General features: G+C 37.0%; 1 long non-coding RNA gene across 1 annotated transcript; it reads left to right on the plus strand.

The window, feature by feature from the left end:
* The first annotated feature begins 7,822 nt into the window (after positions 1–7,822).
* On the plus strand, positions 7,823–38,090 carry LOC134732734 (uncharacterized). Its single transcript, XR_010116217.1, has 3 exons — positions 7,823–8,084; positions 8,172–8,249; positions 38,032–38,090. It is a non-coding gene; the product is annotated as an uncharacterized lncRNA (long non-coding RNA).
* The last annotated feature ends 33,999 nt before the right edge of the window (positions 38,091–72,089 follow it).

Genomic DNA, 72,089 nt, shown 5'->3' on the forward strand with positions numbered 1-72,089 from the left:
TTCAAAATTTAAAAGTAGAACTACTGTAAGATTCAGCAATCCCACTTCTGGGTATATTTCCAAAGGAAATAAAATCAGTATGTCAAGAAGATATCTGCAATCCCAAATTCATTGCTGTTTATTTACAATAAGCAAGATAGGGAAACAAGCTAACTGTCCATTGATGGATAAATGAATAAAGAAAATCTGTTATATGTACATATGCGATGGAATACTGTTCGGCATTATAAATAGAAAAAAATACTGTCATTTCTGACAACATAGATGAACCTGAAATATATATACTAAGTGAAATAAGGCAGACACAGAAAGACAAATACTGTACGATATCACATGTGGAAAATGAAAGAGTCAAACTCATAGAAATAGTGGAATGGTAATTACAAGAAACTGGGAGGTAGGGAAAATGTAGAGATGTTGGTCAAAGTCTATAAACTTTTATAAGTTGAATAAGTTCTGGAGATCTAATGTACAGCATGGTGACTATATTTAATAATGTATTGTGTATTTGAAATTTTCTAAGAGAATAGATCTCGCATATTCTTGCAACATAAATTAAGAAAGGTAATTATGTGAGGTGATAGATATGTTAATCAGCCTGATTGTGCTAATCATTTTACAATACACACCTATACCAAATAAGCACACTGTATGCCCTCATATATATATAATTTTTATTGGTCAATCAGAACTCAATAAAGCTGGAAAGAAAGAAAAGTTATTGTGGATATGACAAATACATGTCATTACAATAATACAACACTACAAAGAGCATGAGAAATATACCATGAAATCAAAAATGGCAAAGTGGTAGTAATGTAAGAGTCAGAGAAGATTCACTAATTCATTTAGCAAATACCTATAAAATGCTTATTCCTATTTTGTACTGAGTACTGAAGAAATGGTGGTTTGCAAAACAGATTCAGTGTCTACCCTCATGGAGTTTATCATCTAGTTAATGCAAAGAGGAGGTAGTGTTTGATCCTGGACAAGGAAGATGAGCTTATTTTCCCCATTTGTAAAGATGGAGAAGTTACTATTTAAGCATAATAGACAATTTGTATACAGCAGCAGCACAGAAGTTTGATGAGATGATCTGAGATGAGAGAGAGTGGGTATCTTTTTTGAAATATATAGTTGGAGATTCAGGTTCTCAGAGCTCATTAATCAAATGCCCAATTTAACTTTATTTTATGGTTATTAAGAATGTAACTGAATGCCCAGAATGCCTGCAAAGATGTTCACTAAAGCTTCTAGATCTTACTGTCTTTTTTTCTGAACTTTAGTGTCATAATTCCATACATCCTCTGCCATTTCTATTTTCTTTCTTAAGTGTTAACCTTATTTTCACAACTAAATTTTAAGCTTGTTTCATCCATTCATGTGTTCATTCAACATTCACATTTTCTGGCACCTACTATATGCCAAGCACTGGGAATACAGCAATGAACCAAACAGATAAAAATTTCTGTTCTCAAGGAGCTAAAGTACAGTAAGATAGTGAAGAAACAAAGTCAATCACAAGTACATTATATAATATGTCAGAAAGTGATACGTGTTATATAGAAAATAAAACAGCGCATAGAAATAGGAAACTTTGATGAAGTGTAATATTAAATAGTGTGGCCAGAAAAACCCTTATTAAAATGTTGATTATTGGCCGGGCATGGGGGCTCATGCCTGTAATCCCAGCACTTTGGGAGGCCGAGGCGGGCGGATCACGAGGTCAGGAGTTCGAGACCAGCCTGGCCAACATGGAGATACCCCATCTCTACTAAAAATTAGCCGGGTGTGTTGGCACATGCCTGTAATCCCAGCTACTCAGGAGGGTGAGGCAGGAGAATCGTTTGAATCCAGGAAGCGGAGGTTGCGGTGAGCCAAGATCACACCATTGCACTCCAGCCTGGGCAACAAAAGCAAACTCCGTCTCAAGAAAAAAGTTGATTATTTTCTGAAGAAAGTAAGGAAGCAGGTTATAAGCATATACGGAAGGAAAGCATACCAGGGAGAGAGAACAGCAAGTGCAAAAGTAAGGTAGAACCATATTTAACTGCTCAAGCAACAATAAGAACATCAGCCCTGCAGAGGGAGTGGGGAAACAATTCATGATGCCCCTGCTGTAAGAATGAATGGGGGCTAGATCCACACATGGGCACTGTGTGGATTTAAGCCATTGCTCTAAATTAAAAGTGAAACCGTTTTGGGTTTTTAGGCAGTGGGGTTCATGATCTGTCATTTTAAGAAGCTCCATGTTGATAATAGACAGAAGAAGTATAAGCATAGTTTGGAGACTATAATCTGGGTTGCAAATGAGGGAGGCTTAGATGTGGGTAGTAGCAGCGAAGGAGTTGAAAAAAAGTCAGTGCTGATTATATTTTGAAGGTAGAGTCAACAGAATTTGATCATAAATTGAATATATGCTGTAAAGAATACATTCAAGACTCAGTTAAATATGTCTAGCCTGGGTAGATGGAAATACAGAGTTGCCACTTACTGAGATACAGAAAGCTGTGGGATGAACAGCTTTCGTGGAGAATATTAGAAATTTAATTTTAGACATATTATGTTTAAGATACTTATCTCCAAGTGGGGATGTAAAGTCATCAGTCACATTTATTATTCTAGGGTTCAGGGAAGAGATCCAGCCTGGAGACATAAATTTGTAAGTTGTTGGCATATTGGTAGAATTTAAGGCCATGAGACTAGAGGAGATCAACACATACAGAACTGAGGTAGAAAACAGAAAATGTCTAAGGACAGAGCTCTGGAAATTTCACATTTTAAAATCAGAGCGACTAGAAGTAACAGAAAGAGCTGTCTGTGAAATAAAAGGAAAAAGTATAGAGTGTGGTGTGTTCTGAAAGCCAAGAATCAAGCAATGATCAATTGGGTCAAATGCTGCTGATAGTTCAAGGTGAAACGGGACAGTAGCATCAAGGGAAGGTTTTGCATTTACAATAAGATGACGGCATGTTTGTGAGTTGAAGGGAAATAGTCACTAGAAAGAAAACAACAGGATGCAGGAGAGGCAATGGTTAACTGCTAGAGCTATGTCTTTGAGTAGCCAAGAGGGGATGGGACCTTGAGAGTTGTTGCCTATGCCTATATTTCCTTGGCCTAGGCCAAGGCTTGTTGGAGTTCAAAATACTTGTTGGCAGACTAATTTCTTCCACAGGTAAAAAAAAAAAAAAAAATCAATAAGATGATAAGACAAAAAAGAACTCTTTAGAAAATAAATTCATTATCTACTACTTTCCAGGTATATGAACAAATTCGTTCAGCTTCCTTGGGATGCAGAGGTTAAAAACATCATTGTATTTTCCCCCAATATCAGGGCACAAATTCTCCTATAGAACATAATGTAATTTTAACAAAAATGATGCATTTTTCTAACTAGTTATTCATGATACTATAAATATATAAAGCTAATCACCATTATGTTGAGTACTGTTACACAAGTTGATGAATATTAATTACTAATTAGTATGCATCTAGATTTCAGTGTTCACATGGAACATCCACATAAAAGGATAAAACAAAAATCCATACCAGAAATGGAATTACTTTTTTTATTACCTAATTTTATCAAACTCCAGCCCCACTATAATTTCTGTCTCAAATGCAGATTTCTTCTTCGTTTTATTCTTATCTGATTGATCACATTGAAATGAAAAAGAGTAATGTTACTGCATCTTAAAATGGCTATTTTGCCATGGTAAATATTCAGTAATAAATGTTTACTTCTATGGCTATTTTGGCATCTGGAAAAAGGTGGGAATTTTTTTTTTGTTTTTTTTTTTTTTTTTTGTAATATCTCCACATTGCTGAAATCCTTCTGGCCCACTCTAAAGGGATCTATAAAAGCCTTTCACGAGAAAAAGCACTACTAAAAATCTCTACAGGTCTAGAGCACTTTATAGCTTTTAAAGTGTTTGTAAATAATATCCTCTCTGTTGATTGGATCTTCATAACTTTCCTGGGCCTCAGGAGCCAGCCAAAGAGAGTCTGAGAGCAGCTGTTAGTGTAGGAGCTAAAGATTTATCAAGAGTGCCTGCTTCTGGGGAATTATGCTTTGGAAAGTTAAGTTGAAGTCCTAGGTTGCGGGATAGTTACTGGGATTTGCTTCATCAGCAGCTGTACCAGAGAAGTGAGTGGGTTGTTAATGTAAGATGTCATAGCCAGAAGGGCTCCTGAGAAAGGGAAGCCTGGGCTGGACCCAGGGAGGTATAGGTTGTAAAGAAAAAGGGTCAGATTATCTCCTACTACCTAAATTTTTGTAAGTGGAAGACTCCTAGTGCTGCTCTTAGAAATTGCTTTGGATAAGCGTAATAGGAGGTGGTTTCTTTGTCTCATAAGAGCCTCAAATGTGCTTAACAAAGTGTTCACTACGCTGCTACTGAGTTGTAACTAACATCAAACACTATTTTGTCTCCTGCAATTTCCTCCCTGACATATGGAGATAGTTCTGTGGTATGTTTTACTAATTTTAATTTTGAAAACTTTAACAAAAAATGTTTTAAATGTTGACTCAAAACATTCAAAGAGATTCAATTTTTATTCAGTTTCATGTTTTTTAAAAAGGCTGTAGTCAGATATAAAAGTAGCTAAATGATGTCAGTGAATTTATTCCATAATTTTAAAGTTTTTAAATGAATTTTAAAATGCCAGATTTTTTCCAAGCTGTAAAGGAAGAACCCTAGCGTTTTGATTGTCCATCTTTACGTTCCTGGACAAACATGGTCTGGCTGCTTATTCTGGGAGGAGGCCCAACAATGAGATATATAGACAGACTGGGAAGGAAGGTATTTTATTTCTGCAATGGGTTACAGGAAGAACGTCAGAGTAACTCACCAGACCAACTTAAAGTTATACGTTTTTCTCCAGTCCTTATATACATTTTAAGCTCTATGCCTACATGTGGAAGGTCACCTACAAGTGAAGTGTTTCATTCCATCTATATCTAATCTTTAACTAGGGTCTGGGATCTGGAAAATTTTCTCTAGAGCCTTGGAAAGTTTCTTAATCTTAAGTGGGCCCTGGTATAGGTGTATGTGTAAGAATGCTTTTATTATTCTATCAGACTTTAGGGTCTGAAAAAACCCAGGTGGGGTCTAAATGGGTTTGTATTCACATTCCAGTCCTCCTACTCAGGTACTAGTTTCTCCAGTTCTTTAATGTGTAATTTCCACATTCATCAGAATTATATTAATAGTAAAGGGTTTGTGGAAACTAGTTGCTCTGGCTGCTTATGGACACCTGGCCTGGCACAATTACACATATGGAATACTATTTTTTTCAATGTAACATTTAGGATGCTTATAGAATTTATTTCTTTCTCTCTGTGTGTCTGTGTGTTTTATAAATGTGACTTTAGGAACGATATTTGATCCAAATCATTAATCTATTAATTAAAAATGTGGCTATACTGTAATAGTAAATAAAGTTGGCTTAGAACTGAATTAGTCTTTAGAATGATTATAAAAGTCTTAGCCTGGAACCACACAAAGAGATACTCAATAACTTGTTAGTTTTCTTCAAGCTTCATTAAGTCACAAATCTGCCTTTTTCTACAAGAATTATCTGTGTGTTATAGTAACAGGTCAACTCAAGTCAAGGCAGAGGCCTCCCACCAACTGCATCTTTGCTGCGTAATGTAATAATATTCATGTTCTTCCAAGCCAAATAAGCCCCCTTAATCCATTGACCTCTATTATTTGGCAAATTAAAAAACAAAAACAAACTCCTCCCACAATGCTTTTCCATTTTCTCTCTGAAAAACAAAAGCATAAACAAGAACATGTTCAAGTCACTAAAAGCGTTGCTCAATACTAGCCAATTTCTTGTGAAAATCTTCCCAAAGAAAGCCCAGGAAATTGCAGTCACTTGAACACTTAGAGACTACAATATCTTGTTTGTGACTAAAATGTGTTTACATTTCTGTCTGTCATCTTTTTAGCTATTTTAATTCAGGGAATGCTCTGTTTTATCTCAAAGAAACTAATTTGGAGCCAAGTTCCTTCTATTACATAGTTTTTTTACTCCCTACAGTAGTACATATTCTCCCTAAAATGACTATTTAATAAATAATCTTACTTAAATGACACTACCTAGTGTTTCCCAAAGTTATCTGAAGGTAAGAATCACCCGGAGTGTTCTTTACGATTCAAATTCCTGAGCCCTCAACCCAATGCACTGAATCAGAATTTCCAAGGAAGAAAGCTTTCCAAATGTTTCTTCTCATTAGGAAAGTTTGGGAAACTCTAATTCATCATGGAAAACAGACCTAATCTGCTTTCAGCAAGGCAGAAGGGCTGGGTAAAATTATAGAAAAAATAAATAAAATGTCTATTGACCTCTATTATTTTGCAAATTAAAAAAAACTACCCCCACAATGCAAAAAATGAAAGTTTTCTTTCCAAACTTCACAGGAAACCCTTCAGAGGAAGTTTGAAAAGAAAAAAGTGAGAAAGAATATGTGATCCAGTAAGTTTGTGTGTGCTGGGGATATGGTGGGAAGTTGACATTGCTACTGCTTGGTGAACTTTATTTTCTCTGTGAAAATGGAATATGCAGCCATCTGGCTGAGGGAAAGACAGGGAGCCATCAGGGGCTCAAGGAATATGGTGAAGGTTGGACATATCTGAGAGGAATGGGAAAGGGGACAGGTAAGAAACATAGAGAAGAGTGCAGAGTGACAGTTGAGTACTCTTCTGACAAAGCAACCCAAGAACCTGTACATATTATGATGGATTTATGTTTATATAGTGGCCATGATGGCTCCAGAAAACTAAACAGAATGGCACTTTCCCTAATGAGAGCTAACAGGCATGGCAGGCAGCTTCCAAGATAGCCTCCAATGATTCTTGCTACCTGGCAATTCTCTCCCCTTGTTTGTTGATTGGACTTATTAATTCACTTCTAATTAATATAATATGTCAGACGTAATGGAATATCACTTCCAAGATTAGATTATAAAAAGACTAGAGCCTCCGATTTGGGTCTGTTACTGTCTTTTAGATTGTTCATTCTGGGGGAAGCCAGCTGCCAGAGAACCCTGTGGAGAGGCCACATGAGCGAGCTTAGCATTGTAATTTTTGAATTCTGGCAACAACTTTGTAGCCATAAAAGTGCATTTTCCTCCGGGCGCGGTGGCTCATGCCTGTAATCCCAGCACTTTGGGAGGCCGAGGCAGGCGGATCACGAGGTCAGGAGATAGAGACCATGCTGGCTAACACAGTGAAACTCCGTCTCTACTAAAAATACAAAAAATTACCTGGGCGCGGTGGCGGGCGCCTGTAGTCCCAGCTGCTCCGGAGGCTGAGGCGGGAGAATGACGTGAACCCGGGGGGCGGAGCTTGCAGTGAGCCGAGATCGCGCCGCTGCACTCCAGCCCAGGCGACAGCGAGACTCTGTCTCAAAAAAAAAAAAAGTGCACTTTCCAACTCCAGTTGAGTCTTCAGGTGACAGCATTTCTAATCAACAGCTTGACTGAAACCACACTACAGATGTTGAGCCAGTAATGGCAACGAGCTAAGTTACAACTGGCCTTCCACCCCACAGAAATCATGAGGTCATAAATGTGTGTTGCTGTAAACCACTAAATTCTGAAGTAAGTTGCTATATCACAATAAATAACTCACACAATACGTATGTAAGGACAGAATGAGGAAAACAAAAGAAATGACAAGACATTAAGCCTTAAATATATTGAATATTGTTTGTAATTGTAATTCTATTTCTTTACTTTTAAAAAACATTTTCAGCCGGGCGCGGTGGCTCACGCTTGTAATCCCAGCACTTTGGGAGGCCGAGGAGGGCGGATCACAAGGTCAGGAGATAGAGACCATTCTGGCTAACACGGTGAAACCCCATCTCTACTAAAAATACAAAAAATTACCTGGGCGTGGTGGCGGGCGCCTGTAGTCCCAGCTGCTCCGGAGGCTGAGGCGGGAGAATGACGTGAACCCGGGGGGCGGAGCTTGCAGTGAGCCGAGATCGCGCCTCAGCACTCCAGCCTGGGCGACAGAGGGAGACTCCGTCTCAAAAATAAAACTAAAATATATTTAAAAAAAACATTTTCATGGGTGAGTGATAATATTTTTCTATTGCTCATTAAATGTACAATTAAATTTCTTATTTATAAGGCATGTATTATCTTTTTTTTTCTTCAGGTGAAAAAAATTTGGCCTGTTATGCCTTCTGTACTCTCATGTTAAAGCACTGATGAAAACAAACTGCCAGAAACAAAAGTAAGGCATTGATATGTTCTAAATCTTTAATTCTTTATCCATAGCAATAATACTAAGACAATTACCCCTTAGTAAGGACAATTATAAAAATGTGTTTCTTCAGTATACATATTTATCAATTCAAAACATTCAGATTGTCTTGAAACTCCGTCTCTAAAACAGAAGTATTTTTTACTCTGTATTTTAGTCAACCAGTTGATTAATCAAAACTTGTTGTTTTCTATATGCAGTGATGTTTATAACAGTAGTATGTACATGTAAGATATGCACCTTGTTTTCTGTACATTAAAGAAAATGAAATTAATAATTGTCCTCAAAATTTCAAGTCAATAGATAAAAGAAAATTCAGGAATGGCAGGATATATTAATATTTATACACATAGCTCTTCAATCTATCACTTACCTGATTTAGATAATGTGATTTTCTGAACCTTGCCTGAATATTAACAGACTCTCATCCATTACATCAGAGATACTGATTAGATTGGCTTGAGGAATGAGTGGTCTTTATAGAATTATAAGTATTTATTCACTAGCTATTTATATTACCATGATGCCCTTTCTTATGCATCCTATGTGCTCATACGTCTTTGGAAATTATCCTTGACACTTGATTTATGAAATAAAAAACACAGACTTCATAGGGTATATTTTAATAGCGCGTGCACACACACACACACACAGAGAGAGAGAGTTTTGCATTTTAGAATTGTAATTTGTCTGTTGCTACAAAATAATAAAGAGAATTTTTTGTTTATAATAGAGAATATAAAAATATATTTCTTAAAAGTAATCTACTAATTATATAAGCTAACAGAACTTTGAATAGCAGCAGTTTATTTTCTATATATTAATGACAAAAAAGGAGCAATTTATAAAAATTAGAACATCAGTATTTTGAGCAACCAGTTGGAACAAGAAGATGCAACCTTGTGTTCGATTAATCAGTTAAAAATGGTAAAAATGAAAAAGAACCCTTAATTGCAAAAATTAATCTGTGAAAATTATTAATAAGTGGGACAAAAGCTAATCTAATTATATAAGTCTTCTTTAGACAACTGAAGCTGGCAAATTTGGTTTATCAAATATCTACTTGAAAAATATCCTAATTTTCATTTAAGTTAGAATAATCTACTCAGTTGCATTATAAAACAGTATACTGAGTCTTAAACAGTTTCAAAAGATATTTCATATCTTTCATAACTCTTTATAGTTACCTTGCAACATCATTTTAAAATTTTAGAGCTTGGTGAAGTTAATTTATCAAATAACTTGAACAGGGTCAACTGACTTTTGCATCATTTCAGGTGATTTCAGTTTGGAAGAAAGCGATCATATATGTATTCACATGAGCACACACATATACCCAAGTATACACACAGCATATACATATGGACACACAAGACCCCACACACAAGCACACATACACATACCACACATACACACAAGACAGGAGCAGACACCTCAAGTCTCAACACAGGTTGCTTTAGAGCCCAAGGCTTAGCCTAAAGCAGTATGCACCTGCAGGTGACTGTGCCAAATTGGAGAACTGCAGATCCTGTTGGGGACAACTCTGTATTACTCAGGCTTATACCTCCACAATGGAAGAACTCAGACTGTCTATCTACTCACTGCCACTTAAAGAAATGTTAGTAACTATAAAACTCTTCTTTCTTTGAAACAAATTCATACCTCCGTAGGTATGAGGGGGAAGAGAAAAATAGTCAGTGCTCTAGTCTTCCAGGATTCAGTAAAATCTCTTCTCTCAATAATTTCCTTTATAACACTTATATATTGTTATATTTCTTCTAAAAATATATCTAGATAATTTTTGCATTAGATTATTATATCTTTGACTTCTTCACTTTTTATTGTATACCCTGTTTGGAAATTTGTATCTAATGTCATACAACCAGTTAACAATTCTGTTGATATTTCTCAGCTGTGAATCTCTAGCAGTTATATTCATCTCTGTGCTAAACAAAAGGTCTACATTCCCAAACACTTGTTAGAAGCATCCATTGCAAAGTACTGTAAGAATAAGCGATGTAAAAAGGCTAAAACCAAATTATCACCTTGTTTTCCTACTCTTATCCCCCATTCCAATTTTTCTTATATATGACCCTTTTTCTTAATCAGTGGCAAAATATTTGATTCTTCATATTCTTTGAATCTGTGTTTTCTTCTCCAACCTACTGACAATCTTGGTACATGCCTGTGTTATTTCTTACGTTAACTATTTTAATCACCTTCTAAGTGGCCTCTTTTCCTGCAGTATTAGCCCCTTCTGCTTATCCTCCACATTACAAGACAAAATCATTTATCTCAATGCAGATCACAGCATGTCCCTTCCCTACTTGGAAAAGTCTTCAGCAGTCCATCATTATTTTCAGAATAACGTAGAGTGTGACAAATAATTAGTTGTATGATCTTCTCCTTCTGGCTCCCACACATATCTTGCCACGAAAACCAGTTGCTATTTTCTGCATGCAATGTGTGCTCTCACAGAACCCTGAATTCACACACCATGCTCCATTGCCTTGCTTAACCATGTCTTTTTGGGAAAATCAGATCCTGAGGACTCTTTTCAACCCTCCGTATTCCCATTGAGCAAGCGGAGCTCTATGCATTTATCTTCCTGCTTCTATGGCATTTTCAGCATACCATAATTAAAAATTTGTTTTCTATTGGTTTGTACAGGTCTTGAGAAGAGTTATTTTTTTAGGTCGAGGCTGTGTTGATTTTTATTTAAGCCTTTCTCTATACTTATCTTAAAAACAAGTACATAATTGGAGAAATTTATTACTAAGAAAAAGCAAACCATGTAAAATTCAGACATTTAACCATGAGTAAGCCTCTCACATGCAGGCTTTCATTCCCATGCTTTCTCATCTTTCTCTCTCCTGCTTCACCACAGAATTTATTTTATTTTCTCTACTGCTTAACAAGCTTCTGCACATGATGAGGTGCATGGGGTCATGGTTTCATTATGTTATTATTGTTGAGGCTCAGAAAGCAATACCCCAATATGAAGGCCTCAGCATCAGTCTAAGAAGCACAAGTTTTTCTCTGCTCTCCATCTCTCAGTTTCATTCTCCCCTGAGGCCAGCCGTAGAAACTAGAATCCCTGTTCCCCAAGGGGGATCATACAAACCAGAACCCCTTTTCCCAAAGCCAGCCATAAAACATAAAAATATTACTCTAATTTTCTTTTTGCTCCATCTGTGTAAAAACTGGTCATAAAGAAATGATCTGATCTACCTCGTTTGACTATAGGTCATAAGACCCTTATTCCAGAGAGATTCCTGCCCCACATCCAGAGGGAAGGAGGCATGCTCAGAGAGGCCAAGAATCTGAACAGACAGACCTTGCTGAGTTTTCCCATTTAGTCTATGAGCATTAGGCCACACTCTTGTGAAAGGAAAATATCTTGGGCCCCTAAAATCACTAAGGAAAACTCAAGCTGGAAACTGCTTAGAATCAACCTGCTTCCCATTCTATTCAAAGTTAGCCCTCTGCTCACTGGGATAGATGCATATCTGATTGCCTCCTTTGGAAAGGCTAATCAGAAATTTATCTGTGACCTGGAAACTCCCTCCCCGTTTCGAGTCTTCCTGCCCTTGCTTCAAGATGTCCTGCCTTTCCAGACTAAACCAATGTACTTATTACATATATTGATTGATATCTCATGTCTCCCTAAAATGTATAAAATCCAACTGTGCCCCCACTACGTTGGGGTGTCATCAGGACTTGCTGAGGCTATGTCACAGTTAAATCCTCAACCTTGGAAAAGTAAACTTTCTAAATTAACTGAGACCTGCCTCCAATTTTCTGGGTCCATGCTCTCTTGTCCAATAATATTCTACATGGCTGTCTATACTTTGTTGAAGCCAAGCATAAAAATGGAAAATTGCCCTTGTATCTTTGGTCCTACCCTCTAAAGGTGTAACTACCCAACAGGTTCACCTTCCCCACTGCCTAGACAGAGCCAATTTATCAAGACAGGGGAATTGGAATTGTGAAAGGCTAATTCACACAGAGCCAGCTGTGCGGAAGACTAGGGTTTTGTTTTTACTGAAATCAGTCTCCCTGAGCATTCAAGGATGGGAATTTTTAAAGATAATTTGCCGGGTAGGGGCTTGGGAAGTGGGAAGTGCTGATTGGTCAGGTTGGAGATGGAATCATAGTGGGGTTGTAGTGAGGTTTTCTTGCTGTCTTCTGTTTCTGGGTGGGAATGGCAGAACTGGTGAAGGCAGATTACAGGTCTGGGTGGTGTCAGCAGATCCAGCTAGTGCAAGGTCTGCAAAATATCTCAAGCACTGATCTTATGTTTTACATTAGTGATGTTATCCCCAAGAGCAATTTGGGGAGGTTCAGACCCTTGCAGCCAGAGGCTGTATGACCCCTAAAATGTAATTTCTAATCTTGGAGTTAATTTGTTAGTCCTACAAAGACAGATTGGTCCCAAGGCAAGAAGGGGGTCTTTTTGGGAAAGGGCTATAATTAATTTTGTTCCAGAGTCAAACTGTAAACTAAATTCCTTTCCCAGGTTAGTGCGGCCTATGCCCAGGAATGAACAAGAACAGCTTAAAGGTCAGAAGCAAGATGGAGTCCATTAGGTCTATCTCTTTCGCTGTCATAAATTCCTCAGTTATAATTTTTGCAAAGATGGTTTCAAAGGCTCCCATGTATACATGTTAAATGTATTTGTGTGCCTTTTCTCCTATTAACCTGCCTTTTGAGAGTTGATTTTCCTGTGAACTTTCAGAAGGCCAAGGGGAAAGGTCTTGCTTGGCCCCCACGTTACGAAAATGCAAGATCCCAAAGCAAAAGATTTATTCTCCAGGTCTATTAAAAAAAAAAAGATTCTCAGAGAACAGGCATATTGGTTTTCTTGTGCCATATGCTCACCCTTGAACTTGTCACTGCAGTCAGGAAAACTTGGTCCTAGGATTGATTGTTCCTGACACACATCCCTCCAGGAATGTGTCTTCTGTGCTAGTTTCAACCTTCCTCTGCAACAGGTTATGCTGAAAGATGCTATGATTATCAGTAACAGTTTTTTCTTCTGAAGCTTCCATTGGATTCACCTAAACAAAGTAGAAAAGATTAGTTACTGAAAAGGAGGATCCTCCATCTTCAAAGATAGTAGTGCTTCTAATAGGTACCTTCTTTCCTACTGAGTTCAGTGAAATGTTGGAAGAACTCACATTCCTTTCAATCCTGTGAACTTTTGAATATTGTCTATCTAGTGGGACAAAGGCATCCCTCACACATTAGCAGTGTTTCTGTCTTTTGACAAAGTGCTGTTAATGTTTCTTTCATTCTGTTTAAGATTTTATCTATTCAAGGTGATGAAGGCATTTTTAAAATGCCTTTAAAAGGTGATGAAGGCATTAACATGGTTGCTTGGTTTGGGATTTAAAGTAAAAACTACATCTTTAATACAAAGTATGACTTCAAAGACGATAATTATGGTGTTATATGTGTGTCCAAGTGCCAGGGAAACAATAAGTATTTCAATAGTGAAAAACAATTTTCCTCAAGTAATGCCATTTATAAATAGAGCAATTGTATAATGAATTAGAACTGCATGAAAATAATTTGTAAAAAGAAGGCAGCAAATAAAGTATTTATCAAAGATCTGAAATTTTAAATGTATAATTATTCATTGTCCAGTGTTTCTTGGAAAGATTATTGTAGCTGCCTAAAGGAAAAGGAACATTAAAATGCAGGTGAGTTCTCAATAATAGGTATTAAAGTTGTAGTTTCTATATTTAAAACCATTAGGGTATCTTTATATTAGTGGACAGTTTCAGAAAGGCAGTAATGACTTCCAATTAAGAGTTCAGTCTGGCTGGGCATGGTGGCTGACGCCTGTAATCGCAGCACTTTGGGAAGCTGAGGCGGGCAGATCACCTAAGGTCAAGAGTTTGATAGCAGCCTGGACAACATGGCAAAACTCCATCTCTACTAAAAATACACAAAAAGAAAAAAAATTTAGCCCGGCGTGGTGGCAGGTGCCTATAATCCCAGCTACACAGGAGGCTGAGGCAGGAGAATCCCTTGAACCTGGGAGGCGGAGGTTGCAATGAGCTGAGATCACACCACTGCACTCCAGCCTGGGCGACAGAGTGAGACTCTGTCTCAAAAAAAAAAAAAAACAACAAACAAACAAAAAAACAGTCTAAAGCATGCCTGGCTTTAATTTCAAGTCTACTACAACCTTCTTTGGTTTGCAAATCAAAGTCAAGGTTGCCAATGATGCCGCCCTCTAGCTAAAGAAGGACTCTCAGTACACTTTATCTTCTAGAGTCAAATGTTCTATAGCGCTTGGTTTCCTCCCATGACTTGTAGCAAATACACCTGACAATTACCATGCCAGGAGGAAACAGGTTTACCACATTGTTTGAAGGTCAGCTTTAGATTCTCTTTTATTTTTTAAAAATTTATTTCTGTCTTTAATTGACAAATAATAATCATACATACAATATGTATGGGGTAAAATGTGGTGTTTTGACATATCTGTACAAATGTAGAAAGATGAAATCAAGCTAATTAACATATTCGTCACCTCTCCTCATCATTTTTTTTCATAGTGAGAACATTTAATGTTTGTCTCCACTGTTCCATGCAGTCAATTACCTAATATATCTTTAATTCACTCTAGATAATGCTATCCAAGTTGATGCATCAAATAGCTAAGACCTTTCATTTTAGAGCCACAGTGGGATTTTCAGTGTTCCCAGTGTTAGGAGGGGACACCATGGCTGTCCCATAGCTCATGTTTCCACATGGGAACATGACTTGTACTTTGAGCCATGTTTTGCTTATTGCTTCTCAGGGGAGAAGGAGTCATTTTTCGAATAGGTGTAACACTTTATTTTTGTGGCTCCACTTTTTCTTTCCTCCTGTTGGCTTGTATACATGTATGTGCATGCATGTGTGTAAGACCATAGCTATTTGCATCAAGGTGCACTGTAGTTTGCTGTCTCTGAAGGTGGTAGCATTATTGGAATAGGCTATACCTATGTGGCAGAGTCTTGAATCTATTTTTGATGGGGGCAGGGATATGGAAGCTACATTGACATTTACAAATAGAGCAATTGTATAATTATATGGTAAATCTTGGCAATAATTTGGCATTTTTATCTTTAACTGCTGAACCCTTGTTTTTTTTTATTTTATTTTATTGTAATTGTACTTTTAACTTTTAGGGTACATGTGCACAATGTGCAGGTTTGTTACATATGTATACATGTGCCATGTTGGTGTGCTGCACCCATTAACTCGTCATTTAGCATTAGGTATATCTCCTAATGCTATCCCTCCCCCGTCCCCCCACCCCACAACAGTCCCCGGAGTGTGATGTTCCCCTTCCTGCGTCCATGTGTTCTCACTGTTCAATTCCCACCTATGAGTGAGAACATGCGGTGTTTGCTTTTTTGTCCTTGCAATAGTTTACTGAGAATGATGATTTCCAGTTTCATCCATGTCCCTATAAAGGACATGAACTCATCATTTTTTATGGCTGCATAGTATTCCATGGTGTATATGTGCCACATTTTCTCCACATGATTATCTCAATAGATGCAGAAAAGGCTTTTGACAAAATTCAACAACCCTTCATGCTAAAAACTCTCAATGAATTAGGTATTGATGGGACGTATCTCAAAATAATAAGAGCTATCTATGACAAACCCACAGCCAATATCATACTGAATGGGCAAAAACTGGAAGCATTCCCTTTGAAAACTGGCACAAGACAGGGATGCCCTCTCTCACCATTCCTATTCAACATAGTGTTGGAAGTTCTGGCCCAGGCAATTAGGCAGGAGAAGGAAATAAAGGATATTCAATTAGGAAAAGAGGAAGTCAAATTGTCCCTGTTTGCAGATGACATAATTGTATATCTAGAAAACCCCATCGTCTCAGCCCAAAATCTCCTTAAGCTGATAAGCAACTTCAGGAAAGTCTCAGGATACAAAATCAATGTACAAAAATCACAAGCATTCTTATACACAATAACAGACAGAGAGCCAAATCATGAGTGAATGAACTCCCATTCACACTTGCTTCAAAGAGAATAAAATACCTAGGAATCCAACTTACAAGGGACGTGAAGGACCTCTTCAAGGAGAACTACAAACCACTGCTCAATGAAATAAAAGAGGATACAAACAAGTGGAAGAACATTCCATGCTCATGGGTTGGAAGCATCAATATAGTGAAAATGGCCATACTGCCCAAGGTAATTTATAGATTCAATGCCATCCCCATCAAGCTACCAATGACTTTCTTCACAGAATTGGAAAAAACTACTTTAAAGTTCATATGGAACCAAAAAAAAGCCTGCATAGCCAAGACAATCCTAAGCCAAAAGAACAAAGCTGGAGGCATCACACTACCTGACATCAAACTATACTACAAGGCTACAGTAACCAAAACAGCATGGTACTGGTGCCAAAACAGAGATATAGATGAATGGAACAGAACAGAGGCCTCAGAAATAACACCACACATCTAAAACCATCTGATCTTTGACAAACCTGAGAAAAACAAGAAATGGAGAAAGGATTCCCTGTTTAATAAATGGTTCTGGGAAAACTGGCTAGCCATATGTAGAAAGCTGAAACTGGATCCCTTCTTTACACCTTATACAAAAATTAACTCAAGATGGGTTAAAGACTTAAATGTAAGACCTAACACCATAAAAACTTTAGAAGAAAACCTAGGCAATACCATTCAGGACATAGGCTTGGGCAAGGACTTCATGTCTAAAACACCAAAAGCAATGGCAACAAAAGCCAAAATAGACAAATGGGATCTAATTAAACTAAAGAGCTTCTGCACAGCAAAAGAAACTACCATCAGTGTGAACAAGCAACCAACAGAATGTGAGAAAATATTTGCAATCTACCCATCTGACAAAGGGCTTATATACAGAATCTACAAACAACTTAAACAAATTTACAAGAAAACAGACAACCCCATCAAAAAGTTGGCAAAGGATATGAACAGACACTTCTCAAAAGAAGTCATTTATGCAACCAACAGACACATGAAAAAATGCTCGTCATCACTGGTCATCAGAGAAATGCAAATCAAAACCACAATGAGATACCATCTCACACCAGTTAGAATGGTGATCATTAAAATGTCAGGAAACAACAGATGGTGGAGAGGATGTGGGGAAATGGAAATGCTTTTACGTTGTTCGTGGGAGCGTAAATTAGTTCAATCATTGTGGAAGACAGTGTGGTGATTCCTCAAGGATCTAGAACTAGAAATACCATTTGACCCAGCAATCCCATTACTGGGTATATACCCAAAGGATTATAAATCATGCTACTATAAAGACACATGCACAGGTATGTTTATTGCAGCACTATTCACAATAGCAAAGATGTGGAACCAGCCCAAATGCCCATGAGTGATAGACTGGATTAAGAAAATATGGCACATATATGCAATGGAATACTATGCAGCCCTAAAAAAGGATGAGTTCATGTCTTTGCAGGGACATGGATGAAGTTGGAAACCATCATTCTCAGCAAAGTATCACAAGGACAGAAAACCAGACGCTGCATGTTCTCACTCATAGGTGGGAACTGAACAATGAAAACACATGGACACAGGGCAGGGAACATCACACACCGGAACATGTCGGGGGATGTGGGGCTCGGGAAGGGGTAGCATTGGGAGAAATGCCTAGTGTAAATGACGAGTTGATGGGTGCAGCAAACCAACATGGCACATGTATACTTATGTAACAAATCTGCACGTTGTGCACATATACCCTAGAATTTAAAGTATTAAAAGGAAACAGAAGTGAGCTTTAGGCACATGAAATTTTAGCATAACAATCCCACGCACTTAGAAAACAGAGGTTAAAGTTTGTCTTGACACCTGAATAATCCTATTAATATTTTCTTTCTTTCTTTCTTTTCTTTTTTTTTTTTTTTTTTTTTTTGAGATGGAGTCTTGCTCTGTTACCCAGGCTAGAGTGCAGTGGTGCCATCTCTGCTCATTGCAAGCTCCGCCTCATGGGTTCATGCCATTCTCCTGTGTCAGCCTCCCAAGTAGCTGGGACTACAGGCGCCCACCACCACACCCGGCTAATGTTTTTGTATTTTTAGTAGAGACGGGATTTCACCGTGCTAGCCAGGATGGTCTCGATCTCCTGACCTTGTGATCCGCCCTCCTCGGCCTCCCAAAGTGCTGGGATTACAGGCGTGAGCCACTGCGCCTGGCCCCTATTAGTATTTTCTACTCCTTTGGAGAAACAGAAGAGTATGGTCAGAAAAAGGAGCGGGAGAGACTTCCTTTTCTAATGCCAAGGTGTAATAATTGGATGTTAGCTGTCATGGTATACCACAAACTCAAACTGTATTGGTTAGATGAGCCTGGATGCTATAACAAACCTCCACAATTTCAGTGTTTTAAAAGATGGGACTGTATTTCTTCTTCACATAACAATTCATAGGGAAAATCAAAGACCGGAACTCCTTTCATCTTGTGGCTCATCTTTTAGCATTAGAGTTGTCTGCCTTCAACTGGAGAAGAAAGAGAGAGGAAGGCATCCTTACTTCCTGAAAACTTTGGTCTTGAAGTGACTTCGTGTCACTTCTGACCTTCCACTGGTGAGAACATGACCATAGCTGCATGGAAGCATGACCAGAAAATACTGTCCCTGGCTGGGCAACCACTTCCTAATGACAATTTCACACCATGCAATAGGGAATACCAAGATTTGGTGGACAGCCAACCAACTGCCATGCCCACATTTGGCAACTCCCCAAGCAATTCCTAGAGATTTTTTAGTCTGAGCATTTCTCTCCTGGGTGTCTGACATCTATTGCTAACTTCACAGTATCATTCTGACTCGTATTGCCATCTTCAGCTCCTTTCTATAATTGACTACTTGCTGAAATACATCTTGGTGGAAGCTTCTGTTGTTTTCCTCTTAGACATAAACATAGCATCTAGCACTTCACTTCGGAATCTTCATGTAAAAATAGTCATTAAGTTGAAAACAAGAAAAGACACTCCCCAGTGTATCCTTCTTCCCTAACTGGTCAAGGATCCTATTAAATGTCAGGATTATCATTTCAGTAAGAGCAAGAAGCAAGAAGGGTCAAAGTCAGAATAATAAGCTCATCCTTTGATGATCTTTCTTTTATTATTATAGTTTAAATTTAAATCTGAATCTGAAAAAGAAACCTCAGACAAACTCATACCTATAAGATATATGCCCATGAAGTTACATTCAATGTAACATGGTAGAGGGGTCTGTGCAGATGAAGGAGAGGCAGTCCCATCTCTTTATCTTTTGGCCATGTTGGCAAGGGTTATGAGGTTAATTCTGTTTGATTTGCATAGGATGCCAGAACCACCTGCCATCTCCTACTACAACCTGGGGAAATTCTAGAGTAAAGGTTCGTCACTGCCCAGATATTGTAGAGAAATTCTGATACCTGAAGAAAAAACAAGACATATTTAACACATAAAATGTTAAAATAATTTAGGGGAATAAAATGACATTTACTTTCAGACCCAGAGTTCATTATTTTTAATAACTCTTTTTAAATTGAACTTTAAGCAATATAGTTCAGTATGGAAACAGTGTTTTATTTAGGAAAATGTCAGTTCGACTTTATTTCTTCACAGATAGATAATGTTAAAGTTTAATATGTATATATCAAACCCATTGCTAAGGATTTCCAATCAACCTGAGCCTTAGTACATGTAGCAAAATGCTGTCGGTTGCTATGAAAAGATTCTGAGAAACAATGGCAACGACAATTAACATTCTAATCTTGGGATTCAATGTCAACAACTTCAGGGACCAGATTAAACATTAATAATTGATTTCTATCATGAAAGACAGGGAAAATGGCTTCACCTGAAAGTCATTTAAAATGTACTCTCATAGTTCACATGCTCTGAGGAAATGTGTATGCCAATCTTTCAATAAAACATAAAAGATCTCCCTCCTCTTTTTCTCTTTCTTTTCTACATCTGTCAATTTCTTTCTTTCTCTTTCTCATTTTCTCCCTCTCATTATCTCTCTCAAAATATTTTTTAGTTACAGCTTATATGATGGAACACAAAATGTGAAAGTACTCTTCTTCTGTCATATTTTGGTAGTTATATACAGAATGTCACACATTCATATCATCACGATGGGGTGTGTGTGTCTGTGTGTGTGTGTGTGTGTGTGTGATTATCTTAAGATAAATTTAAGGAGCCCTTAGTAAAAGTGTCCATTCATTTTGTTTTAATTAGAAGATTAATTTCATTAATTTAAATGCTGTATGTGAAACTGAAAGTGCCAGCTTTGGTCCCACTATAGGGAGGCGGTGATGCTCACAAAATAAGCACTCAGTCACTTCAGACAGTTAAGACTTGGCTCTTCCATTTGCTAAGTATATGAACTTGGACACTTAATCACTGTGCCTCAGTTGTCTCATCAGATAAAGTAGAAATACTCAGCAACTACCTCCTAAGCTTGTTTTGAGGATTAAATAAGTTAAATACACAAAGCACTTGGGACAATACCTGGAACACACTAGAATTTACATAAATATTTATTCTTTTTCTTCATATAACTACTGCTGCTGTTGGTACTACTGCATGAGTGCCAGACAGCTTCAGGGGAATGCTAGTAGCACCCAATAGCAACTTGAGGCAAAATAGAGTGGAAATTAATGTTCCACGGAAGAAACCAGTAATAAGAAATTACCCAAGAAAATATGAATAATTCAGTCCAGTTTCAGGGTATAGAACCAATGGAAAGAGGGAGAAAGATTAAGAAATTTCCAAAATATGAATTCCAGACAAATAAAATAATAATCTTATAGCAGGACCATATTAAGAGTTGTATCTATAAACAAGTTCAGTGAGGACAGAACCACCTAGCTACCAGTACATGAAATAAATAGAGAACATGACCCTGACAAATAGGCTCTTGTCAGCTGTCTCTGGTAGTAATGGTGATGGAAACAGGGAACTCACATTTTTCTGGATTGTGACAAAAGGGTCCATTATGCAGGCTCTGTAGGCAGCCTGATTTTTCCTTGGAGGGATTTAATGGTAGAGAAGAACACACACCTGCAAACTTCACTTTGCCCCCTTGGTTCTTCATTTGTTCTGGGCCATGGTTAAGAAGCTGAATTTCCTTGGAGTTCCCTTTTGAAAATGTAGGGTGAAATTAAGATAAAAAGCTACTGACAGAAGGAAAAGAGGCCAGGATAAATTGGGAATAATCGGTAAACTGTTTTCTGAGATGACTTTGGATGAAGGTAAGAAGAACCCATTCCATTCCTCTTTCTCATGTTGTTTGTAGAAAGAGCTGCATTTAAAAGACATTTCTATTACTAAACAAAGGGAAAACTTAGAGTAGAATCTGTTTCAATAATCAATTTTCAAAACTACATATTTAGGGAGGAAAAAAAGGCTAGAAACACATCATGTCATGCTTCAGAGTTTTCCCTGTTCTATATTAATACTTTGATTCAGAGAGGTGGTGGGCAATGGACAGTGGGCATTGTCACTAGTGACTCAAAAGGCAGAATGCAGGAAGAAGGTGATGGCTTTGCTATCTGATGCTAAAGAATAAAATTTTAACAGTAAAAATACCCAGCAAATAATAAGTTCTACTCTGTGTTCTACCATTACCTGTATCTAGATAAAGGCATATTTTCCTTGCATACAGACATTTCAGTTTTCATTACAACATTTGGGACCACTGCTCCACACCATGAGTATTGTTTTATTTCCATAAAATCTTTATGTCAACATGACCTGTGGGTAGAGGTAGTGTGATTGGTCCAGACCTCAGACTTCTTAGGGGTTGTAGTTTTGTCTTGTCTTCTCTTTTCTCTCCTCATTTCATTCATCACTCCTTCCTTTTCCCCTCCTTTCCCCTTTTCCTCTCTTCTCTGATTTACTTCCCCTCTCTCTGAAAACTGCTTGGTGCCTCTTTCCAGAGAGGGCATTGTTACTGGACTTTTCTGTACTTTTGTTCCCTCATCTATAAAATGGAACCAAGAGTCATCTCTAGGTTATTGTAGGGATTGAACAGGACACTCTATATTGATGGACTTAGCAAAAAAATTGATGTGTGGTAAGTTTTCTAAAAATAGAGAAGTAACAATGATACTTGTCAAAGAAAAATTGTAACCAGAGGTTGTTAAATGGACAAAAAAGACTTCATTCAAGACTACCGTAGTGGTAGAGAGAGGTCTAACTCAATGCCACTGAATCAAAAGGAGAGAGGAGGGAGCAGGGAGTAGGAGATCAAGGTGATTATCATGGATGTTTGCTAATAGGCACTTATTGAAGTTAAGCTTCTAACCTCCCATGGAGTCTGAGATGGGGGTGCTGTCTCATTTGATGATTACATTCCAAATGAATACTCCCAGGCTCTCAAGAAAGAGATTCCTAGGTGGTAAAACTGGCAGAGGCAGAGAGAACAGCTATGTCTCAAAGGTGCAGAGAAAGAAATTACAGTGGAAAGTTTTCTAAAGTAAATGCTCTAAGAAAAGGGAGTCAGTAGCCTACAGTCAGGAAGAAGTCTGTCTAAGATTGAAGTCAAGTTGAAGGGAACCTTAAGGCCATCTTAGTCATCATGTTTAAGATGAAAGTTAAAGTAACTGCAATGCGCATGGACTGTGGAGACAATGAGTTAACAGCAAAATGATTTGTATTTCATATTCATTTTCACTTAGATAAAAATAGTGTCATTCGAGCACAGTGGCAGAGAATCCCTAAGGTCCAGCTGTGAGCACTGGTGGAACATTAATTACATAGGTTGAAAGACTCTTCAATAAATCAGATTTGTGTTCTTTGAACTTTCTAAATTTAGAGATTTAATATCAGCATCAGCGAAAGGACATATATATTATGGGAATTGAGAAATAATGTATAACTCATTAGTGTCTAATACCTGGGTTAAAATATTTGTACGTTGAAATATAAATCCTCTTTATTCACCTCCAACTTTATGTGTGAATGTGTTATTAGGGTACCTTTAATATGAATCCTACGTGTACAGCCTCAGGCCCCCATGGAGGAGAAGAATATCAAAATAACTACTCATTGTTCCAAAAGGTTGACAAAATTTAAGTCTGAAAATGGTTCCTCTTTATACTCTGTAAAATCCCCCTTCTTGAAGTGTGTTGAAGCTGAAGTTTATTCTAATTATAGGTAGGAAAGGCCACCCATTTTCAGCAACTAGATTAAGGAATATATGTAGATGAAATTGGATATGCTGGCAAAATCAGATATGAAAATGCAAATGTCCTGGGAATTAGGTATTTAAGTCAAAGAAAAATATGCAAATGACCTACTTTTTACACTAGAAATTTTTGTTAAAGTTCTGCTTTTGAATTTTGGAATCTGTTCAGTATTTCTTTCATGTTTAAGATGTGGAAGAGTCTCGTACTTCCTGGTAATTATATTCATTATAATTGTTATTAAAATTTACTAAACAATAACATAATAATGGAAAACAACTGGTATGGAGAATAAGCAAGGCTGGATTCATAAACAACTTCATCCTTTTAGTGTGTGATTTTTGACAAATCTATGAATCCTTTTCCTGTAAAATAAGAATAATGATACCTTGTCTACTATTATCACAGAAATCCTTCTCAGGGGAGTTAATAGAGGTGTATTACATTTGAAAATGGTGTTTAACTTTCAAAATACTGAGTAAGTTCATTAATTATTAGGTGCCATATGAAACACAACTGAACTACAGCAAGTTCTCACTTACTGGATAGGTTCCTGGAAATGGACTTTAAGAAAAATCACATATAAGAAGACCAGTTTTCACCATGGGCTAATTGATATAAACAAAAGATAAGTTCCTATAGGATGTTTCTGGTCACAAAAATATCATGAAACTTCTAAATAACGACAAAACACTTCTTACATTCAACAGTGAAATAAATATGACATTACATACATTTAAGAAAGGTTGATTAAAAAAAAACAGGTAAGATAATAATTTACCCTCTTATTGCAGTTCAGGGTCGAGGGTGACCAGAGTCTCTCTTGGCAACTTGGGGTGCAAGGTGAGAACCAGCCCTGGACAGGATGCCATCCCATCACAGGGCAACTCACAGCCCGCCCCCACCCCCCCGAACACACACACAAACACACATAGTCAGATAAGGACAAGGTAGAAATGCCAATAAACCTGACAGGTGCAGCTCTGGGATGTGGGAGGACTCTGGACTACCTAGAGAAAACCCATGCAGACATGGGGAGAACGTGCCAACTCCACACAGACAATGGATGCAGCAGTAATCCTTTTATTTTCTCATTAATATTATAACTAAACGAAGTTGAAAGAAAGGATGTTGTTTGAGGACCTGCGATCTATGTATTTCTAGTCTTGATTTTTCTGTGAAACTATATTATAGGTGAAATCTAGGGTCCATCTTCATGAGACAGACTTCAACCCCAGTTCTAACCTGGCGGGCAATTGAAAGTCCTATCTAAGACTTCTAGATGGATGGAGGGGTTACATTCTCAAGGTCACCTTTGCTTGTACGCTTGTACTTCTGCCTGTGCTGTCTCTGTTCCTCACTGAGCATTCCTGATGTTAAACTAACCCTCCTTTTATAGTTTCCACAAACAAGATGACAACAACAAAGAAACAAGCACAAAAAGCATTTTTTATAGGGTTTACAGATTTCAATTCCTACAATTTAAATGGCATATTAGACATTTTAATTTTTAAATTGTCATGTTAGCTATGCTTCCATGGAGCTTTCTTACTGACTTTTATTGCCTACACCGAAGCATCTGATCATCTTGCTACAGTTTGCTCCTCTTTTATCTGTTCTCTTCTTTCAGAAGCCAGCAACAATATTGAGAAACAAAGACAAAATAATTCTTTTTCTCATATAGGGAAACTTAAATTTTCTTTTTATTGATTCGGCTGTAGTTCATACACAGGCCTTATGATCATACATTGTATTCTGATAGATGATTCTGTTTATCAAATAGCACTGGGCTTTTTCCAGAAAGAACTCTGGTGCCAATTGTGACAATTAAAATACTATTTCACCTTGCTACCTAAGGAATAATTGTTATACTTAAGGCAATTTGTTAATAAACTTACTGTTTTCCTATAATAAGGATATGGACTATAGCATCATTTTGAATAGTTTTAGCTTGATCAAGAGCTTAGAACTCTCTTGATGTCCAGCATGCAGTGGCATTCTTGAGGTCAATTCTGAATAATATGTGTGGGTTGTTTATATAGCAATATAAGTCAATGGTTTGTAGATGGCTTTCTTGATAGAGCTGGAGATCTAGTCGATAGAAATTTTTTTGTAGAAGCAATTGTAAAACGACTTATTAAGTTATATATAAGACTCATTCTCAGGACCACATTCATTGCCACCACTGAGTAAGGATTCAATAAAAACAGGTCAAATGATGTTGCAATGAACAAACAAGATAAAAAGTGAGGTGCAGAAACAGAAGCAGAGTTTTATCAGTAACTATATGTCAGTGCCTTGCTCTGGGAATTTTGACCTTCTGTTTCTCTACTAATCTTGCCTGTTTCTCATTTTGCAGTTATTTCTTATTGTAATTTTTGTGTCCTCCTAAATGCTCCATTCATTTAATCCCTTTCTATCATTCTCTTTTCCTTGCTGTTTTTTTCATGTTTGCATTTGAGAAACAAATATTAGAAATGTTGATTCAATCACCTGGAATAATAAAAGGACCTTTTTGAACCCAGATAAATCATTTGAGGGCCTCTATTAAACATGTGTCTTGATATTCAGTCTCAATAACCACAGACATTATGAACACGTGCAGGAGGAACGGGAAGTATTGCTGTGTGGAAGGGTATGAGTGGCCTGTGAATCTACCTCACTCTGCCTTTTTGCTGAAATAGCTCTTAACTGCAGATTCAGCATGAAAATATGCCAATTCTAATAGGCCTTCATTAAAATTTTTAGCTAACATAGTCAGAATATTTGTTTTCTATGGAGTCATAATGACAGCAACGCAGGCAGGGCTACTAAGAATCAAATATTTTCAGATGAAAAGAAAAAGGGCCCATGAAACAAAAACATCTAATAGCTCATCATTCTGATTTTTGACAGCATAAACACATGTTCACTGTAATTACCAAGAAATGAAATGGACTATTATGCAAAGACATCATATATTTGGAGGAGAAATTATTCATGTTGGTTTTTATGGTAATGATCCTCACAAATTGTTTTTTGTGATGGTTATCTCTGGTCCAACAATTTTGCTGATGATCAGAGATGATCCAGAGATACCATGTCAAGGTGATTAATCCTCTACCAGGATATTTTCTGTAATTATTGATCTTGATCTTGAATTAGAGATGTCTGTATAGAATTTGTGTTTGCTGGTGAAGGGTTTTGTAAGAAAGTCTTTGTAGGTGATAAGGGGTAGTTGGTGGGGAGAATGAGTTATTATTAGGTCAGACAGCTGGGAGGTAGTTTTCAAAAGAGTATAATGAAAGCCTTCTATGATTTTTTTAATCAACTAGACAATTTTTCAAAAAAGCACAGATTTCAAGTCTCCTATCTTTTGGTTAGATCATGTGTTGTACCTTTGGTTTGGAGAATGTGATCAGTATGCACAGAGAGAGAAGAATAAGAATTCCCTGGGTTTGAGAATATTATAGCCCTAATGTAAATATATTTCTATTGCAGTCCCTTACACAAATACAAATCAGGATCCCAAATAGCAAATTGAAAAAGAGTTAAAAACGTGCCCCAGATAGTGAAAAATTGTGTGTAGGTAATTAAGCTTTTTACAGAGGCTATTTAAATTTGCAGCAAACATCTCTTGACACCTAAAATCCCTGTGGGTATGATTGAATTTGTGCAAATATGTGTTATTTTTCTAGCAGTTGTTTTTTTACCAAAATAAAGTTAATAAGACTGAGCTAAAAATTTGATTTAGATTTTAGTAGAATAACTATCTGGGGTTTTACTTAAAAGAGATCCTTAAAGGTGTCAAAGTGAAGATCTATAAAACTAGGTTGAAAAATCCAAATAACAATGATTAACATTTTTAGCTAATTACTTGCAAAATAGAATTAAATAAATTATTTTGTGGATCACTAATTATGCTCTATTATAATCATTGGAAGTTTGCATATTTTGCTTGTTCTAAACAAGATTTGAACCCAGGATTCATGTATATGGCACTGGGCACATTGCCTAGGTTTTCTATGTCCCAGTTACCTCAAGTATAAAGTAGAAATTAATAATAATATTTACTTTTAGTGTCTTTGTGAGGGAAAGTCTAACGAATAGCATGCCCTTACACAACTACGTTTTGAAGCAATTGAGAAATAAGACAGGCGGGCCTGTAGTCCCAGCATATTGGGAGGCTGAGTCTGGCAGATAGTTTGAGCCCAGGAATTCAATATTAGCCTAGGCAATGTAATGAAACCCTGTCTGTACAAAAAGTACAAAAAATAAGCTGGATATGGTGGTGTGTGCCTGTGGTCCCAGCTACTGGGGATGCTGAAGTAGGAAGATCGCTGGAGCCTAAGAGTCAGAAGTTGCAGTGAGCAGAGATCGCACCACTGCACTCCAGCCTGGGAAATAGAGGGAGACCCTGCTTCAAAAAAAAAAAAAAAAAAAAAAAGAGAGAGAGAGAAATAAGACAAAAGAGTCAGCAGAGAACCCAAATATTATAGTGTCAGCAGGAAGAGGCAGTTTAGGATGGGAACCAGATCAGAATTGTTCCTGTCTGTCCACTTAGGCTAGATCTTGGAACAGGGTATGCCTTGGGGGAGTGGAAAAGGTGGGGAATTAAATCTGCAGAAAAGTATCACTTACATAAATTGCTTCAGTTTACTGATTCCTAAAAGGGTAAAACATCAGAAATCAGATATTTTGTCTAGAAATTTTGAAACATGTACTCCATCTGTTTGAATACATGGATTAGTGGCTGTAGCCTAATGACCAGGTAATTCACTGTACTTCTACGGGAAAGAGTAAAGGGTGAAGAAGATAGACATGCTTCATAAAACTGCCTCTTCACAGATGTTCCCTGCTAACATTCCCTACCTTTTTATCTTCCCAGCCCATTGAAACTAACTTTTCAGGTTATGCTGATGCGGGAGTATGGCTAGTTTCTTAAGGAGGTTGCTATCTTCATGAGGTCACTCCCCCAATCCCAACCACTCTCCTACAAGTATTCTTCTAAGATTATTGGTGGGCCGTGTAGATTTTGCCCTGCACACACTCTGGAATGAATCAGAACAAAGCATTAATATATCCACTCTTATCCCAAAGTATGTAAAAACTTTTTTTTTCCCATGCAATGACATAAAATGAAAATTGATGAATAATAAATTATATGTAGTATAGCATTAATGTATAGTAAATTCCATATAGATTCTTCAGCACTAAAGTTCCAACAGTACAGAGAAGCCACAAATTTAAATATAAATCCTATCCTTGATGAAATCCTTTCCTAGCCTATGATCAAACTCTCAAGCTGAACTTAAGTCCAAAAATTAAATGCCTGGATTTGGGCTGAATTTTCTGAATTTTTCAAAAAAGCACAGATTTCAAGTCTCCCATCTTTTGGTTAGACCATGTGTTGTACTTGTGGTTTGGAGAATGTGATCACTATGCACAGAGGCTCAGTAGGCATTTATAGTTTCATGCCCCCAACTAGATCTCATTTTCTGTGAGCTGTCTGGGACCTATGTCTGGTAGGGACTTTTGGTGTTTGAATAATTCAGGTAAGAGCAGTTTCGGAGTGTTTTACACACGTCTCCTTTCCCACTAGTGTAAACTTACCAAGACAAATACAAGGAGTGAAAGGAGGATCAGAAATACAATGTCAAGGTTAATCCTAGAGCAGTCAGGCCCCAGGCCATGGCAAGAACTCTCTTTCCTTTCTTAAACTGTGATCCCTGTGTGGCTGTGCCCTAACCAGTCAGCTGAAATACTTGTAACTGAAATAACATTGTGTTAAGAATCACAGATTAGCCAAAAATTAAATATGTGAGTCTATGAATTTTGGGTTGTTTCTAACATGCAGAGAGTGATGCACTGCAGGCATTTTGAAAACTGTTAATGTTTGTTAAGCATGTTTTCTTGCTTTTTAGAATTTGGACTTGGAGGATTTCTACCTTTAAATTTCTAGCTTTATTCCAGTGCTTTTTGTCTGTTTGATGAATTATTTTTTAAAAAAACATTAAATATTAAAATGGCATAGAATTATTTATGTAAATACTAAACTTTCATGTGCTCTTACACATCTATTAAAAATATTGTAGAAAGAAGAAAATGTAAAAGTGCTGTGAAAAGCTTTCGTAAATGTGTATTTCTGACTTGATGTTTGTAACATATAGCCAAGTGAGGAAAGCATGTTATCTTATGATATGAAGAATTTGAGTTCTCTGAAAAGTATCACATGTACATGCATGTATTATTCATGAATGAGAGCTGGCAAGTGTCCTATCAGTAGAAAAATATCTGGAAAAATATATCTCAAGCTATTAACAATGATTGGTTTGGTAGATGGAATTTTGTACGTACATGTTTTCCTCCTGGTTTTTCTGTAATGCTTCCATTATGAGGAAAAATAATAAAAGAGACAACGAAATAAATAAATAAATAGAGCTATTTCTTAGTGGGAATGCCAGATCTTCTGAATTTTATTTATTATTATTTTTTAAACTTCTATTTTAGGTTCAGGGGTACATGTGCAGGTCTGTTATATAGGTAAACTGCCTGTTATGAGAGTTTGGTGTACAGATAATTTTGTCACCCATATTTTCAGCTTGTATTGGGCCATTTTCACATTGCTATAAAGAAATACCTGCAACTGGGTAATTTATAAAGAAAAGAGGTTTAATTGGCTCACGATTCTCCAGGATGCACTGGAAGCATAGCAGTTTCTGCTTCTGAGGGGGCCTCAGGAACCTTCCAGTCATGGTGGAAGGCATAGAGGAAGCAAGCATTTCGCATGGTTGGAGCAGGAGCCAGAGAAAGCGGGGAAGAGCTACACACTTTTTTTTTTTGAGATGAGTCTCGCTCAGTCGCCCAGGCTGGAGTGCAGTGGCGCGATCTCGGCTCACTGCAACCTCCGCCTCCCTGGTTTGTGCCATTCTCCTGTCTCAGCCTCCCGAGTAGCTGGGACTACAGACGCCTGCCACCACGCCCGGCTAATTTTTTGTATTTTTAGTAGAGATGGGGTTTCACCATGTTAGCCAGGATGGTCTCGATCTCGTGACCTCATGATCTGCCCGCCTAGGCCTCCCAAAGTGCTGGGATTACAGGCCTGAGCCACTGCGCCCGGCCAAGAGCTACACACTTTTAAATGACCAGATCTTATGAGAACTCACTCAATGCTTGAGGACAGTATAAAGGGAATGGTGCTAAACTATTAATGAGAAAACACCCCTACCTCCTAGCATGAATCAGTCACCTCCTACCAGGTCCCACCTCCAACATTGGGATTACAGTTTGAATTTGAGATTTTGGGCGAAAACAGATCCAAACAATATAACAGCTTAAAGATACTTTCTTGCTTAACTAGTTTATACTTTCTATGAAGAAATGATAGACATTATCAAGAGAAATGATAGACATTATCAAGAGAAATGATAGACATTATCAGACAACTATGACCATACCATTTGTTTTGCAATCATTTCATGAATTTTGAGCCCATGCTTTTATAACCACTTAGGGCCACAGAAAAGTTCTAATATGATGAAAGTTCATGTACAATTTTTGTTATTTGAGATGAACAGTGTGAAATATATAAGTGATATATATTACATATGTTATCTTATATAATATGTATGTGTATATATAGTTCTAAAATTAATTACACATTTTACCAAAAAAATTTAAGAAAAATCACCCCCTCCAATAAAACCTTGCTTAGAGGCAATTTGAAGTTTGTCATGATTTATCTCAATTTTCATGATATCCCTATATCATCCATATGCAAATGATCAATGTCTAGGTATGCTTATTTTTGACAATTTGATTGCTTCAAGGAATTTTTTTCTCAGCCATTTGCATCCACTACACTTTTTAAGAGTATTAAGAAAAAAGTAGAGTTATGATGGTGCATGAGATTCTTAAGCCCTATGGGCATTCGAACCACATTAGTATCAATCCTCCTGGTCTAATTGGTCTGTGCTGTTATTGTATCATCTGGCTCTCATGCTCTCTATGTATATCTCTTTCTCTGTCTCCCTCCCTCTCTCTCTCTCTCTCTCTCCTCCTCTGTGTGTGTGTGTGTGTGTGTGTGTGTGTGTGTGTGTGTGTTTTGTTGAACAGCAGAATTTGCAGCAGCCCAGTCACCTTCCTTCACCCTATTCAGCCTTGTGACCCTCACATATTTGTGAGATGACTGGCTGCATGTGGACAAATTCTGAAACTAAAGTTAACAGGGGTGAGCAAAGGCCAGAGTGGGCAACGATGAAGGCAGGAGCAGGCTAACAGAAGATGCCCAAGCATGACTGTTGACCCACAGTGCCCTCAAGGACTGCTGCCCACCTGGCTTTTCTGCTGATCAGACAACTCGGACTTCACTTCTGACTTCTTTATTTTCTTTTTCAGAATTAACCTCTATCCCTGGCCTGGCTTTTTTTTTTTTTTTTTTTTTTTTTGATTCTATGCTGAGTATTTTTCATTTTATTTAATCCTCTTCAAGCATGTTAGATATCCAACTCACAGTATGTCTCCTGGGATAGAAGGAAGTTACTGGACCTGGCAGGCACAGCATACAAAATTTGATGTCTTAAAATCTTGCAGAAAAAGCAATAAAGTCAGTCAAAATTCAATCTTGGAATTTATGTTCATTCTTTCTTTTAATTATCCATTTAGTCAAGATTTAGTCTCTATGCTGCCGTGCCCTGTTCTAGATGCTGTGGATAAAGTAGGAAACAACACAGCCAAGACAAGCTCCCTGTTCTCATGAAGGTTACAGTTGAGTGGAGTACACTGAAAATTAGTAAACAAGTGACCGTATGATAGGGTTTCATGTGGTGATAAGTGTCATGAAGAAAAATAGTGCAGGAAAAATGGACAGAGGTTGATAGATGGTCAGGGAAGGGCCCCTGGGGAGGCAACAGGAATAAAAAGAGAGAGTAAGCCAAGCACAGAACTATGGGAATACATTTTCTGGTAGATGGAAATAGCAAGTCCAAAGACCGTGCAGCAGGACTCAACATGCCTAGGAATCTGGAAAGCAAGAAGGTGGCCAGGATGGCTGGGGAGGAGAAAGCAAGGGCTGAACAGTAGGAAATGAGGGCAGAGATGTCTTCAGAGGCCAGATTTATGGGGCTTTGGAGGCCAGGTCTACGTGGAGTTTGGATTTTCAAATAGTGTAATAGGAAGGTACTGAAGGAGAGGAGTCGATGTGGGCATGACCTAATCTGATCTATATATTGAAAATACAGCTCTGGTTGCTGAAAGGAGACTATATTGTGGGCAGGTAAGCAGGAAAGAAGGGGATCCATAGTTGGGAACAACAAAGAACCTGGCTTACCTGATTGCAAATGAAGTGATAAACATAAAAGTGACTTAGGTTCTGTGGGACTATTCAGTTGTAATAAGAGCGGTATATATTTAGGATAAGACAACTGAAGTTCAACATTGATCTATATTTTTAATCCTCCATAAACCCATTATCCATATTCCTGACAAGTGAAAAGCTCTGGCATATGACTCATTTATTTGTGAAATAACTTCCTTAGTCCACACAGATGGTGTTTGCAGAGGCTGTCATGGGGGCGGCCTGTTGGAGAAGCAGGGATTCTTAGAGTCACATGTGGCTATCTCACCTGTGGGGGAGAATGTGAAAATGCTATCCCTGCAAGTCAAAGCCAAATCACAAGCCTTTTACTGTCCTTTTCTCTGGTCTAACATTTAACATATTTTTGTGGCCGTTTTCTTGTCTTCTCCTCTACATAGCTTTGTGTAACTGTTGTCATAGCAACAAGATAGTCTACTTGGAAGAAATAGTTTGAACAAAACTGCATTATAAATCAACACCATCGACAATATGGTTCTTTTTACATCCTTTTTGTCAACGTGGGTAATATTAAGGAGCCATGCTTTTATTGAGGCTTAGATACATAAGACCCATTTTGTCTAATGCAGGAGTCAGCAAAGTTTTCCATAAAGGGCCGAAGAGTAAATATTTTAGGCTTCGAGGGACAAATAGTCTCTATCACAGTTACTCAATGTGCCCTTGTAACATGATCCAGCCATAGACAATATATGTAAATGAATAGAAGTGGCTCTGTTCCAATAAATCTTCATTTGCAAAACAGGCAGCAGACTGGATTTGGCCAGTGAGTCATAGATTGCTGATCCCTGATCTAATAATTTTCTCCCTCTCACTTTTGAAGATACTGCACAAAGTATGTTCACTGGGCCAACCACATCAGAATTTCTGGGTCCTACCCCAGAACTCCTGAATTCGAATCTCTGAGATTATAAATTTGTAAGAAGAGACCTAAGTGTGAGTTCAAATGATGAGGTCTTTCAAGCCTTCATGAAAACATCCCTAAATAGAGTGGAATGCAAATTACCATGAAGCTTCCCACATTCTGAAATCAATACCCATCCACTGTTAAGTGAGGTAACATATGAGCAGCCTGAATACTATAAAAAAAGGAAGAAGAAATTTGCCAACATTTTCAAGTCAGGAAGATTTTACTTGAAAATATGGATTTCCGGCTCCTCTTATAAGTCAGAAAATCTGGCAACAATAAGCCCACATTCTTGCATAGCAAAAATCTGCTAGAGTTGAGTCATGAGCACCTGATTCAGAGAAATCACATATGGTCAGATTTCTACCACTCTAACCACTTTAGATAATTCCACTTTTTACCATCTCTTATATTGTCCCATTTTCCCATTCAGTTGCAAGTCTGCCTTCTGTGGTCATTTCATTCTGCAACCACTGATTTAATAAATACGGCCTCAGTTTTTAAGTATGGCTTATTACTAACTAATTTATCCACCTCTCTTATAACAGAACTTGACGGCGTATGTCGTAAGCTGTACATACGCAAAGTTTTAATCTTCCCATTTTAACAGAATGTCTATAGAATCCAAAAGATAAACCTTTTTTATATTTTCTGTTGTAGTGCCTATAAATATGCTATTTCTAGAAAAATGACAGAAGGGACCTGGATAATAAATGCCAAAGTCAAATGCATGAATTTTTATCAATAGCTGAAATGTTTCAGTGAAACAGGAAGGATCAAGCTGCAGTCTTGGTTTAAAGAATTAAAGACTATTCAATCATTCCACTTTTAAAGCTAGAATGTGTACTCTGGATGCTCCCCTGTGTTTCCTGGGGGATATTTTCAGATGAAGCCTAGAAGGGGGAGGAAGATGGAGTGTAACTGGAAACATATGCATTTCCGGCTTGCTAGCAAATGTTGCTTTTCCCCTTTTGTACTTGCTGAAAAAAGTTAAAGTCTAACTCTTATCCATTGACATTCCCTTTTATTCTGTGCCCTCTCACTTTCTCCACTTCCTACTCTAAGCCCCTGGTGGGAGAAGGCTGGAGTATGTGGAAGAAAGGGGAGGGATCACTCAAAGATAGAGGGCACTTGTAAGAAAGATGCTTCTACTGGAGACTTAATGTTAAAAAGAAAAAATAATCACTTGAAAAGGGTTTATTGCTGTCTTTTTTGTAAAAGGAAAAGCATTTGTATTCACTCACAATAGTTCTAATTTTTAAATGCTCATCAGGTTATGACGAGGATTTAATGAGATCATACCCATGGAACATTTATCAGAGTGCTGTTCACATGTTGAGTCCTTGATATGCACCAGCTGTTGTTATCTACAATTTATTACTGTAACAATTATTGTTCATGATAAAAATAGTCATAATAATTTGGAAAAAATAAATTCACTGTGGAAGGGATTGCTAATGGTTATCTATTTTTTAAACTACAATCTGAATTGTTATATGCTATGTAGGTATATAATATCTATTTATAATATCTATATTAGGTTCACATATCTATAATAATGTATTATAGTATCTGGTCACCTCACAGTTTGTATAATATGTCAGAACACCCCAAAGTCATTTGAGTTTATTTATAAGCCCTGATCTCTATGACAAAAACAATTTATTTAAATGAACGTAATTTGCTGAATTTGATGAAACATTATACGTAGATGGACTAGGTAGCTGACAATATAATGTAATATGAAAGCTTTATTTACCTCTCTTGCATGCAAGATTTATCTTCCTTTTGATTCACCAATGACAAAATATCAATGTTAAAAAATATTTTAGATAAAGCCACAGAGGCTTCATACAATGAATGTAGTAGCCCATGATATCTTACCAGCACCAAACATATGTTCCTAAACAGAGTTTATCACTTCTTTCTCTAAAGCACCTTCTGATGATCCTGAGAAAATAGGAACAGCAAAACACTGTATTAGTCCATTTTCACACTGCTGTAAAGATACTACCTGAGACTGGGTAATTTATAAACAAAAGGGGTTTATTTGACTCATGGGTCTATGTGGCTGGGGAGGCCTCAGGAAACTTACAATCATGGAGGAAGGTGAAGGGGAAGCAAGGTACATCTTTACAAGGTGACAGGAGAGAGAGAGCGTGCAGGGGAAACTGCCACTTTCACACAGTTAGATCTTATGAGAACTCTCTTGCTATCATGAATACAGCATGCAGGAAACTGCCCCCATGATCCAATCACCTCCCAGCAGGTCCCTCCTCTGACATGTGGGGATTACAATTCAAGATGAGTTTTGGGAGGGGACACAGAGGCAAACCATTTCAAATTAAATTGAACGCTATTTACTTATTTTTATTTATTTATTTTTTGAGCTGGAGTCTCACTCTTGTCACCCAGCTAGAGTACAGTGGCACAGTCTCAGCTCACTGCAACCTCTGCCTCCCGGGTTCAAGCCATTCTCCTGCCTCAGCCTCCCGAGTAGCTGGGATTACAGGCGCACGCCACCACGCCCAGCTAATTTTAGTACTTTTAGTAGAGACAGGGTTTCACCATGTTGGCCAGGCTGGTCTGGAACTCCTGACCTCAGATGACGCACCTGCCTTGGGCTCCCTAAGTGCTGGAATTACAGGCATGAGCCACTGCACCTGGCCGAAATTGAACCCTATTTACATTTCACTATTAAATTGAACACCCAACAAGGAAAAGTTGAAAAATACCACTGATCAGGGAGGTTTAAAAAATGAAGAGAAAATGAGGGAGAAGTTAAGAATATCAGAAATAAATGTTGGCTTTGATTTTTCTTAAAGAGAAAACTGCCTATTCCTTACTTAGCCAATACCCTATTTTGTTCACATCCTCCTTTAATTTTATCTACAGGTATCCATCCCACATTGTTTGGGTGTTGAATCTTATCTTCACAAAAATATGAACCCCTCTAAGATTAAGTAGGGAAGAGTTTGTTACTTTGGTCATTTTTGCTGTTGATGTCTCATGGTCCTTCTCAAACCAAAGACCAAATAATTTCTGTTTGTTTGAACTTCCGGTCATCCCCAAAACACACAAAACACAAATGCAGTTTGTTCCTAAAATACTGACAATATCCTGGCTCTTACTTCCTTGTCGGAAATTAACACTGCATATCACCATGAGTTCTCTTTATTTGGGTGTATTTTGCCCATTTTTAATTTATATGATTTTCCCTTGGCCCATGGTAGACTTTTCTCATGTCCTTGATTGACCTTCTGAAAAAAATACTCATATCTTGATGTCAGTATGGTGTTTCATCCTAGACACTGGACAGACACAAATTTACCCTTATTTGGTATATTATTTAAGCTTATTGTAACCCATGACTATTTTAAAGTGATAAATACTATGTGTGGTTTTCAAGAAACACAGATGATTATTGACGAAAAATTGCACCTCAATCACTTGTTAACATATTTTTGTGTGAATTTAAAGGATAATTTTTTGATGTATTTTCTCTACCTAAAAAGAAAAATCTCAGAGAGAACAGGCATAAGAAAAGTACAATCCTTAGTTATGGCCTGGATTTATACTGTGATAAAGTATATGTACCCGTGACTTTCTATTATTTTGTGCTATAAAGAGGCATCAATCTTGCTTTAGATACAATTGTCAAGTTGAAACATACTAACAGGCATAAACTAGAAATAATGCTTTTTTAGCTACCTAACTATACTCTTTAAAAACATTCTGTTTATGAATACTCATTAGGTTTTTTTCAGCAACAATGTATCAGGCTAGGAAGTTGACAAGATTCATATAATCAGCCATACAAATGCCTCTAATAGAAGCCTTTTAATTGCTTTGAAGCACAATCCATCATAAGCACATTTTCTGAGAACAAAGTTATCATACCTTAAATTATAAATTTCCCATATACTGAAGAGTAATATTTTATTTTATTTTTAGTTTTATGTCTCCCTAACCCTCTAATTATTGATATTTCTGGCAGGAAGAATATACATACAAGAGCTATCCTCTTTTAAATGACTAAAACCAATTTGAAAAATGCCCTATGTTAAGAAGCCGTATGGAATGCTATTGAAAACACACATCTGCTGGGTAATTTTTTCATGTAATTATGTAAAGTCAAATCTTCATAAACAAATAAAATTATAATCCCCAGTACTAGGTTTTGCAAAAATAGCACAATGCAGATCTTTTTATCCTAATGAGTCAATCAGAATTAAATTGAAGAAATACCACCACAAAAATTCATTTTTTTCCTCCTCTTTCATAAAGGATTCTAAGGAACTGCTCTTTGGCTGAAATCCATCACTGTATGCAGTGCTACATTTGACCCAGCAGTAAGTACTATGTTAATTTTCAAAGCCTGATTTGCTAAAATGCCCTTGGTTATTTGCCTGTCAACACTCCTTCCCCTTTTACTCCGAACAGAACATTATTGTTTCATCCCTGCTTCACTTCCTCACTTAGTCCATTCTGTTTTCATACCTGCTCCTCTAAGGTCAGTGATATGGGCTGAGATGTGTAATGGTTAGCTTTTGCTGCATAACAAACCATCCCAAAGTTTAGCAGCTTCAAAGACTTATCATTTATTTGGCTCATGATTCAGTGGGTGCGCAATTTGGGCTGGTTTTAGCTGATGGTGTTTTGGTTTCAGCTGGACTCAAGGGTGTGTTTGAGGAGAGCTACCCGTTTGGCTGGGCATTGATTGGGCTAGAATGGTTTCAACTGGAAGAATTCCAGTTTCTTGTGTCTCCCATCTTCCAGCAGACTAGCCCAGGTTATTTACATTGCAGCTGGGCAGGTTTCCAAGAGAGAGAGCAAGAGAGCTGAGGCATTAATGGCCTCCTGAGGCCGAAGCTCAGAAGTGTACACTGTCACCTGCACTACATTCTGTTGGCCAAAGTAAGACACAAAGCAAGCCCAGATTTAGAATGGGGAAGTAGAATCCATCTCTTGATGGGAGCAGCTGCAAAGTCACATTGCAAGGGGCGTGGATACAGAGAGCAGAGAAATTATAGCTATTTTTCCAAACACTCTACAACAAAAATATGTGATGTCTCTGGGAATAAGTTCCTTTTGTTACTTAAGAGGAAATCATTCTTTTCCTCCAAATATATTTTTGTGAGGATGTCAGATCTTTATCTGGAACAGCTAATTCAATATCAGCACAGTGGAAAGCCAGCACAGTGGAAAGCCAGCACAGAGAAAGAATGTGTCCAAAAACATGAAGGAGACCCAAGCATAAAGTTAACTTTAAAGACTATTCTTCCTCCCACTTCTCCCTGGCCCCCATTGTCCCTAGGCAACCAGTGAACTGCTTTCTGCCACTATAGATTAGCCTCAAATTTCTATGAATGGAATTATACAGCATGCATGCTCTGTCTGGCTTGTTTCACCCAACAAAATTATTTTGAGATTCTTCTGTGTTTTGCATGTACCAATAGTTCATTTATTTTATTTCTGAGTAGTGTACCATTGTATACCACATTTTGTTAACCCATTTACATGTTGCAAGATATTTGGGTTGTTTTCAGTTTAGAGCTAGGACAATAGAGAATCTATGATCGTTTGCATACAAGTCTTTGTGTGGACATCTGCATTAACTTTTCTTGAAACTAGAAGTAGAATGGTTTGGTCATATGGCAGATGTATCTTTGGCTTTTTAAGAAAGTGTTAAACTGTTGTTTGGAGGAGTAGCTGTACCATTTTACAAACCTACCAGCAACGTGTGAGAGTTCCATTTTCTCCACATCTTCAGGATCATGTATTATGGTCAGATTAGTTACTTTTTGAGATTCTAATAGGTGTTTAGTGGTATCCCGTTGTGCTTTTAGTTTGTATTTCCCTACTTTCTAATGGTGTTTCCAAGTGCTTATGTGCCACGCACATACCTTTTTCGGTAAGGTGTCTGTTCAAATATTTTGCCAATGTTTAAGTTGGGATGTTTGTTTTCTTGTTGTTGAGTTTTGCGAGTTCTTTACCTACTCTGGACAGTAGAATTTCATGTGGAGAAATGATGATCTATGGGTGACTCATATTTTTGCACATCATCTGTGCAAAAGCATTTATTTGTTTATGTAACAAACATCCTTGGAAAATGGAAGTAGTGTCTCTTTTCAGAGTGGAAGACATATTTGTTTGCTCGCCAGGATAATATAAGTAATTTTTCCTTTGGGAAATTGTTTGGCAGATTAATTAGCAGCCTCTCTAGAAGACTGGGGTGTTCTAAGATCAGAGATCCTCAGCTGTCATGCAAGCCCTCTACCTGTGCGGCATCACTGGGCTTCTCTGCATCATCTGTGGGAATTGCGGAAGGAAGGAGAAACCAATGAGAATGTGAAGCTCATGTTGCCTTTTGAGGAAGGTCAATTTATAAGCTGGGTTAAGAAGTAGGTTAAAATTTCAGACCTTTCACAGTTCTCAGTGCGTTATCAGGTATGTGATCTTCTCATATTTTCATAGTCCATGACTTTCACTCAGCAATGTCTTTCAAAATACAGATATTCATAATTTTATGTACTCTAATTTATTAACTTTTATTGATAATGCTTTTTTGTGTTTATCTTATTGAGTGTCTTGAAACCTTTATCATTATAAAAGATTATAAACCTTTATCATTGTAAAAAATAATAAAGGTTTTTCTGGTAATATTCTTTGCTCTGAAATCTACTTTTATAATATAGTAATTCTAGATGTCTTTTGAATAGCATTAACAGGGTACACTTTTTGCTTATTATTATTATTATTTTTAAAAAAATGGAGTCTCACTCCATTGCCCAGACTAGAGTACCGCAGCATAATCATGGCTCACTGCACCCTGGAACATCTGGGCTGAGGCAATCCTTTCACCTCAGCTTCCTCCCAAGTAGCTGGGACTACAGGCCTACACTACCAGGCCCAGCTAATTTTTTATTTTTTACTTTTTGTAGAGACAGGGGTCTCACTATGTTGCTCAGGGTGGTCTCTAACTACTGAACTCAAGCAGTCCTCCTATCTTGGCTCCTAAAGTGCTGAGAGTACAGGTATGAGTCACTGAACCAGGCTCTATTTCTTTAATTTTAACCTATTTGTGTTTTTATATTTAAACTAGACTTCTTGTAAGCAGGGCATAGTTGTGTCTTAACTCTGTATTCAACGTGACAATCTCTGCCTCTTAATTGAAGTGTTTAGACTATATGCATTCAACATAATAATGATATGGTTGAGTTTAAATCTACCATTTTGCTCTTTTTTATTTGCTTTTTTGGTTTTTTTTTTAACCTCCTTATCTGCTTTTTAAAAATTATTTGAGTATTTCATAATTAAGGAGTATTTTATGTTTTTGTAGTTTATAATTTCATCTCTTTTTCAGCTTATTAGCTATAACTCTTCGTTATGCTATTTTAGTGATTGCTTTGGGGTTGCAGTATACACATTTAACTTATCACAATATATTCTCAATCGACATACTTTCTCAGAAATAATATAAGAAACTTAAGTAGTATATTTCCATTTTTTCCCTTTTAGTTTTTATAATATTGTTATCATAGTCCTATATATGTTAAAAATTCCAAAACACATTTTAAACATTTCTACTTTATACTCTGTATTATCCTTTAAAGAAATTTAAATAATAAAGAAATTATTCATGTTTCCCAATGTAGTTAGCACCCCTGGTACTCTTTATCAATTTGTATATATTTATGTTTCCATCTGGTATTATTTTACTTCTGGCTAAAGAACTTTCTGTAACATTTCTTGTTGTGCACATTTCAGTGATGAATTCTTTTAGTCTTTGTATATCTGAACTACTCCTTAATTTGCCTTTATTGTATTTAGCTAGGTGAATAATTGCATTACTTTTTTTTGTTCTTTTAGTACTTAAAAACTGTCATTCCACCACCTTCTAGCTTGTATTGTGTTCTATGAGAAATCTGCCATCACCCTAACGCTTGTCCCTCTCTATGTAATGTATCTTTTCTCTTGGGCTGCTTCTGTAAGGTTTTCTCTTTGTTTCCTCACTAGTTTTAAGGAATTTGATTATTATATGCCTTCATGCGGTTTTCTCCTTGTTTTGTTTGCTTGATGTTTGTTGAGTATCTCAAATCTGTTGGTTTATACCTTTACCAACTTTGGAAAAAGTTCAGCCATTATCTATTCAAATATAGTTTTAGTTTCCCAACTTTTCTCTTTTTTTCAATGACTCCACTTATACATGGATTTGACTGCTTGAAGTACTTTCACATAACATTCATACACTGTTATTCTTGTTGGTTTTTTTTTTAATTTGTTTCCTTTGGATAGTTTCTAACCTCTTTCTTTCTGCTGTGTCTATTTCTCTTTAGTCATACACTGCGTATTTTTTATCTAAAACATTTTCTTTCTACCTCCAGAAGTTTGATGTTTGATTTGATGTTTCTAATATTTTTCATTTTTCTACTTAACATGATCAGTCTCCCCTAACTTCTTGAACATGTGTATTATAGTCAAAATAACTATTCTGATGTTCTTGTCTACTACTCATAGCATCAGCATCATTTCTGATTCCGTTTCAATGGGTTGATGTTATGCCTCAATATGGGTTGTATTTTCTGACGTCTTTACATGGCTGGTGATTTTTGACTAAGTGCCAGGCATCAAAGTTTTTTATCATTTGTTGCCAAGTAGTTCATATTCCCATAAGTATTGAACTTTGGAACAGGCTTACGTTACCTTAAATTTGACCCTTTTAGAGCTTACTTTTTAAGCTTTGTTAGACTGAACAAGAGCTACATTTAGTCTGGGGCTAAATTTTCCCCCCTACCAAGGCCAGATCTTTATTATTTTCACTGATGTCCCCTGAATTATGAGATTTTTCTGTTTACTCTTGGTGTTGGAAAGCGGCCATATTTTCAGCTTTGTGTGAATTTCACAAACAATTTCCCCTAGTCCTTTTGGTTGCCTCTTTTCTGGGCCCTCAGTTTACTAACACATGTGCACTAATCAGTGCTTAAATGAATGCTTGAAGGGGACCCACTCCAGGTATTCAGAATTCTATTTCTATAGAGTTGTCACCTCTGCAGTGTTTTTCCCTTACTCTAGCTGCTTCGGCTCCCTAGATCACAGGGTTATTTCCTCAATTTAGGGTAGAGGGTTGCCACTCTGTAACTCCACCTGGGTTCTTACTGCTTGGAAACACTTTAGGGCTTTTTGTCTTTTAATTTTTTCTTTAGAGTCAGAGTCTCACCCTGTCACCCAGGCTGGAGTGCAGTGGCACAAACATTGCTCACTGTAACCTTGAGCTCCTGGGCTCAAGCAATCCTCCCACCTCAGCATCCGAAGTAGCTGGGACCACAGACGTGCAGCACCACACCTGGCTGTCTTTTGTTTTATTTTCTATAGAGATGAGATCTCACGATGCTGCCCAGGCTTGCCTTGAACCCTTCGACTGAAATGGTCCTCTCCCACCTTGGCCTCTCAAAGCACCAAAATTACAGGCATGAGCTGCCATATTCACCTTAATTTTAGGGCTTTCTTCATTTCTTTCTTATATCTCAGGGATCACTGTCCATTTCCTAATGCCCAATGATTGAGTGCATATTTTCGTCTATTTTGTCTATTTTTCAGTTGTTTCAGGAAAGAGTATAAATCTGATCCTAAGTATTTCATGTTGACTGGGAAGCATCCTAGTATACTGACATATTTAATGCAATATAAAGAGCTAACATTCAAATAGTCATTTGAATGAGTGCATGAATAATTGCTTTATTGATCATCCAGGAAAAAAAAAAGATGATTATTGCTTTAGCACTGAAACCTATAAAAATTTTTCCGCCATAACGGGAACTCGGAAAAAGATTTATCTGGTTTTCAATTTGGGGGCTGAAATTTTAAAAAAAAAAACAGTTTAGGAAGGATATGATGATTACATTTCCTAGCATTGCTGTGAAAGTTCAAGAAATGAAATTGATAAGAGAGATGCACAGAACGTCAAGATGAAGAATGATAAAGAAAATATTTTATGTTTCTTTATTTCGATTAATCCAAACTATTATCGTTAGACAGATGACATCCTTCTGTTACATACAGAATTATAGATTCATAAACAGAGATACAAGAAAGAAAATCATGAAATAACACCTTCAAGCAAAAATAACTTAAAAAACATATGATTGATTATTTAAGAACCTTAAAAAGCTTTCCACTAATTGTTTTATTTTATTTTACTTTCATTTTCAACTTTTATTTTAGATTCAGGGGTACATGTGCAAGTTTGTTATTTGAGTATATTGTATCATGCTGAGGTTTGGAATACAAATGATACTGTCACCCAGGTACTGAGCATTGTGCCCAACAATTAGCCTTCCAATCCTGTGTCACCTCATTCCGTCCCCAATCTAGTAGTCACCAAAGTCTATTATTGCCATATTTGTGTACATAGTGCCCAATATTTAGCTCCCACTTACAAATGAAAGGATGCCATATTTGGTTTCCTGTTCCTGCATTAATTTGCTTAGGATTATGGTCTCCAGCTGCATCATGTGCTACCATGGACAAGATTTTATTCTTTTTTATGACTGCATAGTATTCCATGGTGTATATGTGCCACATTTTATTTATCCAGTCCGCTGCTGATGGACACCTATGTTGATTCCATGTCTTTGCTATGGTGAATAGTGCTGCAATGAACATGCAAGTGCATGTGTCTTTTTGGTAGGAGGATTTGTTTTCTTTTAGAAATATACATCATAATGGAATTGCCAGGTCAACAGCAGTTCTGTTTTCAGTTCTTTGACAAATCTCCAAACTGCTTTCCCCAGTGGCTGAACTAATTTACATTCCAACCAACAGTGTGTTAAGTGTTCTTTTTGCCACAACCTTATCAACATCTGTTTTTTTCTTGACTTTTTAGTAATAGCCATTCTGACTGGTATGAGATGGCATCTCATTGTGGTTTTGATTTGCATTTCTCTGAGGATTAGTGATGATAGGCCTTTTTTCATATTTGCTGGCAGTTTATATGTCTTTTGAGAAGTGTCTGTTCATCTCTTTTGCCTATTTTTTAATGGGGTGGTTTTTTGCTTGTTTAATTAATTTCATTATAGATTCTGGATATTACATCTTTGTCAGATGGAGAGTTTGTGAATATTTTCTCCAATTTTGTAGGTTGTCTATTTGCTCTGTTGATAGTTTCTTTTGCTGTGCAGAGGGTCTACAGTTTAATTAAGCCCCACTTGTCAATTTTTGTTTTTGTTGCAATTACTTTTGAGGACTAAGTCATAAATTCTTTCCCAAAGCCATGTCTAAAATGTTATTTCCTAGGTTTTCTTCTAGGATTCTCACAATTTGAAGTCTTATGTTTATTTTTTTTTCTCCATCTGGAGTTAACTTTTGTATATGGTGAGAGGTTGGGTCCAGTTTCATTCTTCTGCGCATGACTAGACAGGTATCCTAAGTGCATTTATTGAATAAAGAGTCCCTTCCCCACTGCTTATATTTGTCAACTTTGTCAAAGATTAGATGGCTATAGGTGTGCAGCTTTATTTCTGGGTTCTCTGTTCTGTTCCATTGGTCCATGTGTTTGTTTTTGTACCAGCGCCATGTTGTTTTATTTACTGTAGCCTTGTAGTGTAGTTTGAAAGTCAGGTAATGTGATTCCTCCAGCTTTGTTCTTTATGCTTAGGATTACTTTGGCTACTCAGGCTCCTTTTTGGTTCCATATAAATTTTAGAATAGTTTTTGCCAAATCTGAAAAATGATGTTGGTAGCTTGACAGGAATAGTGTTCAATCTGTAGATTGCTTTGGGCAGTATGACCATTTTTACAATACTGATTCTTCTAATCCATAAACACGGAATGTTTTTGCATTCATTTGTGTCATTTATGATTTCTTTAGTAGTCTTTTATAGTTCTTGTAGAGATCATTTACTTCCTTGAATAAATGTATTCTTAGGTATTTATCATTTTTGTGGCTATTGTAAATGGGATTGCATTCTTGATTTGGCTCTCGAATGTTATTGGTGTATGGAAATGCTACTAATTTTTGTACATTGATTTTGTATCCTGAAACTTTGCTGATGTCATTTATCAGTCTAAGAATCCTTTTGGTGGAGTCTTTAGAGTTTTCTAGCTGTAGAATCATATTGTGAGTAAAGGAAGATAGTTTGACTTCTTCTCTTATTTGACTTCTTCTCCTATTTTTTTCTCTTGTCTAAATCCTCTGGTTAGGGCTTCTAGTACTACAATGAATAGGAGTAGTGTGAGTGGGCATCCTTGTCCTCTTCCAGTTCCCAAGGGAACTGCTTCTCGTTTTTGCCCATTTAGCATGATGTTGGCTATGGGTTTTTCATAGATGTTTCTTATTATGGTATGTTCTTTTGATGCATAATTTCTTGATAGTTTTTATCATGAAGTTTTGTTGAACTTTACCAAAAGCTTTCTCCACATCTATTGAGATTATTATATGCTTTTTGTTTTAATTCTGTTTATGTAATGCATCACATTTATTGATTTGTATATGTTGAACCAACCTTGCATCTTGGGAATGAAGCCTACTTGATCATGGTGAATACAGTTTTAGATGTGCTGTTGGATTCATTTTGCCAGTAGTTTGTTGAGGATTTTTGCTTCTATGCCAATCAGGGATATTTGCCTGTAGTTTTCTTTTTTCATTGTGTCTTTGCCAGGTTTTGGTATCGGGGTGATGCTGGCTTCATAGATTGAGTTAGAGAGGAGTTTCTCCTCTTTGATTTTTTAAAAAATACTTCAGTAGAATTGATACTAGCTCTTCTTTGTATGTTTGGTAGGACTTGGCTGTGAATCCATCTAGGCCAGGCTATTTTAGTTGGTTGGTTTTTATTCCTGTTAATTTCAAAACTCATTATTGGTCTGTTTGGTGTTTCAGTTTCTTCCTGACTGTTCCAGTAATTTATTTTTCTAAGTTTTCTAATTTGTGCATAGAAGTATTTATAATAGTCTCTGAGGATGTTTTGTATTTCTGTTGAATTGGTTGTAATGTCACCTTTGTTGTTTCTGATTATGCTTATTGAATCTTCTCTTTTTCTTTGTTATACTAGCTAGCAGTCTATCAATGTTGTTTATCCTTTCAAATAACCAATTTGTGGTTTTGTTGATTCTTTTGATTCTTTTAATTGATTGTTTTTGGGGTATCAATTTCATTTAGTTCTGCTCTGATTTTAGTTATTTCTTTTCCTCTGCTAGCTTTGGTGTTAGTTTGTCTCCATTTAACTAGTTTCTCTATGTGTGATGTTAGATTATTAATTTGAGATCTTTCTAACTTTTCAAGATAGGTGTTTGGCACTATAAACTTTCCTCTTATCATTGTTTTTGCTGCATCCCAGAGATTTCAGTATGTTTTGTGTCTGTTTTTATGTATTTCCAAGAATTTTTTTTATTTCTGCCTTTATTTTGTTGTTTAATCAAAAGTCATTCTGGAGCAAGTTGTTTAATTTCAATGTAATTGTATGGTTTTGAGAGATTTTCTTGGTATTGATTTATATTTTTATTCCACTGTGGTCCAAGACTATATTTGGAAAAATTTTATTTTTAAAAAATTTAATTGAGACTTGCTTTACTGCTGAGCCTGTAGTCGAAATCTTGAAGTATATTTCATGTGTAGGTAAGAAGAATGTATATTACATGTTTAGTGGTTGGAGTATTCTGTAGATGTATACTAGGTCCAATTGGTCAAATGTTGATTTTAAGTCCAAAATTTCTTTGTTAGTTTTCTGATGCAATGATGTGTCTAATGCTGACGGGGGTAGTAAATTCCCCACTATTATTGTGTGGCTAAATTTTTCCATAGGTCTAGAAGTGCTTGCTTTGTGAATAAGGGTGCTCCAATATTGGGTGTAGATCTATTTAGGATAATTTAGGATAGTTATGTCTTCTTGTTGAATTGAACCTTTTATCAATATTCAATGCCCTTCTTTGTCCTTTTTTTCACTGCCATTCATTTAAAGTCTCTGTTTTTTTTTTTTTTTTTTTTTTTTTGAGACAGAGTCTCACTGTCTTCCAGGCTGGAGTGCAGTGGCGTGATCTCTGCTCACTGCAAGCTCCGCCTCCCGAGTTCACCCCATTCTCCTGCCTCAGCCTCCTGAGTAGCTGGGACTACAGGCGCCCGCCAACACGCCTGGCTAATTTTTTGTATTTTTAGTAGAGACGGGGTTTCACCATGTTAGCCAGGATGGTCTCGATCTCCTGACCTCGTGATCCGCCCACCTCGGCCTCCCAAAGTGCTGGGATTACAGGTGTGAGCCACCGCGCCCGGCCTAAAGTCTCTTTTATTTGATATAAGAATAGCAACCCTTGCTCTTTTTTGTTTTCCATTTGTGTGATAGATCTTTCTCCAACTCTTTACTTTGAATCTTCACTTTGAACCTAGGTGACAGATCTTTCTCCAACTCATTATGGATCTCTTGAAAAGAGCAGATGGATGTCTCATTTTTTCATTCAGCTTGCCATTCTGTGCCTTTTAAGTGGGGTGTTTAGACCATTTATTTTCAGGGTTAATATTGATATGTGAGGCTTCAATACTATTGTGAAATTGTTACCTTGTTGTTTTGTAGTTTCTATTGTATTTTTCTTTACAGTGTCTGTGGGATATGTACTTAAGTGTGTTTTTGTGGTAGAAAGTACTGTTCTTTTGTTTCTGTGTTTGGAACTCCCTTAATGATCTCTTGGAAAGCTGGCGTAGAGTAACAAATCCCCCTAGTCCTTGTTTTTCTTGAAAAGATGTTATTTTTCCTTCACTTATAAGGCATAGTTTGGCTGGATATGAAATTCTTGGTAGGAATTTATTTTCCTTAAGAATGCTAAAAATAGGCCCCCAGTGTCTCCTGGCTTATAGGTATCTGCTGACTATGTTTTCTTTAAATAGCCAATCAATCTTTTTAAATTATCCTCAAACAATTTATACTTTATAAATTATATTTTATAATTAGATCAGTTCCTTATCAATACCTTAAAGCAGTATTTTTTAAAAATACAATGGGATGGGGGCTTATATTTTTTGCCTAAATTTATCAAGCACCACATAATTTGAAAATTCACTAACAAACAATAGCTTGCATCCAATATACAAGATTATGCAAGTTTATTTTCCCCATCTAGATACTTGTAAAAGTACTCAGAGTTAGGCTGGGTGCAGGGGCTCATCCCTGTAATCCCAGCTCTTTGGGATGCTGATGCAGGTGTATCATCTGAGCTCAGGAGTTCGAGACCAGCCTGGCCAATATGATGAAAATCCATCTCTACTTAAAATACAAAAAAAATTAGCTGAGCGTGGTGGTGCACATACGTTGTCTCAGCTACTTAAGAGGCTGAGGCAGGAGAATCGCTTGAACCCAGGAGGCAGAGGTTGCAGTGAGCCAAGATCGCACCACTGCACTCCAGCCTAGAAAAGAGAGTGAGACTCCGTCTCAGGGGGAAAAAAAGTACTCAGAGTTAATTTAGTGACTCTTCCAGCTAAATCAATTCTACATCATTGAATTCTGATGGGGACTGAAACCATTTCTGTATACTTTCTTTAAGGTTAGTTTCCTCTTTTTAACTTTCAGTTGTTCCTCTTCAGCAAAAAGTCACATTTTCTCATATTTTCCTAAAGCCTAATTTTATCTTCTTCTTCTTTACATAATCAAGCATCTCTTTTAATTGCTTTGGCAAAAAGAGAAGGATTTTTCTCTTGGTTCACTTAGTAAAGAGTCATATGAGAAAGCTACAAGTGTTCCATTTAAAATGTACCTTATTACATTATACCCATAATAGAAGTTCATCATGAGCATTTTGAGAATTCATAATATTAGAAAGAAGTGGAGAAAATCAACATACATTGTTTCACCACCCAGGGATAAAAATAATTAACATTTAGAATATTTGCTTCTAGTATAAGAATTAAATTGAGTTTTGACTGCAGTTGTGTGTGTGATTTGTTTCTATCCTACCCATGTGGTTGCACACCAGATGGAGAAACTCCACTAATTATCCATGTTTCCTCTGGTGTCAAATTTACCAGTTGGCAACCTCATCACAGCTCTTCTGAGCCCTTCTACCCTGTTACAGTGTACAGCCTGATGTCTCCACACTGTATTACTTTCCTTTGCTCATTTTAGCTACCCGTAGCCTCTCTCTGTTAATCAGAGAGAGGGAATTAGTAACTACCAAGTTTACTCAATCTGTCTTTTAGTTATTGGTTTTGACATATTTGGAAAATAAAGATATATTCAGAAAATTTACTAAGAGTATTTGTGATGCAGCATGGTATAAAATAAAATTCACTGGTATAAGATAAAATATTACTCGGAAACCCACTCCCTCCTCCTTCTGGTAGGAGAGCTAGGTCTAGACAATCATAGGTCTACTTCCCTGTAGCCATGAGCTGCAGAAAAATTGAAGCAGAACTGAGAGAATAGATTGCAAGAGAGTGTTTAAGTTCCACTTCTGCTGCCATGTCACACTCACTTGTTATAACAGTTGCCCTTATACAACAGAAATCTGCAATAATGGCAGAGGAACAGGTTTCTGAGGTGAGGAGTTGATGAAGAGAGGTGTGAGGGAAGAGATCGGTGGCTTTGGGAACTTATTTCTCTCTGTTCCCCCTCTCCAACCCCTCAAGGAAAAGCATCTTCCAAATATTTCTCCTAAGAATTTCAAAGCAAGTCCTGACTAGAGAGTTTTCCTGGAGGAATAGTAACAGTGGTCAGCAGAGTTTCAGGTGGCCTGATACTTTTTGCTCAGGGCTAATCTCTTACTCTTCCTTAAACTTACCAGGAGGGGCACAGGATTTTACCTGGATTTCAGCCTTTGTCCCACATACATTATCAGATAGAGAAGCTGAGCCACACAAGAAAACATACATTCACAGGCTAAAATGTCTATATACTTAAGGAATACAGCTACTATAAAAGAAATGAAACAGCATATGCCACATGGATCATATCTAATATAAGAATTATAAAAGAAAACCAAGAGGAAATGTTTAATCTGAAAATTATAATAAAGAACAATTTAATTGAATAAAGAACAGGCGAGAGAAAGTTTTAGAATTAACTGTTGTGATAGAAGTGGATACTGAGAGACTTTCAAGTAAGTAGTAGAAAAGGATAAAGAGACAGTAAATTTTTTTTAAGCTAAGAGGTAGGAAAAACAAAATAAGAAACAAAATAGTCAAAATCATGTAATTGAGTCCAATAGGGATAAAGAGAAAATAAAAACCAGATGAAAATATATGTAGTAGTAACAGAGATGTAGATAGGATAGCTCTAGATAGGATATTAAAGGATAGGTGAAAATGCTCAGATTGAAATAATTCATACAGTGTCAAATAAGAGAAGCAATAATCATAATGACAATAATAACTCCCCACACAATCTAGTGAAATTTAAGAACATCAAAGCAGTTGCATTACTGGGTATATACCCAAAGGAATATAAATCATTCTACTATAAAGACACATGCACTTGTATGTTCATTGCAGCATTCTTCACACAAGCAAAGACATAGAATCAACCTAAATGCTCATCAAGGATAGACTGAATAAAGAAAACATGGTACATATACACCATAGAATACTATGCAGCCATAAAAGAATGAGATCATGTCCTTTTCAGGAACATAGCCTGAGCTAGAGGGCATTATCCTTAGCAAACTAACACAGGAACAGAAAATCAAATACCACATGTTCTCACTTATAAGTGGGTGCTAAATTATGAGAACATATAGACACATAGAGGAGAACAACACACACTGGAGATTTTCAGAGGGTGGAAGGTAGGAGGAGGGAGAGGATTAGGAAAAATAACTAATGGATACAAGGCTTAATACCTGGTTGATGAAATAATCTGTACAACCAACCCCCTTGACACAAGTTCACCTACGTAACAAACCTGTGCTTGTATCCCTGAACTTAAAAGTTAAAAAAAGAATAGAAAAAAAAAATTCCAAAAGCTTCTAGAAAGTAAAAACCGATTACCTACAAAATATTAATATAAGAATCAAATTGATACACTACTGGATGTAAGAATATAATAAGCTAAGAAATTTAAAACAACAATTTTATATCAGGAAAAATATTTTTATTTTAATAATTTTAATTTGTTTATTTTTAATTGAAAATCATGTATATGAGATACAATGTGATGTTTGAGGTATGTATACACTATAGAAATAAAACATATTTTTAAAATATGAAGCAGAACACAATTTTTTACTTGTATAAATGCTCAGAAGTTTGGCCTCAACCAGCTCCATATTGAAAAACACTCTTAGAGGAAGCAATTATATTAGAAGAGAAAATGTTCAGGATGATGTTTCAAGATAATTGGGTGTTAAATATGAGCAAATTTTTAAACAAAGTTTACTGTCACTTAAAATTTCCATAAACGGCCGGGCGCGGTGGCTCACGCTTGTAATCCCAGCACTTTGGGAGGCCGAGGCGGGCGGATCACGAGGTCAGGAGATCGAGACCACGGTGAAACCCCGTCTCTACTAAAAAATACAAAAAATTAGCCGGGCGCGGTGGCGGGCGCCTGTAGTCCCAGCTACTCGGAGGCTGAGGCAGGAGAATGGCGTGAACCCGGGAGGCGGAGCTTGCAGTGAGCCGAGATCGCGCCACTGCACTCCAGCCCGGGCGACAGAGCGAGACTCTGTCTCAAAAAAAAAAAAAAAAAAAAAAAAAAAAAAAAAAAAAAAAAAAAAAAAAATTTCCATAAACATAAAAAAGCAAAAAATTAGGTTCTTAACAGTGCAGAATTAATGTGTAAGAAAATATCAATGTAAAAATGTGTGTGATAGTGTTGGGAAAAAAGATTAGGGAATCACATTAGGGTAAAAATTATGAAAGCTATCTTGATAAACTTAAAAACTCAATAGGAATAAAAATATCACTTTTAAATCTAAACTTCAGGGAAACTATAATCAAAGTTCCATTCAAATTATTTCACCATGATATATAACATGCTAATTAAAATTACCTGTGACTTTCACGTTACTACATCCCATGGTCACTTATTAGTTGTCATCTTATTTGACCTATTAGCTGCATTGTACAGTTTTTTATTTCGTATTCCTGGAAACACATTTTCCACTTGCTATCTAGGACACCATATATTCCTGTTTTTTTTTTTTTTTTTCTCTATCTCCTAAGGTATTCTTTATCAGTCTCTGATATTGACCCCATTTCATTTTCATGATTTCTTAATGCTGGAATATACCATGTCCAGTATGTGAATGTGTTCTCTCTCTGTATTCACTTTACATTTCTTTCAACGTCATAGCTTTAGATATCATCTCTCTCTCTATATATATATATATATGTGTGTGTGTGTGTGTGTGTCTGTGTGTGTGTATATATATATCTATATGTGTATATGTATACATATATATATATCTCTCACTAACTCCGAACTTATATTTCCAACCTGTCTCCTGGTCTCCAGACTCACAGCAAATATCTTTCTTGACATCACCACTTGGATGTTTAATGGACTTCTCAAATCTAATGCATCTGAAATTAATTTCTAGTCAACATCCACAAAACTGCATTTAGAAAAAAAAGGATATTTGTCAAGCACATTGGAATGGTTGCTAATGGGGAGGAAGAATGGAAGTGGGAAATGGGGGAAATGGGAATACTGAACAAGTCAACACATCAATCAGAGAGGCTCCAGGGCCTTGCATGAACTAATAATGATTGCATGACAGCAACTGTGCCTCATGATAAACCCAACCTTTGGCAAATGAGAACAACAGCAGCAAAGTTATAAATGGAGGCAAAATAGAAGGCCTTCAGCCCATATAAAATATAATAATAATAATGGGGATGATAGCTGGAGAGATACTTTCAAGTAGGCAGATAAAAACTTTTGAATATAGAAGGGAACAATCTAGTAGAGAAGAGAAGTGGAACATATTAGACAGGGATGGAATACATTTGGAATCAAAACTTCTCAAGCAACTTGGAAATGCTGAGATCAATAGTAAACAAAGAACAATTAGCTTTATAGGGACAGAGGGATGTCCTTATTCTGAGACTAAAGTAAATGACAGGTATAGAGCAGGTGGCTTTTGTGGAGGCAAATGTAAATAAGGGAGTTCATGCTGGCTGATCTAATTCTCCTAAGTGAGAGAGGAAATATGCTGGCATTGACTAAAGAGTTGGAATAGAAGGTTGGGTTGTGACGAAGAGGAAGTAAATAGCATTGGGTCATTTTTCTTAGGCTTTGATTTGCAAACTCCTCTATTTCTGCTCTGCTTGCAGGCTTCCCCATCTGAGTAAATGTCTATTACTTTCTACCCTTGGTGATCAAGCTAAATTCCTGAGAATCAGCTTTTCTTTCTTTTCTCTCACTCCCACATTGAATCCATCAATAACTCCTATTGGCACTGCTTCCAAGATATGTCCAAACTAATACATGTCTTTCCATCTCTACTAAAACTATCTTTTTCCAAATTTTGTCATCTCACATTATTTCAATAGTCTCCCCTTTTTTTTCTGCTTGACTTCCCTTCCTCCAGTCCATTTTCCACTCTTTAGATACAGCGATCTTTTTGAAATGCAAATCAAATTACACCATTACTCCATTAAGACCCTCTAATGATTTTCCCATATCTTTACAATAAAACCTAAACTCCTGTTTTGTTCTCAAGGCCTTTGCCTTCTTCTCCAACCAAATCTTTTAATTTTCTCCCTGCCTTTCACTACCCTCCTATTTTTCAGACACACCAGGCTCCTTCAGACTAAAATATCCTTGCCCATTCTGCTTCTTTTGACTGGAACACCCTTCCCATGATGTTTGTCCTACTGACTCTTTCCTATATTTGGGGACTAGTTCAGAAGTCATCTCTTCGAAGCAGTCTGACCTGAGAATTCTTTTTAATTGACATTATTTCCCCAAGTCACTTGCTTTCACATCACCTTATTTTACCTTCTTCATAGTAATGGTAACTTTTTGACCTTATCTTATAAATGTACTTATTTATTTTTTGCCTCCCCAACAAAAATGTAAGCCACACAACACCAAGGTTCTTGCCTTTTCTTGTTTACTACTCTGCCCCTAGGGCCTAGAACAGCGCTTTGCATAGAGCAGACACTTGGAGGCATTTGTTGTTGCTGAATGAACACAGGTATTAAATATCTTGCCAATTTTAAAAGGCATAGTTGAATATGAGCACATTTATGAAAAGAAACAAGTTGGATATACAGAATGGCCACATTGGGCCTATTTCGTTGCGTGAATAAAGTAAGAATCTTTTGCATGTTTATCATGATGATGAAGACAACACTGAATCTTGTTTTTCTCACCAATATCATAGTGATATTGTGAGAAATAAAGGGGAAGAATGCATTTAAAACACTTCACACAACCCTGGCACTCAGCAAAAGTTAACCCTATTATCATAATAGCTAAGCTTTCTTCATAGACTGTGTAGAATTGAAGAGTTCATCTATACAGTGGACAGTTCAACTGCTGAGTTTCCTTTTATCTCTGTTATTTTGTGATTATTTTATTATGTTAAGTGATTATCTTTATGTGGAGCAGTCAAGTCTTTCCTACAGTCTTCTTTCTAGCGTTTCAAAAGATTTATATCTCACATCATATTAAGTGAAGGGCATCCATGATTCCCATTTATAATAAAAGAGAATGAGATCACCTTTGCAACATTTTCCTCACTTCTATAGCCTGTTACTTACCATATTTCAGTTTCAAATTCTTTTACCCTTAATCTCATGGCTACAGATACAGTTTCTTCATGCTTGTTCATTTCGTGTAACCTCTTTCCTTTAGAATTTGCTTTTCTCCAGTTTCTATTCTTATATTTTTCTTGGTTTCTTATCCTGTGAAATTGCAATAAACATAATCCCTGCCTCCATAGTGAGAACATTATTTGTTAACAGATGGTAGGCTTTCAAAATCCGAATCACTTAAAAGTAGAAGAGACTGAAAAAGGTAATCAAAGGTGAACTCTGCTTAATACTGGAAAAGAAAGGTCATTTTTACCCTCAAGAAGTAAATAAAACTCATACAATAAGGAAAGTTACCAACTGCTAGGAGCATTAAGGAGAGCATGTAGAAAGGCATGGGAATTCATTTGTCTCTCTCAATTAGTTAATGGATTTTGAACATTAGTCATTAGGTTTCTACACTTTAATTAATTTAAGTAATTTATATAATGAAATTTCTGAACATAAAGTGTTTCTAATAAGCATTTCATCATTTATCCCAGAAGGATTTCAAGTAAATTAGTTCAAGTAACTCAACTCTGCTTCGGGAAGGAAGTAGTAGGAGCTGGAAGTCAAGTGTGATACTGAAATGAGAAAGCTAAACAAAAAAGTGCTACAGGAAGGAGTAAGACGGTTGAATGAGTAAGTCCCTTAGGCCATAACAAGCCCCCAGGCAAAGGACTGAAAACAAAATGGCCATGGTTTATATAACTTTTAGTTTCTATTAAATCTATTTTTGTCTGTGCACAATTTTTGAAAATTTGCCTTGTAATTATTCCTGTGTAGCTTTCTCTAGATATGTTTTTAAACTAAATATAAGATGCTTGAAATCAAAAACCATTTTTTCACTATTATAACTCTTTATTTTAAGAGTTATTGCAATGTCTATAAGGACATGTAATAAGTGGTAGTTGTGATTACTTCTAGCAATGAAACTGGAATGGGGAACCACTTTTATTCATTCTATATTCTTTTTATTATGTTTAACTTTTTATTTTCAGATTACTATAGCCTTACAGTATAGAGTTCCTCCAATTTAACATTTTACATGATGATAGTAAATTATCAAAACTAAGAGACATCACTACAATACTATTAGATAAATTATAGACTGTTTCTATTTTACTAGTTTTTCTGCTATTGTCTTTCTGTTTCAGGATCTAATCTAGAATCTTTTTTTTTTTTTTTTTAAACTGAGCATCGCTCTTGTAGCCCAGGGTGCAGTGGAGTGCAATGGTGTGATCTTGGCTCACCACAACCTCCACCTCCCGGGTTCAAGCAATTTCTCCTGCTTCAGCCTCCCAAGTAGCTGTGATTACAGGCATGTGCCACCACACCCAGCTAATTTTTGTATTTTTAGTAGAGACGAGGTTTCTCCATGTTGGTCAGGCTGGTCTTGAACTCCCGACCTCAGGTGATCTGCCTGCCTCAGCCTCCCAAAGTGCTGGGACTACATGCATGAGCCACCAAGCCCAGCCCTAATCTAGAATCTTAGATTGCATTTAGTTGTCATGTCTCCTTAAACTCTGCCAATCTATGATGCCTCCTCAGTTTTTCATTATCTTTAGTGATCTCAAATTTGAAAAATATAGGCCACTTGTTTCATAGACTGTCCTTTAATTTGGGTTTTTCTGATATATAGTCATGTGCCTCATAATGCCGTTTTGGTCAATGATAAACTGCGTATACAATGGTGATCCCATAAGATTATAATACCATGTTTTCACTGTATCTTTAAATTGTGCCAGCTATTTCAGTTGGCTCCTTTAGATAAGTTTAGATACACCAATACTTACCATTTTGGTATTATTGCCTACAGTATTCAGTACAGTAACATGCTGTACAGGTTTGTAGCCTAGGAGCATAAGCTATACCATATAACTACATAGTCTAGGTGTGTAGTAGGCTACACCATCTAGGTTTGTGTATGTACACTCTATGATGTTTGTGCAATGACAAAATTGCCTAATGATGTATATCTCAGACTAATCCCCATCATTAAAATATTTATGACTATTTTTCATGATTATGATGATGTTATGCCTAAGTGGAAAAAATGACACAAATGTAACATTCCCTTCTAAGACTGCATCATATCAAGGACACATTATGTCAGTATCTCTTATTACTGGTGATTTTAATCTTGATCTCTTGGTAAAGGTAGAGTACACCAGGTTTCTCCACTATAAAGTTACTATATTCCTCTTTGCAATTAGCAGATATTTATTTTGGTACAGTTACTTTGAGACTTCATAATTTAACTTTTACCCATGAGTTTTAGCTTTAATTGATGGATCTTGCTGCAACAACTATTGGTATATTAATGATTTTCTATTTCCCTCATTCTTCCTACGTTGATTAATTATAATTATTCTGTAAGAAAAAGCTGTCCGTTCTCCCCCATATATGTATATCATATATACTCAAAAATATTTATTATTGGGTTGATATTGATAATTGTAGTAAATTGTGCTGGCTATTTCAGTTGGCTCCTGTGCCTCTTTGCCATGTTCTCTTTTTATTTTCTTTTTTTAGGACACTATCTTATTTTTGGCACCGTAATATGTTCCAGGTTCGCCTTGTATATTTTCTGCCCCAGTCCCAGGATCAACTACTTTTCCAACAAGCCCTGATTCCTTTTATGGAATATGGAAACTAGGGTGTCACTACTTCTAGGCTCCCACAATAGACAGAAGCTAGGAAATATATGTATGTATAGAAAGCCATATGCACATATGTACATATCCACACATGTATATACACACAGATAAATACTGAATAAATTCTGCTTTTGCTTTTTCAACAGAATCCTAATTCTCCTCATTCTACACATCATTGATCATTCATTACTTTGTGTAACATTATACTAGTTCATAACAATTTTCAATACTCATATTTGATTGCAGACACAACTGCAATCTCCTTAAGATCTTGCTTCTCAAAGTCTGGCCCATGGACCAGCAGTAGAAGTTGGGAGCCTGGTAGAAATGCAGAATCGCAAGCTCCCCCCTATACCAACTGAGTTAAAATTTGAATTTTAATCATATTCCTCAAGCGATCAGAATTTGAAAAGCACAACTTGAGAAAAGTGACTCACTCATTTAGAATCCTCACTTTGGAGTTTCTTAGATTAGGCCCCTTCAGAGCAAATCTTGAATGACTTAGAATGAATCGACCAACATCATTTAAATTTTAAAATGATTAAATTTCAGTTTAAAACAAATGGCAAGCTCTAAGTTAAGGGCCAGACAGTCAAAACAATAGTGTTAGTGGGGGCAGTGCAACCAAATTTAAATAGAATTTTCTAAAAACTCTGTGCAGGGCAGATATAAAACACAGCCACAACATGGTTGGGGTGGGGCACTGAAAAATTTTCAAACTATGTTTTATGACTGACCCTATTACAGAGGATAGGTGAGCTCTAACATTGTTAGGTTGGTGCAAAAATAACTGTGCTTTTTGCCATTTAGTGATAGCAAAACCTCAATTACTTTTGCACCAACCTAACAAGATTGATCTCTGTACTTCAGAACCATCTACAAGCCCAAAGATATCTACAGCCAACCCTGATTCAGTCCCTCATAAGAATAACAAGAGATCATAATAATTTTTAAAATAATAATTATAATTATAATGTTTACTGAACTTGATTGAGAATTTACTATGATCTATATGCATTTTTTTCATTTAGCTCATACATCCTGATATGGTTTTGCTGTGTCCCCACCCAAATCTCATCTAGAATTGTAGTTTCCATAATCTCCATGTGTCATGAGGCAATTAGTGGGGGATAATTCAATCATGGGGGCAGGTTTTTCCCATGCTTTTCTTGTGATAGTGAATGTCTCACAAGATCTGATGGTTTTATAAAGGGCACTTACCCTGCACACACTCTCTTGCTGCTGCCATGTAAGATGTGTCTTTGCTCCTTCTTCACCTTCTGCCATGATTGTGAGGCATCCCCAGCCATGTGGAACTGTGAGTCCATTTAACCTCTTTCCTTTATAAATTACCCAGTCTCAGGTATGTCCTTATAGCAGTGTGAGAACAGACTAATAAAATAAATTGGTACCAGTACAGTGGGGTGCTGCTGTAAACATACCTGAAAATGTGGAAGTGACTTTGGAACTGGGTAACAGGCAGAGGTTAGAACAGTTTGAAGGGCTCAAGAGGACAGGAAGATGTGGGAGAATTTGGAACTGTCCAGATACTTGTTGAATGACTTTGACCGAAATGCTGATAGTAATATCAACAATGAAGTCCTGGCTGAGGTGGTCTCAGATGGAGATGAGTAACTTATTGGTAACTAAAGTAAAGGTCATCTTGCTATGCAAGGAGACTGTTGGAATTTTGCCCATGCCCTAGAGAGCTGTGGAACTTTGAACTTGAGAGATTATTTACGATGATAACTAGCAGAAGAAATTTCTAAGTGGCAAAGCATTCAAGAGAAAGCAGAGCATAAAAGTTTGTAAGATTGACAGCATGAAGATGCAATAAAAGAGAAAACCCCCACTTTATGTGGAGAAATTCAAGCCTGCTGCAGAAATGTGCATAAATAATAATAAGCCAAATGTTATTCACCAAAACAACAGGGAAAATATCTCCAGGCATGTCAGAGACCTTTGCTACAGCCCTTCCCATCACAAGCCCAAAGGCCTAGCAGGAAAAAATGGTTTTATGGGCCAGACCCAGGGAACCCCTGCTCTATGCAGCCTTGGGACATGGTGCCCTGCATCCCATCTGCTTCAGCTCTAACTCTGGCTAAAAGGGGCCAAAGTACAGCTCAGGCTGTTGTTTCAGAGGGTGCAAGCCTCAAGCCTGGGGAGGTTACACATGATGTTGGGTCTGCAGGTACACAGAAGACACGAATTGAGGTTTGGGAACCTCTGCCTAGGTTTCAGGGGATGTACTGAAATGCCTTGATGTCCAGGCAGAAGTCTGATTCAGGGGTGAGCCCTCTTCTGTCCAGGCAGAAGAAACTCTGAGAGGGCAGTGCAGATGGGAAATGTGGGGTTGGAGCCACCACACAGAGTCCCCACTGGGGCACTGCCTAGTGGAGCTGTAAAAAGAGGGACACAGTCCTCCAGACCCAGAATGATAAATCCACTGACAGTTTGCACTGTGTGCCTGGGAAAGCTGCAGACACTCAATGCTAACCCATGAAAGCAGCCAGGAAGGGGGTTATACCCTGCAAAGCCACAGGGGCAGAGCTGCCAATGCTGTGGAAGCCCACCTCTTGCATCAGTATGACTTGGATGTGAGACATGGTGTCAAAGGAGACTACTTTGAAACTGTAAGGTTTAATGACTGCCCTATTGGATTTTGGACTTGCATTGGACTGGTATTTCCTTTGTTTTGGCTAATTTCCTCCATGGGGAACAGGTGTATTTACCCAATACCTGTACCTTCATTGTGTCTAGGAAGCAACTAATTTGCTTTTGATTTTACAGGCTCATAGGTGGAAAGGACTTGCCTCACCTCAGATGAGACTTTGGACTATGAACTTTTGAGTTAATGCTGAAATGAGTTAAGACTTTTGAGAACTGTTGGGAAGGCATGATTGGCTTTGAAATGTGAAAACACATGAAATTTTGGAGAGGCCATGAGTGAATTAATATGGCTTGGCTCTGTGTCCCTACCCAAACCTCATCTTGAATTGTAGCCCCTATAATCCCCAAGTGTCATGGGAGGGACTTGGTGGGAGTTAATCGAATCATGAGGGTGGATTTTTCCCATGCTGTTCTTGTGATAGTGAATAAGGCTCATGAGATCTGATGGTTTTATAAAGGGTGGTTCCCCTGCAAATGCTCTCTTGCCTGCTGCCACGTAAGATGTGCCTTTGCTCCTCCTGCACCTTCTGCCATGATTGTGAGGCCTCGCCAGCCATGTGGAACTGTGAGTCCATTCAACCTCTTTCCTTTATAAATTACCCAATCTCAGGTATGTCCTTATAGCAGCATGAGAATTAACTAATACACAGCCATATTTTGAGGTAGGCACAAATATTGTCCTTATTTTAAGATAAAGAAATAGATTTATAGAAGCTAAGTGACTAATTTTAAAAGCCTCCAGCTTAACTCAGGTTAGCCTGACTTCACAGAATCAATTCTCAGCTACTGCAACATGCAAATGTTAGCTAAGAAGAATACACAAAGCATTTGTAACTACCCATCTATCTAGGAGAAAGAGGATGAAGTCAGACAAACAGCAAGCCTCCTTCCCAATCCTAACTCTGATACTTACTAGTGGTGTGAGCTTGGAAAAATTATTTAAATTGTATGTGTAAATTTCTTCAACTAGGGCTAATAAAACATACTTATCTGTAGAGTTTTTAGAGAGTAATCCCTTAACTTGTAACAAATGCTGAATTAGAGAAAGATGTCCTTATTTCTTCCTGTTATTAATATCACATTAGGTAGCTACATCTTAAAGCCAAAGTCAAGGGCTCTAATGTACAAAGATATTAAAGAGGTCCATTGTGATGATAGATTTAAAAAATCCAGGCATAAGGCCGGGCACGGTGGGTCATGCCTGTAATCCCATCACTTTGGGAGGTCGAGGCAGGCAGATCACCTGAGGTCAGGAGTTCGAGACCAACCTGACCAACATGGAGAAACCCCATCTCTACTAAAAATACAAAATTAGCCAGGCATGGTGGCACATGCCTGTAATCCCAGCTACTAGCGAGGCTGAAGCAAGAGAATCACTTGAACCTGGGAGGCGGAGGTTGCAGTGAGCCGAGATCGCACCATTGCACTCCAGCCTGGGCAACAAGTGCAAAACTCCGTCTCAAAAAAAAAAACAAAACTCCAGGCATATAGAGTACTTTTATGGGGATCTCTTGGTCATTGCTAATTTTACCTGCACTAATTTAAGAAAGCAAAACGATACTCTACCAAGTAGAATCAGTTGCCTTTCAGAAACTGAAAGCATTTCAACAAGCAACATAGTCCTTCAGCCCAATCCCCCAATACCACCTTAACCTTCATTACAGTAATTCACAGTGCCAAATTTTACAGAAGAATACATTTTATAAAAAGGAATAAAATCCATACTTTTGTTGAATTGGTACCTATCAAAATTAAACAACTAGCTTTTTGATGAGTTAATATATTTCCATTTTTGTTCTAACATAAAAGTTTGGAAAAGCCAGAGCTATTTCTTGTTGAGCTAGTTAGAGGACCTTTTAATTGGTGACTGGTTTGAACCTTGACTGGTTTAATATATTATACATTAAAAACTTCTGAAGTCAAAGGACTCAGCAAGTGTGCAAAATTATTTGGTCATTTGTATAGCTGCACTTTACACATGCTGCTCAATTATTTATAATGTATTAAAAGAAAAAAGAGCATAAAATAGAGGGCATGGTGAAATTAATTGCCCAGCCAAACTAGCAAGCTCAACTGAATAGTGGTATTTTGTTCTAGGTTATGTACACATACAAAAAATATACCAGACCCCAAATGGGAAAATGGACACAGAAGAATAGGAAAAGTATATGGTGCAAAAACTACATAGCAAATAAAAATAAAATGACCTTAATATGATCTTGGTTCTTTTCTCACTGAAAAATAGAGACAGTTTTTAATAGGCCCAAGGCCAACTGGAGTTAGACTGCCTGAGCTCAGTGCCTGACCTGTCTACCTACTAGCTGAGTGATCTGTGGCAAAAAAAATGTCAGATTCCTCATCTATAAAACAAGGCTTATTGATACTTACCTCAGTACAATATTGCTGTTCTAATGACACCTCTTCAAAAAAGCCTTTCTAACTCCCTTAATGGAACTAGTAGCTAAGCATTGCTTTCTACCCTGCTTTAGTTTTCTTCATTGCTTGGCATTCTCATTACCTGAAACCATAGTAAATAAACAATATTTGTTTATTTATTTTCTTTCCACTAAGATGCAAGCCAAATGGGGGCAGAGATCTTTTTCCTCCTTACTGTATCCTCAGAACCTACAAGAGTTTAACACATAAGCACTCAATAAATAATGTCCATATTATTGTTATTAATGATAAGTGGATTTCTTTATAAAATTTTTATAATTTATATTTTGTGATTTGTAAAATATAGCCTTATATATTTTACAAATTACAAAATATTTGCTCATTTATGAAAAAATGTCATTTATCTTAAAAACTAAATTTATCATTTTGAATTGATAAAGAATGAGAACAGTTATTCATTTACAGCCAGTTGACTCCTGTTGTAAAGTCTTTCTTAGCTGCATGGGAATTTGGTTTTGATAGTAAACATATATAAGGAGAGTGAGTTGAATTGGCTTGAATAAAATACCAAAGGCAGCCTCCTCCAGACTATTAGTTAAAGTTTATTTGGTTATGAACAACCAAAAACCATTATGGTTTAATATGGAACAAATACAACAGTGCAGGTTGTTAATTGGAAGGAACACCCCTCAGATTCCCAGTAACAGCTGCCACTTGTAAGGTGTCCACTGTGTTACAGGCACCATTCTAAGTTACTTACATAATTACCATATTTCGTTATCCTATGGAGTCTATAAAGTAAAGGCAGCTACTATATGTCTTTTATAGATGAATAAACTGTTGCAATCAGGAGTTATATAATCTTTCTGAGGATACCAGTTAATAAACAATAGATCTGATTCAAACTTAGCCAGCCTAATTCTTGGTCCTTTGCTGTTATCCACTCTGCTCTATTGAATCCCAGATGCTCATGATTAGTGCATGTCCAGGTTTCAGGAAGGGCATGTACTGAGTTAGCTTCAGGGATCTCATATTATTTTTCAGGTCCTGGCATCAACACAACTCACTCTAGTGACTGTCAGTTTCAAAGTCCTAAGGTAATGAAATAATTGGTTCATTATTAATAAGCTATGGCCAATGGTTCAGAGATATAAAATATAGACATGTTATTTGGGGGTAATTCTTGTGGTATGAATCCATCACCAGAGAAAAGATAATTGTTGTAAGCTGAAAATCCACTCTAAGAATTATTTAATGCCTAATATGTGAAATATTAGAGATATTGTCTATAGATTTAGGAATATGAAAATATTAACAAGCAAAGAATGAGAGAAATATCTTCTGTTTAATTTGAGCGACAACCTTGAGTGTATATATTATCATTCCTGTTTTATAAATTAAAAAACTGAGGATAGATATATTAATTATACTCAGAGATAAAGATCTAGTAAATAGCAAAGTCAAGTCTTTACACACATCTATTGGTTCCAGTTTATTCTTTCTCTACTACACATAATTTTTAGTTCTTGGTTTTCTCAAATTTAGCTCATAAGAAATAGAAAAGAAGCATAAAGATGGAGAATTTCTGAGAAAATTTTAATTTTTTTTTGGCAGCCAGTAGAGATAAATTCAGGAGGTATACAACAATTTAAAGGACTTTTCTCTCATTTGTGTAAAAATTCAAAGCACCCTACAATTTGAAAAGTATATACTTTTCAAATTCCTCATTAATAGGATTCAGATCCAGTCAATAACTCTACAGCCAGTGAATGAAGAAGTTAAAAAGTTAATCAACAAAGAGGCCAGGTGTGGTGGCTCACGCCTGTGGTCCCAGCACTTTGGGAGGCCAAGGTGGGTGGGTCACGAGGTCAGGAGATCGAGACCATCCTGGCCAACATGGTGAAACTCTGTCTCTACTAAAAATACAAAAATAAATTAGCTGGGCGTGGTGGCGGGCACCTGTAGTCCCAGCTACTCAGGAGGCTGAGGCAGGAGAATGGTGTGAACACAGGAGGCAGAGCTTGCAGTGAGCGGAGATCATGCCACTACACTCCAGCCTGGGCGACAGAGTGAGACTCCATCTCAAAAAAAAAAAAAGTTAATCAAAAAAGATATAAAAATGCATAGAGACAAATGGTTGATGGGGTTAAAAGAAAGACTTTAAACAAACTAAATTTAACAAAGTTTAACTAAGATAAGAACAATTCATGAATTGGAAAGCACCCAGAACCAGTGGAGGTTTAGAGAGCTCCACTCCACATGTGAGCAGGGAGTATTTTTAGAGAGAAAACAGAAATGACAGTACAGAAAAACCTTCATTGGTTACAGCTCTGCATTTGCCTTTTTTGGACATAGTCTGATTGGTTGGCAGCCTGTGATTGGCTGAAGCTCTTGGCTGCTATGATTGGCTGTAACTTAGCTATTTGTTACAAAGTAAACTTTTACATCAGGCTTTCAGAATGTTTACATACTAACTTATTTTGCATTTGGTTATGTAGGGACTCAAGTTATGGAGGCAGGCTCAGGTCAAAATGAATTTAATTTAAAAGTAGGACAAATTCAAGAGAACTTGACACACTAATTATGTAAATTGTATTTCTACCTGAGAGAGTGAAATGATAGACCATCAGTACTGAACCTGGTTGTATTAACAATCTTTTTGATTCCTAATTGGAAATAGGATCATAATCTATTTTTAAGAAATTTGTTTTTAGGAGAGATATTCAGAGGAAATTCGTCACCTTCCTCTCCTTCAAATATTAAAGTAATTAAAAACAGACATTAGAAAAAGATAAGAATAAAACTATCAGCTGTATTACTAGTGAAACTGAATTACACAACAGATTCACCTTGAGGTATAAAATGGCCTCTTTACTCCTTCTATTCTACTTGAAATTATTCATCCAGTCAGGGGCAGTTGCTGGACATGAGCCTGCTCCTATCCTGCCCGTCTACGTCCTCACAAAACACACATGAAAAGTCTATACATGGGCCTACTAGAAAGGGTCCCTAAGCTATCCACTGACAATGACAGTTCCCATTTTTCCATTTGATAATATTAACAAGAGCTCTTTATACCAGGAGAAGTACATTAAAAGGGGACACAATGGGTAGAATATTTATTGTCACTCATTCTAGGTGAAGAGAAGTTACTATCTTTATGTTCTGTGTAGAGATAATTCAGTAATATTCATATCTATCTATCCACTCATCTATACCTCTATCTATCTACATCTATGTATCTGTAAATCCATCTATCTATCATCCATGTCTGTTGTACAGTCCCTCTATGCCTAAAAATATCACATGGATGTTTTTATGTATAAAACCTATTCTTTAGATGTAAAACTATTATGACCAAATATTGAAAATAACTAGAAATATTTGTGGAGAGAAATATAATAAGTAAACATTTGAGGTCTGGATTTGAGGGATTTCAAGCCTCCTTTTGCTGACTATATAATCTAGTCTAGTCATTCAGAGCAGGTGAAAATTATTTCAGGGACTATGCCTTTCAAATATTTAGTCATCTATGGACTTCCTTTAGAAGTGAATATAGTCCACTCTAGGAAGAAGGAAACACATGTTTCATGTGCGTCCATGTGAAGAGACCACCAAACAGGCTTTGTATGAGCAACATGGCTGTTTATTTCACCTGGGTGCAGGCGGGCTGAGTCCGAAAAGAGAGTCAGCCAAGGGTGGTGGATTATCATTAGTTCTTATAGGTTTTGAGATAGGCGGTGGAGTTGGAACAATGTTTTGGGGGCAGGGGTGGATCTTGCAAAGTACATTCTCAGGGGTAGAGAGAATTACAAAGAACCTTCTTAAGGGTGGGGGAGATTACAAAGTACCTTCTTAAGGGTGGGGGAGATTACAAAGTATATTGATCAGTTAGGGTGGGGCAGAAACAAATCACAATGATGGAATGTCATCAGTTAAGGCTATTTTTACTTCTTTTGTGGATCTTCAGTTACTTCAGGCCATCTGGATGTATACGTGCAAGTCATAGGGGATGTGATGGCTTGGCTTGGGCTCAGGGGCCTGACAACATGACAAAGTAATTAGTTTATAATTGATCCCCTTTAGGATCCCCAGACTCATTTCACATGAATATTTTTAATATCACATTAAATAACAATTAGCACAACACTTTTCAAATATAAAAAATGTGTGAAGCACCAATCAGATGGAATAGATGTTCTGCCAGGTGTCACTGAGCAATCCATCTGCATGTCTTACAGACTATATGAGAAATCTCATTTAATAGAATAGGGCTGAGAGTCTCCTTACCTTATAAATAACACCTCACAATTCTCCTTCAGCTGGGTACCCAAGTATGGATGAAGGGGAAAAATGCCTATAGAGATATGATTAGACTTGTGTTGTTGTCATTGTTGCCCAGGATATATTAAATTCTCTTTTTACGGCTACTTTCTCTGTCTCTCTCTCTCTCCCTCCACTCCCCCCATCCACCCACCCCCATCTGTATCCAAGTCAGAAATTTAAGGACTAAGTTTTTTTTGTTGTTGTTGAATCTATAACATTAAAGATTCTTCTGGACTCCCAGAAACCTTTCACAAGATTAGAGGGGGAATATTCCTTATTTTTGTTGCTCCTCAGTAAGCAAAATAGCAGAAAGATTATGTTATTATTTCATTCAAAACTTTAATTAAACACTCCCCTGTGTGACAGCATAGCTGTATACCAGACTCTTTCTGAGAAGTATAAACAGAAATGCACCACCCCATATCATCACAATCTGGGCAGAGAAAATGAATATTCTGTGGAGGACTTAAAATACGCTATCCATACGTTTTTCTAGGATGGTGCTACTTAGCCAAGGAGTTTCAGATTTATCTGAGAAACTTTTATTAAAGCACAAATAATGCCTGCCCAGTTGCAATACCTGGAACTTCTGTTTATGCAAGTGTGACAACAGGACAAAGTTATTTCTAATTTGGGAAATCATGACCAGTGTGATTACCATGCCCACCTCTGCGAACTCCTTTTCCACAAAGCATAAGTTACCCCAAATTAAGCCAGACAGCCAAAGAGAAGCATACTTATTGCAATTGTCTTTATTCCCCATACTCCCTGACCACAAATCATGCTATCACCCTCTATATCAGGATTTCATTTTGGATACATTCTTTCCTGTCTATTGTGTCTTTGTTTAACTTTCAGAATTCTGTCCTCCTTTCTTCACTTGGAGATGCTTTTCAACATCAGTACCAGAGTGCATGTTGCTTTTTCCTGCTGAGCATTCTAAGAGGAGTGCGTTTTTTCAACAAACAGACCTTTTAATGAGTTTTTTCAAAGCCCAGGATTGGCATGCACTTAGCTGCCTCCATCTGCTGTTGTTCCCTGATACAGCATGGCCTCTGTCGATTCACAGTGAGTTCCATATGCCCGAGGGCATTTTTCCTTGTATTTCAAGGAATGTTAAGTGTTTATCAAAGGGCTGCCATTTTGGGTGGAATCCTTGTTCATTTTGGAAACTCTTACTGCAGCATAGTCTTCCTGCCTTTATCCACTAAATGTCATTAGTCATTGTAAAAATCAAAATCTCTCCACCTATCTTCAAAGTCATTTAACAGAGCAGCGTCATTCAAATTCAGAACCATTGTGCATGAATGGACTTAGACACTCCCACAGGTGTGTTCCAATTCCATTTTCAATAGGTGTCTCTGTGTCCTCAAGGGAGATGTAAAATCCCCTTGTAAAATCCAATTCCCAGATCCCAGAGGAGTTCTCAGTATTATTAAGTACTTCCAATACTTGAATTCTCTAAGAGCACATGTATAAGACATACAAGTAAGAAACACTTGGTACCATGCTCTCTATTCTAATAATGAGAGGTTCTTTTTAAGGCACAGTTTTTTATTATATAGTAAAAGAAGATGTAGGCTGGAGAAAAAAAGTATTTAATTGGAAAAGTTATAAAACATAGAAATTATACGTAAATAAACTATCAATTCTATTAAAATGTATTTTACACATATCTTTTAAAAACTCAAGAAACAGCCTTTAAGACACTATTACTTATTTATAATATCTATGCACTAGTGATCTCAGCAAGTGTTTTCTGTAATGTATTCACCATGCTTTCAGAGCCTTACCCAGCTATCTATCACAGTTCTGCTTCAAGCAATTCTTCAGTTTCTGTGTTGTAATTTCTGTGTGAAACTCCTGAAAGAAAATGTAATTGTTTGACTAATGCAGGCCTCTGAATAGCTGCATCACAGAAAACACTTCAGAATAGGTGATGATTTCTTCATCTCAACAAGGATAACAGCAGGCTGGGAGCACATCCATTCCATGAAAGAGACAGCACCTTAGATTATTTTAAATCCTCCTAGTATCATCTTGAAATGCCAGGAAAAAGAACGGGTATTAGAATTAGGATAGACTTTTATTTCTGTTTTTCAAACCTTGGGCAAATAATTGAACTTCTCTGCAATTGGTTTCTCCTCTCTTTAGAGCAGTGCTTCTCAACATATTTTCATTTGTCACCCCCTTTTGTGCCAAGGAAACTTTTTAGACATTTTTCCTGATTCCTTCTCTGAATAACTTAATCAGACTCTTCAGAACTGGGGATTGAGCAGGTACATTTTCCTAAAATTCCACAGGGGTTTCTGATTTGTACCACTGGTTCAGAAACACTATATTCTTCGACAGTGGTACTCAAACTTTCACATGTCTCAGAATCACCTGGAGACTGAAAGATTGCAAATTGCTGGTTACCATCCCCAGAATTTCTAATTCAGTAGTCTATGGTGGGGCTGGAGAATTTGCATTATTAATAAGTTTGCAGGTGATAGTAGTAATGTTTGTTTGGGGACCACACTTAGAAGCACATTGTCCTAAGACCTTTTAACTCAAAGTGTGATCACCTGGCAGCTTGTTCTAACTATATTATTTGGAACATTGTTAGAAATGCAGTCATAAACACCACCTCGGAATTACTAGATTAGAATCTACTTTTTTAACAAGATCCCTAAGTGATTCATATGCACATTAAAATTGAAGAACAACTGGACTAAGACTTCTCAAATTTTCTATGATTTGAATTTTAATTAATAAATTGTTTAGCCTGCTTAATAATGGCATATATTTTCTCAATATACTATAAAAGCAATCATTAGTTTTTGTCTTTAAAAGGCTTACAATCAAAATTAGCTTTTATTAAATTATTATAAAATCTATCTTTTCACTTTTCTTTGACCTCACCAATATTTCCTGATCTGATATTTGAATAAAATTTAATTTTAAATTGAAGTTCTTAAAAACTGTTTATTTCACAACTTGGCTTTTGGCACACACAAGGTTCAGCTTAAATGACTCATTCATTCACATAGCTCCTGCTGTGCCTTACAGTCTATTTATATTTTATGTTGGTGCATTTATCCTTTCTTTGTCTACTTCCTGCTGAGGATTCAGGGAGATTAGTTTACAAAACAAGTATAGACAAGACATTACCTTCCTATAACAGATATTTCAAAACATTTAAGTAACAAATCATTCTTCTGCCTTCTGTTTTCTACCATAACAATATAATTTTCTAAATTTCCCTAAATACGGGTGTGTATAGAGCTGTGTAAAACCTTGTATTTCCTGTTTTTTTCTGACTAGTTATCACTTTTAGCTGAGTTCCCAGAGTACTTATTGTAATTTTGGCATTAAATAGTAGCAGAACTGAGCTATCACAAAATAGGTGTGATATATAGTAGTTTAGTAGATCCATAATCAAAGCTCTTGTCCCTTCTGCAATTTCACCTTAATGCTTCAGTTTTGAATATAGTAGTATCTCCTGCAGAGCCAAATCAGGAGCTGGAGAATGAGAAAATTGAAAAGCCTTAAGATTGCAAGTGCTTTCTTAAAATGTGTGTTCTAAATACCTCACTCACCTCACTTTTGTCCTGGCCCTTATCTCCTGTATTAGTGATCAGTTGCTCTGTAACAAATTGCCTCAAATCTTAATAGTGTAAAACAACCAATATTACTATGGACAGGAATCTGGGTGTAACTTAGTTGAATCTTCTGTCTCAAGGTATTTTTTAAGTCCAGAACCAAGAGGCTAGCCAGGGCTACAGTCATCGCAAAGCTTGAGGAGGGGATGATATACTTCCCAGCTCATTCACGTCGTTGCTGGCAGGATTCTGTTTCTCATGGCTGATGAACTGAGTGTTTCAGTTCCATGCTGGCTGTCGGTTGGAGGCTTCCCATGGTTCCTGCTCTCTGGGCCTCTCCATGCAGAAGCTTTCTTCATCAGAGAAAGCAAATTGAACCCAAGAAAGAGAGAGTAAGCAGGATGGAAGTCAGTCTTTTATAACTTAACCTTAACACCGACCTCTTACCATGTTTGTCATATTCTGTTCATTAGAAGCAAGTCACAGGGTCAAGCCCACATTCAAAGAATTATTGGGAGGAATCTCAGAAAACTCCTCACATCTCCCTTATACTTCCTAGAAAGCCACCCTTGTTGTTACTGCTGTTGCTGCTGATCCTCTTTTTTTTTTTTTTTTTTTTGAGATGGAGTTTCACTCTTGTTGCCCAGGCTGGAGTGCAATGGCGTGATCTCCACTCACTGCAAACTCCTCCTCCCTGGTTCAAGTGATTCTCCTGCCTCAGCCTCCCAAGTAGCTGGGATTACAGGCATCCACCACCATGCCCAGCTAATTTTTGTATTCTTAGTAAAGACAGGTTTCACCATGTTGGTCAGGCTGGTCTCAAACTCCTGACCTCAGGTGATCTGCCCATCTTGGCCTCCCAAAGTGCTGGGATTACAGGCATGAGCCAACAAGCCCAGCCTGCTGTTCTTCTTCTTCTTCCTCTTCCTCTGCTCCTCCTCCTTTGTCTTTCCTTTCTTCTTCCTTTCCTTCTTGCTTCCCTTGCTTAAATCAATT

The sequence above is a fragment of the Symphalangus syndactylus genome, chromosome 16 (assembly GCF_028878055.3).
Source record: "Symphalangus syndactylus isolate Jambi chromosome 16, NHGRI_mSymSyn1-v2.1_pri, whole genome shotgun sequence".
NCBI classification, from domain to species: domain Eukaryota; kingdom Metazoa; phylum Chordata; class Mammalia; order Primates; family Hylobatidae; genus Symphalangus; species Symphalangus syndactylus.